The sequence below is a fragment of the Piliocolobus tephrosceles genome, chromosome X (genome assembly GCF_002776525.5).
Source record: "Piliocolobus tephrosceles isolate RC106 chromosome X, ASM277652v3, whole genome shotgun sequence".
Taxonomy (NCBI): domain Eukaryota; kingdom Metazoa; phylum Chordata; class Mammalia; order Primates; family Cercopithecidae; genus Piliocolobus; species Piliocolobus tephrosceles.
The window spans coordinates 64,503,834-64,575,922 of NC_045455.1; the positions used below are offsets into that span (position 1 = coordinate 64,503,834).

Genomic DNA, 72,089 nt, shown 5'->3' on the forward strand with positions numbered 1-72,089 from the left:
GCTGCATTGTAGGGTACGGTTTTTAAGAAAACCCCATATAGGTATTAAGGACCATTTTCCTAACTCCTTCTAAAGAAACTGAAAATTACCTTTAGGTAAATAGTAGTGTTTCTGAAACATCTTTTTGTATAACTGAATCCTTTAATCACAGGAAAAAATAAAGTCAATGATATAGGCAGAAGTCTCAATGTAAAAATAAAACCAAAAATTCATATGTGAAGGCATACCAAATATCTAGAAAACTCCAGACAAGCCAAAATTAAAAAAAAAAAAAAGAAAAAAAAAATATATATACACACACACAAAATGCTAACTAAGTTAGGAAAAAGGAACTAATTTGAATTATTCTAATTTTATTGGAGAAATCAGTGATACACAAATCCTAACATATCTGTAGGAATAAAACCTTGAAACAATCTCAGCATTTGTACAACGGAACTGGTATGAGAGCTCTCAAGTTAAAGGAAAAAAAGAATTTCACTGACATCATGTGCCAGTCTTCTTACACATGCAACAGTTGTTAAAGGTATACTGTTTCTCTGTAATGATCTGGATTTGAGAAAAACATTACCCTCTCAAAAATCAGATTACTTCTTTGCATTACTTTCTGTATGAGGCAAGAGATTTGGATTCCTAATAAGCTTTCCTACTTAAGAAAGTGAGGATCTCTAGGAATGTATTGTCCCAGCTCATATATAAGAATTAGTTCTTGGCTGGGCACAGTGGCTCACACCTGTAATCCCAGCATTTTCGGAGGCCAAGGTGGGCGGATCATGAGGTCAGGAGTTCAAGACCAGCCTGACCAACATGGTGAAACCTCGTCTCTATCAAAAATACAAAAATTAGCTGGGCATGGCAGTGTGGCAGCGCACACCTGTAACCCCAGCTACTCAGGAGGCTGAGGTAGAAGAATCGCTTGAACCCGGGAGATGGAGGCTTCAGTGAGCTGAGATTGCACCACTGCATTCCAGGCTGAGGAACAGAGTGAGACTCCGTCTCAAAAAAAAAAAAAAAAAAAAAAAAAAATTTAGTTCTTTAACTTGCATATTCTCTGCTTCATTTCCAGTCGGCTGATTTGGTAATAAAAATCATTCATTCCACATCTAGCTTACTAATCTGACGAGAAGACTGCAGTTGTCAAAAGTATGGGTAATGGAGTCTGACCGGTCTGGGTTCAAATCCCAGCTACTGCAATTACTTACTAGTAGAGTGACTTAGGCAAAGAGCTTTATCTTTCTGATTTGCAATAATGGGATGCTATTGAAGGGCTATTAAAAATGAGATCGTGTCACCCAGTCCATAAGAAATGCTAGTACACAGTAACTACCACTATTTGTAGTAATGGGTTAGCATTGTATACGATTTTAGCTGACTTGGAGAAGCAACTTTACTAAGGTAGGAAGTGAGGCTAAGAGTTAAATTAATCTCAGAAACAAAACACAAGGATGGCTCCAAATAGTAACATTTGTAGGTAAATCAATCTTTTCCCCACAAGTTCCGAAAATAAAATCTTTTGGTGTGTGTAAAATGATCTTACGATTTAAAAAATGCACAGATGGAGAATGGGAAACCACATCAAAAGAGATGATCCCTTTTATTTAAAACTACGTATGACCCTTCCCTGCACAGAAAGCAGCATTTTGTCCTTCTAGCTTTTATCATCTCTCTAGTTCCTCTAGGCAGAAATAACTTACATCCATACTCTCATACGGTTACAGTAGCAGGTATGAGCAAAAGATGTACTTCTTTAGAGCTAGTAACAAAGGGTAAGTGGCTCTAGGAACCAACAAAAACAAACACACCACCTAGAAACCTTCTACCTGTTTTTGGAAATGTCAGTAAAGCTACAAGTTCAGAGAGATGCACACCAATCTGAACAGGAAAGATTCCAAAGGAATTTAAGTGCATTAGGTTGATTAGATGGTAAATTAACAAGCAGTTTTGCTCTGGGTCAGTGATATATCTCAGAAATCAATAATCTAATCCAATATGTAGGTAACTGAGGAGGGAGCAGAGAAAGGTAAAATGGGAAAGCATAGCCAAAAAATATTTAAGTACTGAACTAAATTAACATTTTTATCTAAATAACTCATAATAGCATTGTGATATATCTCCATTTTAAACATTTACTTGAAGTTCATGACTGGGCCACTGTAGTGGCTCACTCCTGTAATCCCAGCACTTTGGGGAGGCTGAGGCAGGAAGATAACTTGAGCCCAGAAGTTCGAGACAAGCCTGGGCACACAGTGAAACTTGGTTCTACAAAAAAAAAAAAAAAAAAAAAAAAATACAGAAATTAGCCAGTCGTGGTGGTGCATGCCTGTGGTCCCAGCTACTTGGGAGGCTGAGATGGGAGAATCATTTGAGCCTGAAAGATCAAGGCTACAGTGAGCCAAGAAAGAAAAGGTGGGCCAGGCACAGTGGCTCACACCTGTAATCCCAGCACTTTGGGAAGCTGAGGCAAGAGGATTACTTGAGCCTAGGAGTTGGAGGCTACAGTGAGCCATGATTGTGCCGCTGCACTCCAGCCTGGGTGATACAGCAAGACCGTGTCTCTAAAGACTTTTTTTAAAAAGGAATAAAAATGTTCTTAAAAACTAGAGTTATTAATGCAAGCTATCCTCTTTCTCCATTCCATTTCATTCCCTATAGAGAGAAAATAGATTGGCCAGTAAGTGCCAGAGCTAAAGAATGAGTTTGTTAGTTGGCAATCAACTCTGAATGGGTATCAAGACGTAAGACAGGAAATTATCAAAATTGACCTTGATGTTTCAAACTTGTGGTATAGATAGCTAAAGAGATTACTAGATAGCAGAGTTCAAAGAAGCAGATAATTCTCTTTGAAGACAGTGGGAGAATTCTGGAGTCATCAAGGTGCAAATTATTATGGAAATCAGAAGAGATGAAGTCTGTAAGACCAAGAAAGATATGTATTCCAGGGGTAACCTTAAAAGGGAAAGGAAACACTTAAGAGGAAAAATATATACATTCTGAAGAAACAAAGGCTACTAAGAGCACTAAAAGAACCAAAATTTGAGAAATGAAAATTGGAGTCTAGAAACAAAGAGGGAACAATTAATAGCTACAATGAGATAGCACAGGATAAGGATAGAGTTAAGTGGCTCTAGGCCGGGCGCGGTGGCTCAAGCCTGTAATCCCAGCACTTTGGGAGGCCGAGACGGGTGGATCACGAGGTCAGGAGATCGAGACCATCCTGGCCTACACGGTGAAACCCCGTCTCTACTAAAAAATACAAAAAACTAGCCAGGCGAGATGGCGGGCGCCTGTAGTCCCAGCTACTCGGGAGGCTGAGGCAGGAGAATGGCGTAAACCCGGGAGGTGGAGCTTGCAGTGAGCTGAGATTGCGCCACTGCACTCCAGCCTGGGCGACAGAGCGAGACTCCGTCTCAAAAAAAAAAAAAAAAAAAAAAAGAGGCTCTCAATCAGAATGAAGTTTTTTGTTTTAACTTTCTGGAGGCTTATAAGCTTCCATTATCTAGAATGATTAAACAAAGCAGTACTTTACAGTGGGATTCTTGAGCAGCAATCTAGCCTACTTTTCAAAATTCCCTGGACCTATAAATCTAATGTATTTGACAAGGTGCGTTTTATAATGCTTTCAGTCATGTGTTTTACAAACTCCCTTTAGACCAGCAAAATCCCAAATCCCACAACACTTAGCAAATCTAGCCAATAGGTAAGCATATTCTAGATAATAAGTCCTTTAAAAACAACCAAAGATAGTACTAGATTTTTTTTTAAAAAAAGCAGCTATTTTATTTTTTTTGAGATGGAGTCACCCAGGCTGGAGTGCAGTGGCATGATCTTGGCTCACTGCACCCTCTGCCTCCCGGTTCAAGCAATTCTACAGGTTAATGCCACTACGTCTGGCTAATTTTTGCATTTTTAGTAGAGACAGGGCTTCACTATGTTGGCCAGGCTGCTCTTGAATTCCTTACTTCAGGTGATCTGCCCGTCTCTGCCTCCCAAAATGCTGGGATTATAAGCATGAGCTAAAGCACCTGCTCAAAACAGCTATTTTAGTAGTGTCATTTTTAAGAAAGAAAAAGTGGCAAAAACATGCTTCTGTATTTAGAATCATGGACCTTTAATTATAACTCTTAAGACTCTATGGATTATTTACAAAGGAACTAAGAAAGGCCTAAACCTGTTGAAGATTATGAAGACAGCAATGACAGAAGATCTGCTAGAGCTAAGCATTCCTGTCTCTGGTGTAGTGCTGTACGTCCTCAACTATGCCTCTGCAGCAATAGCTTTCCTCCTCATCTTAGGATTATTGATACTGAGAAAACTTAACATAGAGAATACAAAAGTCACTATCCTATTTCCCTAAGGAGAAAACTTTAGAAATTCATCCAACCAAAAACTTAATTTTGTCTTTTCCTTCAGTGTTCAAGAACAAAAAATGTATCTAGTAGCTCTAAGTGGACAAAAGGACAAATGAAAACTCTAGAATGCTTAACCAAGCTATAACAAGTTTGGGCACTATCTGGTATCATCCTACTGAAACTTTCCTTAGTAACTCCCCTACACCCCACAACAAAGGACTAGAAGGAAGGAACTGAATTCCTACTGTTTTGGAGGCTGAAATGATGACCTGTTTGCCTCCCACTCACCCTGCTCTGATGGTACAGGGTAGTGCTTTGCCATAAAAATGTTAGTGACACCTAACAGAGCTGAGACCAACCTCTGGGGTATTACAGTTGAGAAAATTATGGTGAGAAAACAAAGTCAGATCTACAGGTCATCCATAGCCTATACTTTATAACAGCTTAGACTGTAAACAATTTTAATCACAGAACACTTTCCTGTTCCTAAAGTGTATTTATGCTGAGTTCAGCATTCAGTCTTTACACAGTTCCTTCATGAATGTTATTTTTTCCCTGCTACATTTATAAGCTCTTTGAAGTTAATAATCATGTCTTTTACTTTTTGTAGTTTCATGATATCTATATATTCTAGGCACAGAGTAAATAATAAACATATACACATTAATTTACTCACAGCAGTTACCATAAACCAATGAAACCAAAGTAAACACGGGGACGTGACGACAGAGATTTTCTAATAAAGAAGAAAAAAACATACCAAAAAAACCCACCAATGCTGTAATTTCAGGAATCCTGCTGTGATAAGAAGCAAGCGGAGTTGGGCTTTCCTAGAACCTTCTTTGCCCCACCATCACAGATTATCCTTAGTATAAACTTGTAGTGTGTTAAAACTCAGGTATCTATGTTTTATACAGAAATTTGCAAGGTAAAGACCAAAATATCTCAGTGCAATTAAAATTACAAATTCTTCCCATTAAATCAACTAAATGGGAACTCCCTGTGATAATTTCTCAAAGTTCTCATTAAAAACTTAAGAAAAAGGTAAATAAACCAAACATCTTCATAGAAAAATTGTATTTACAACTCCATTCAAAAGCAGTTTTTAAAAGCAAACACAACGTTAACACTGAAGGTGAAAAATCTATGCTCACCCAAAGCTGCCAGATCTAATAAATTACTGACAGAATACTGCATCAAAAATAAGGCAATAACCCAAAATATACCATTAAAGATTTCTCCATCCCCACAACTAGATAGAATGAATCTATCTAGGAGTAAGTGATACGCTTTATTCAGTTTCACCATGTCTGAAATCTTTAAGGACAGAAGTGATAAAATGTTATCTTCATTCTTCATTAGACTTGAACACTTGAAGGAAAACAATTTCTAAAGCACAAAGAGGTAAAGAGGTATAATCTTTCAAAAAGATATTCAGTGTTCAAAATTCAAGAATGCAATATCAATACACAACGGGCATTAGGTGAATATACATAATACAGTGAGAGCAAATTAATTTATTTAGTACTTTTTCCATTCCATATCATCAGGAGGGTTGATTTCAACTTTCCTTTTACCTACATCAGACCAGTTGGTACTCAAAACTGTACCACCCGACTCCATCTGCAATGAAAAATTAAAATAAGATTAATTCCTGGACCATGTAATCAAAATAGAATATTTTTCTAAAAATGTTCCAAGCATAGAGCCCCAAATATTGGCTATTATATACATCTCAATATAAACTCTATACAATACACATATATAAAACACATTACACACAGACAAAATACATAGCTCAATATAAACTCAAAACAGTATTTTTATTTAATTTTAGGCATTCCAGAAGTTAACAAGTTCCATAAAATCTGAAAAGGAAATCCTAAACTAGTCAGGGAGGTGCACTACATGCTTTGCTAATGAGCATAGACATATATGGGGAAAAACGACCTTCAAATGAAGGTTCAAATTAAACTACCTTCAATTATTAGCTCCCCCAAAAAAATGATTATTGTAATTTCTTTTGCTGAAGACCATAAAGACCAATCAAAATAATCTCTTTCTATACCAGCTGAAGAGAACTTTAAGGCCTCTACTTTGTGCTTTGTGCCAAACACAAGCAAGTTTATCCAAAATTTTTTAAAAATCAAGGTACACATATGCAGGTATAGAAAGTCAGTGTCTCAGTGAAAAATTGGTCATTTATTTACCATCTACTGAATATACCACCCACTAATAACCCAAGAATATTCATTAATATATTTAAAAAACATCTGGACATTTCTTATTTTAACGATAAAAATCAATGGATTTGAACCACAGCAAAGAATAGTGCAAATTATTAAAATATAAACATTTAAAAATAACCAATTGGGTTAGCAGCCAATGTATACAGTTACATATCCTACACACTGGAACCTCAATGTAACCCCATGTCCGACACGCTCTACTGAGCTCCCTTACATGGGCTTTTTTGCACGGCAGTGATTTTTGTGTCCTTAGTCATCTTCCAAACATGAAATGTCATCACCTCTCTGTGGCTTTACTCTGACCTCTTATTTCTCTATTCCTGTAAATTCGTCTATGTAAGCCTAATTATCACTTACATAACATGTGTCACACTGCATTGTTGCAATTTAAGGTTCTGTCTTCTTATATCTGCTTTCCACCCTCGACTTCAACTAATGCTGAGAGCTCATTAAGGGCAAGGAGTACATTTTACTAATATACATATCCCAGTTCGAAGCACAGTGGCCTAGCACATAGTGGGCTTTAAATAAAATGACTGAATTACATTTGACAAATCTGTATAATAAACTACCCCAAGGTAGAGCATAGTGGCTCACACCTGTAATTCCAGCACTTTGGGAGGCTGAGGCGGGCAGATCACCTGAGGTCACGAGTTCAAGACCAGCCTGGCCAACATGGTGAAACCCCGTCTCCACTAAAACTACAAAAATTAGCTGGGCGTAGTGGCATGCGCCTGTAGTCCCAGCTACTCCAGAGGCTGAGTCATGAGAATCAACTGCATCTGGGAGGCGGAGGTTGCAGTGAGCTGAGATCGCGTCACTGCACTCCAGCCTGAGTGACAGAGCGAAACTCTCTCTCAAATAAACAAACAAACACAAACTACCCCAAGAGGACCTTCAGTTATAAAACTAAAAAAAAGTAGATTAGTTTACAATCTGACCATACTTGCTGATGACACTTACCGTGCCCCGCCCCCTGCCACAGCATCTCTAATAGACTGCAGGGCAATTTAGCATTTCCCTGTGATTATTTTGTATATCTTGGTCTTTTGTCCCAACTAGACAAGGAGATTACAGAGAAAGAGTTCTAGTTTCTTTTGTATTCCACAAGGACAGAAGCCTCTGGTATAGTCCAGATCAATGCTGCCACACAGATGGCTTATTTTATGGGTACACATAATTTAGTTATAATTGTCAAAGTTTCTATATGAAAATGATTGCAGATTCTTTGATCTTTGATTTGATTTGACTTGACATCTTTGATCTGACATACTGCTAATTTTGTCTACCATACTTTCAAAAGTCAAAAGTGAGAATGACTTCTCCTGGGAAGATCAAGTAGATGTACTTTTCCTATTCTTCCAAGTAGTAAATCTAAACACCCTGGACGCTACATATGAAACAAAGATAAAATGACTCTACAAGGGGCCAGGTGCAGTGGCTCACACCTATAATCCCAATACTTTGTGAGGGCAAGGCAGGAGAATTGCTTAAGTCCAAGAGCTCAAGAACAGCCTGGGCAACGCAGTGAGACCTTATCTCTGTACAAAAAAAAAGAAGAAAAATAGCCAGGTGTGGTGGCACACACCTACAGTGCCAGCTACTGAGGAGGCTCAGGTGGGAGGATCACTTGAGCTCAGGAGTTCAAGGCTGCAGTGATTCATGATCACACCTCTGTATTCCAGCTGGAACAACAGAGCAAGATCCTGTCTAGAAAAAAAAAAAAATAAAGGTGAAGTGAAGACAGACCTACCAAGGACCTTGGGACTCAAGAAATGACGTGGTGGCAAATTCTGGGTTTTCCTTTTGCCTCATATATCCTAGACTTGGAGCTGAAGAAGCTGGAAACACCAAGGAGCACAAACAAGAAAAAAAAAGTCCCAACAAACCCCTGCTCTCTCTTGCCAAGAGATCAGGAAAGGATGCTGCCTAGGAAAACAGAAAACTTTCAGACAACAGGCCAGGCATGGTGGCTCATGCCTGTAATCTCAGCACTTTAGGAGGTCAACATGGGAGGGGACTGCTTGAGCTCAGGAGTTCAAGACCAGCCTGGGCAATATGGGGAGACCTCGTCTCTAAAAAAATAAAAATAAATTAACTGGGCATGGTGGCGCACACCTGTGATCCCAGCTACTCAGGAGGATTACTCGAGCCCAGTAGGTCAAGGCTGCACTGAGCCATGATCGCACCACTACACTCCACCCTGGCGACAGAGGGAGACCCTGTCTCAAAAATGAGTGAATACATAGAAATAGATAATAGATAAATGTACATCTTAAGAACCTAAAAAAATAAGAACAAAATGCACCTAAAGCAAGCAGAATAATAATAATAGAAATGAATAAAATGTAGAACAAAAAATAGAGGAAAAAATGAAACAAAGAACCAATTCTTTGGGAGAAAAAATTCAATAAAATAAGCAAATCTAGCCAATGGGTAAGCATATGCTAGATAAGGTGTCCTTTAAACCTCTAGGAGACTGACAAAGAAAAAAGAGAAAAGACACAAATTACCATTACAAGAATGGTAAAAAAGTATCACTATAAACCCTGCAGACATCAAAAGAGTAAGCAAGGCCGGGTCCGGTGGCTCACTACTGTAATCCCAGCACTTTGGGAGGCCAAGGTGGGTGGATCGCTTGAGCTCAGGAGTTACAGACCAGACTGGGGAACATGGCAAAACCCCGTATCTACAAAATAAAATAAAATAAAAATACATTAGTTGGACATGGTGGCACATGCCTGTAGTCCCAGCTACTAGAGAGGCTGAGATGAGAGGATCACTTGAGCCTGGGAAGCTGAGGCTGCAGTGAGCTATGATCACACCACTACACTCTAGCCTGGGCAACAGAAAAACACCATCTCAAAAAAGACAAAAAACAAACAAAAAGAATAAGGGACTAAATACACACCGACAACTTGGACACAATGGATCAGTTTATCAGAAACACAAACCACAAGTCACCCATATGAAATAGACAATTTGAACAGTCCTATAAAAACTTTTAGGTTAACTAAATTCATAACTTTAAATCTCCTAATAAAGAAATCTCCAGTTTCACTGATGAGTTCTGCCAAATACTTTAAAAAAGTTAACACCAATTATACACAATATCTTCTAAAAAATAGAAGAGGATGAAATGCTTCCTAATTCATTTTACGAAGTATTACGCTGACGCCAAACCAAAGATAGCACAAAAAGTACAGACTCATATTCCTCATGAATATAAACACAATAACCCATAACAAAACATTAGAAGACAGAATTGAGAGATACACTATATGACAAAGTAGGGCTCATGCAAGTCTGTCTCAATACTTGAAAATCAATCATATTAATCATATAAAATCATATTAACAGGCTAAGGAAGAAAAATCATATAATCCTATCAACACAGAGAAAACATCTGACAAAAAGTCAACGTTAGAAGTTAATGATAAAAAAATTTCAGAAAAATAGGAATACAACAGAACTTTCATAACTTGACAAAGATCATCTACCAAAAACTTACAGTTAACATGCTACTTAATGATGAAACAATAAATACTTTTCCCTTAAAATGGAAAGCAAGGGTGATGTCTACTCTCACTACTCTTACTCAACACAGTGCTGAAGTTGCAGCCAGTGAAATACAGCAAGAAAAGGAGATAAAAGGCATACAGATAGAAAAGGAAGAAATAAAACTCTATTTGCAGATAAATAAAACTTCCATATTTGAAGATGATTGTACACATTAAAAAAGTAACAATCTCCAAAAATATTCCTAGAACTGAGTCCAGCAACGTCACAGAATACAAGATAAACATAAAACTAACTGTATGTCTAGATTCTAGTAATAAACACCAAAATTATATATACATCACTTTACTTTAAAATTTACACGGAAAGACAAATGAGTTAGAGTATCTAAAAACAATTGTGAAAATAAAGGATAAAGTAGGAGGAATGAGTCTGCCCAATTTCAGACTTACACAGCTACAGTTCAAGACGGTGGGACTGACAGAGGAACGTACATATAGATCACATACAACTCAATCTAACAGAACGGGGAACTAAGAAACAGACTCACACAAATATGCACAACTGATTTTTGAGAAAGGTGCAAAAGTGATTCAATGAGAAGAGATAGGTGCCAGAACACTTGAACATACTATCCACCCCACAAAAAGGAATCTCAAGTTAAATCTCACACTTGACGTAAAAATTCAAAATGCATCACAGACTTAAATGTAATACGCAGGCCAGGTGCTGTGGCTCACACCTGTAACCCTAGCACTTCAGGAGACCAAGGCCAAAGAAATGCTTGAGGCCAGAAGTTCGAGACTACCCTAAGCAACACAGAGACACCCCATCTCTACAAAAAATTTTAAAAATTAGCCAGGCATGGCAGCATGGATGTGTAGTCCCATCTACTTGGGAGGCTGAGGCATGAGGATCACTTGAGCCCAGGACTTTGAGGTTACAGTGAACTGTGACTGTGCCACTATACTCCAGCCTGGGTGACAGAATGAGACCCTATCTCTAAATAAAAAATAAATGTAATATGTAAAACAATATTACTTTTATTTAAATAGGAGAAAGTCTTTGAGATCTAGGACTAAGCAAAGAGTTAACAGACTTGAAACTAAATGTATGATCCACAAAAAGTAGTAAATTAGACTTAATCAAAATGAAATATTTTGGCTCTATGAAAGACCCTGCTAAGAAAATGAAAACTACAAACTGGGAGAAAATACTTGCAAACTACATATCTGACAAAGATTGCCAGATGTGTGATCATCAGGGATCATGGAAGGGTAGAGGTGGGGTGAGTATGGCCATAAAATAGCAACATAAGCGATCCTTGGAATCCATGAAAATGTTCTATATCTCTCTCTCTCTCTTTTTTTTTTTTTTAAAGAGATAGGGTCTCACTTTGCTGCCCGGGCTGAGTGTAGTGGCATGAACATAGCTCACTGCAAGCTTGTACTCCTGGGCTCAAACAATACTCCTGCCTCAGACACCTGAGTAGCTGACAGGGGCACAACACCATGACAAGCTAGTTTTTAAATTTCTTGTAGAGACCAGATCTTACTACATTGCCCAGGCTGATCTAGCCTCAAGGGATCCTGTGGTCTCAGACTCCCAAAGCACTGGGATTAAAGGTGTCAGCCACTGCATGCAGCCACGTTCCCTATCTTAACTGTCAATATCATGGTTGTGACATTGTACCATAGTTTTGGCAAAATGTTTCCATCAGTGGAAACTTTGTAAAACGCAGAAGAACTTCATTTCTTAGGATTGCATGTGAATCTACAAATATCTCAAAACCAAAAGTTTAATGAAAACTTTTTTTTTTTTTTTTGAGAGAGGGTCTCTGTTGCCCAGGCTGTAGTTCAGTGGCATAAAAAAATAACCCACTGCAACCTTGACTTCCCAGGCTCAAGAGATCCTCCCACCTCACCTTCCCAAGTAGCTGGGACCACAGGCACATGCCACCAGGCCTAGCTAATTTTTTTTTTGTAAAGATAAGAGTCTCTCTACGTTGCCCAGGCTGGTCTCAAGATCTTTAGCTCAAGTGATCCTCCCACCTCACCCTCCCAAAAGTGATGGAAAAAAATTTATTAATTAATAGTGAGGCTGGTTGAGAGGCTGAGGTGGCTAGATTGCTTGAAGCCAGGAGTTCGAGACCAGCCTGGGCAACATGGTACAACCCCATCTCTACAAGAAATAAAGTAGCCAGGTGTGGTGGTGTATGTCTATAGTCCCAGCTACTGCAGAGGCTGAGGTAGGAGAATCACTTGAGCCTGGCAGACAGAGGCTGCAGTGAGCCAAGATCACGCACTGCACTCAAGCCTGGGCAACAGGGCAAGACCTTGTCTCTAAATAAACAAACTGTGAAAAGCACAATCATGACCAATTACCACATATTTCTTAAGTGTGAAATACCTGAGCCTCAACCACATTAACTATTATTAAATACTAATTTTAACTTTCTACTGTAAATATGAATGTCTTAAAAGAGTCATATTTCCAGAGCTACTGGTATTAATAAAAGTCACATGATTACAACTGCAAGCTAAATAATCTATAAAGTTCTACAGTGACGAATTGTTACTAAAATCTTGAGGTCTAATTTAGGTATTTATGCTGCCCTGACAAAAAGCCTGAATTCTCTTAATCAAGAGAGTTCCTAAACCAATGAATAATGTACACCTTCTACTTGCAAACACTATTCTGGAAAGTTTCACATCTATATTCTTCATCTCTAACATTGACACTACATACGAATCTAGAAGGGACACAACAAAAGTTCACTCAGCTACTGTGAAAATCCAAGTAAGATGACTCCATATCAATCTAATTCACTGATAATAAAAATACCTACTTAGGATAAACTACTTGTTTCTCATCTCTTCCGTAAGTTTTCAACTTCTTCAAAAATTACTCTTAGAGCAAAAAGAAACGTTCAGACAGACCTTATTCAAAAAGTTCTCCCAGCTATAGTACATGCAATTTGGTCTCATATTACCAATTTTCTCTTTTAAAATATGTAAAATTTCCTCCCATATATATTTCTTAAAAGTTTATATTCTTACAAAGGATTTGTTCATGGCACGTTTCACTTCATCAGAACCATCTGAATAGATCTGCTGAAATAATCTGTTTAAAGCTGCATCTCCCTCCAACTTTTCATTCTTTTCTTCTTCTTTGATCTCACCAACCAATTTATCCCAATTTCTTGTATAAGGAGATGATGATGGATATAGGTTCTTTACATCTGTGAAGTAAAAAAAGGCAGAAGTAATTAATCAACATGTTTCAATTATGTCAAGAATATGTAAACTTTGTGACCATGTATATGGAACATCTTAGCAAACAGTTCAGGTTACTGAATTTCATGTATGCAGTAAGTGTCTTTCTGGTATATATATCAACAACAAAATTTACATTTCTAAAAACTGAGTCAGTTACCATAATGTAAAATCTGGGGATTTCTTTTGAGTACAATAACTCAATAAAGTGTAAACTTCTGATACTTTATATAAATTAGATTAGATTAAAAGCAGATTCTTCATGTTGATAACAGGAGAAACTAGATGAAAAGTATACAGAACTTTTATGTTTTCAGAAAAGTTGCAAAGACAGTACAAACAATTTTAAAAATAAAAGTTTTTTAAAGGATGCCTATGAAATCTTTCGTAACTAAGATTTTAATAAATGTTAAAAATGTGGCTTTTTCTAAAGTATTTAGTATCTTTCAGAGTATAAATAGCCTGAAAATATAATCATCCATGCCACTCCATACTCTCCCCACATCAAAAATATAAGATTATTTCAATAGGCAATAACAATAAGTAATGCCTAAATGTTTAAAGTACTACACTTGATGATCTGAAGTTCAATGTCCACATGCCATACACCTAGCAAATAACAGTGTTTGTAGGGCACACTGGGGTTTGTAAACAGAGGCTGCTTGCATTGCAGCCAGAAAGGCTACTGGCCCAGGGGCTCGGGGTACTGCCAAGATTGCTCCAAAGACCAAAGGCATCAAGATCTTGGCACACAAATAATTAGAAAATAACTAGCCAACCTAGTAGCTATAGGAGCAGCTCTGTTCACTGTCCAATAAAAATATGACAGCCTCAAATGTGAGTCACATATATAATTTTAAAATTTCTAGTAACTACATTACTACAAAGAATCAGGTGAAATGCAGTTTAATAATATATTTTATTTAACCTGATATATATCATATATAGTATCATTTTGACATGAAACCAACAGAGGCTGGGCATGGGGGCTCACGCCTATAATCCCAGCACTTTGGGAGGCCAAGGTAGGACGATTGCTTGAGGCCAGAAATGTGAGACCAGCCTGGGCAACATAGCGAGAACCCATCTCTATGGAAAAAAAAAAAAATTAGCTGAGCATGGTGGCACATGCCTGCAGTACCAGCTTCTTGGAAGGCTGGGGTGGGAGGACTGCTTGAGTCCAAGAAGTCGAGGCTACACTGAGCCATGACAGTGCCATTGCATTCCAGCCTGGGTGACAGAGCAAGACTCCCTTTTAAAAAAAAAAAAAAGAAAGAAACCAACAACAACAAAAAGAATATATTTTACATTCTTCTCTTTTTTTCATACTAAGTCTTCAAACTGTGGCATATATTTCACATAGCAGATCTCAATGCAGACTAGTCATATTTCAAGTGCTGAACAGGTAACGTGTGGCTAGCAGCTACTGCATTGGACAAAACAGCTGTAGTCTTCAAAAACCCCGATTCAAAATTTCCCCATCAGCATGTATTAGGACATATTAATACTAATCTAAATGTTCCTCCCAATACTGCTCTCTACATCCCTTTTGTCAAAATAGCTGAGAAACTATTTAACATCCACTGTTTTTCTACGCTTTCTCTTCACTTGTAAACCGACTTTCTCCCTGCCCATTCCTCCTCAAAACAAGACAAAACCACACACACACCACCAACACACAGCTTTTTTCAGGGCCAAATATATTGTTTTGATCCTATCCACCTTCCTTCTACTAGACATCCTTCTATCTTTGTACATTTTCACTAGAAGCCAGATAAAACCAAAAAAATGCATGCCATGGTAAGTTAAGAGCCTGGGAAACATGGATTTAATTAATCCTAATGCTGACTCCCAGGAAGCATGAGAAGAGGTTTTCATCTCCATTTTACAGATAAGCAAGCTGGCTCTCAGATAGGTTAAGTGACTTGCCCTTATCTACAGTCTCCAGCTTGCAATACACAGGAATCTGACAAGCATATTAATTTCTTATAAAAACAGGACAGGAAGAGTATCATCTTGAATACCTAAGGTGTTGAGTTTAGAAAAAACATGGTAACTGTAACACTAAAAAACCTTGATCTTTAATCTCAGAAAAACTTTTAACACCTGGAGATGGTAGAAGAACTACTTCGAGAGATGAGTAACCTCCCCGTTCATTCACTATAATATCAAATAACTACATAGATACTCATGTCGGCAAAAACTGTTTCCATTGTTAGAAAATGCAACAACAAGCAGTATGCAACGAGTAGACAAAGGGTTAAGAGAGTAACTGGAACCAACTGAGAAGACCTAGATTTTAGTCCTAGACAATGAGAACTGCTGGATAATCTTGAGCTTAACTTTTCTGAGCCTGCAAAATGGGAGGAGTAATAAGGGGCTGCCTGTTATGTAGGGCTGTTAGAACCAAGTAAGATGCTACATTTAAAGTGATTATATATATATATATTTTTTTGAGACGGAGTCTCGCTCGGTCCCCCGGGCTAGAGTGCAGTGGCCAGATCTCAGCTCACTGCAAGCTCCGCCTCCCGGGTTCCCGCCATTCTCCTGCCTCAGCCTCCCGAGTAGCTGGGACTACAGGTGCTGCCACCTCGCCCGGCTAGTTTTTTGTATTTTTTAGTAGAGACGGGGTTTCACCGTATTAGCCAGGATGGTCTCGAGCTCCTGACCTCGTGATCCGCCCGTCTCGGCCACCCAAAGTGCTGGGATTACAGGCTTGAGCCACCGCGCCCGGCCGTAAAAGTGATTATATTTTTTTAAACCTTTCAGCTACATATAAACCTCAGCCTCAAAATCTCTTGGAGTCAGTCCTAAAAGAAGCACATACATCTTTCCAGTAGAGTGGGAAGCAGATGTTTAACTAAATACCTTAAATACCAACTAGATATACTTCAGTCCTTAGAAAGTATCTGTTGGTGTTAATACCCTGATTTTGAAAATTATACTATAGACTACTTAAGAGGTAATCATTGGACTAGTTAAGACACTATCACCGGGGAAAACTGGGTGAAAGCTACATGAGAATCTCTTATTTTTGAAACTTCTAAACATCCAAAATTATTTCTAAAGAAATAACTATACACACACACACACACACGAATGATCTGTTGAATAACTTGGTGTTTTCTAAAAGGTGCCACAAGGAAATGTGTTTTCTGTTACAGAAGAAAGCAGTCAAAATCAGAAGAAGTAGCTGAGACACATGTTAGCTTGTTTCAGTCATTAAATCAGACCATTACTTCTAATAAAAAGAAATTTCGCTCCACTCATTAATGAGGCTATTGCTATAAAATATAATCTTAGGTTGTAGTTCTGAGTGTGCTGTGAATTAGTCCATTACAAAAATTCTTAGCTAGTTATTGCATATACTTAAAATTGACCTCAACACAAAGTTCTGTCTGTTTCTTACAGGACTATATATACAATGAAGCCTGGTTTTCTACTCTTTTCCTAGACTTTCCTTTGGCATTTATTACCTATTTGTGTTCATCTCTAAATTAGCAATAAGAAATGGGGTAGACACCTTACCCTGTAAAGCCCTGAAAATTCCAGGAAATCAGATGACAATATCAGTAGAAGGAATAGAAAGGAATAAGTGAGAGAGGGAGAGGGAAGAGTGGGAAATATATCAGCCGAGTAAACCAACTTACAACCCAAAAAGAAACAACAGGAGGGGCCAACACACAAAAATAAACATCCTTCAACTGATGCCATAAACTTTACATGGTAAACAATAAATCCCAACTCCCTCTGGGATTTTGCTGCCATTCATTTTATTCTTAGAATTTGAGAAGTTAGAACTTTCACAGAAAGGCTACTTTATATTCATTATGGAGCAACCTTATTATACTCAATGTATCTTATCTTCAGAACATAAATAATGAAAGCAAAAAGAATGTTCATTACTATTTAATTTCAGTTACACAATACGAATATAAAGCTATCAAGGCCAGAAAACAAACCTGCTACGAATTGTTTTGGCGTAGGCACATCTCCTTGCCCCTCTAGCTTTTCCCATCTCACAGCCTCTGGCTTTTTCAGTTTAATTTCAATCTGGAGGAGACACCAAATAAAATCCATTACTCGATGTAAAATACACAAAACAGTAAAAAATGCAGTTTTCTTAATAGTATCTTTGACAGTTTCCTTAAATTACACAAGGTTAAATTTGAAGAACTATGAAACAATTTTGTTTCTACACTCAAAATTCACCCTTGAAAAAAACAACAAACATACTATATATAAGCTACAATCAAGAAGAGACTTGAAATACATATGCTTTTTTTCATCCAAAGCAATCTGAGCCAGGGATGATTCTGCCACCCAGATGACATTTAGCTATGTCTGGAGACACTGTGAGTTGTCATACTGGAGTGAGGGAAGAGGTGGTAGTGACATCTAGTGAGTAGAGACCACGGTTGCTACTAAACATTCTACTATGTACCGGGCAATCCCCCAAAATGTCAATAATGCCGCTACAGAGAAATCTGATTCTAAAAGAATTACTGCATTTACATGTACATGTATGGTGGAGAAACTTATTTCACTGTATAAACATAATAAAACTAACGCTAACATTCTGGCAATCATTCATTCAACAAATAATTACTAAGCACCTACTATGAGACAGTATAGTCTTCAAGGCTGTGGGAGATCTTTTATTTTTAGAGACAGGGTCTTGCTCTGTCTCCCAGACTGGAGTGCAGTAGGGCGATCACAGCTCACTCTAGCCTTGAACTCCTGGGCTCAAGTGATCTTCTAGCCTCAGCTTCCCAAATAGCTGGGACTACAGACAACTGCCACCACTCCTGGCTAATGTTTTTAAAATTTTTTGTAGAGACAGAGTCTCACTAGATTGCCCAGGTTGTTCTCAGACTCCTGGCCTCAAGCCATCCTCCCACCTCAGCTTCCCAAAGTGCTAGGAGTCCAGGCATAAGCCACCATGCCCAGCTGAATTTTTAAAATACTAAAGACACATCCTCAACCATTTCGAAGTATGTGAGATACTTTAAGAAAATTACTAAAGTTGTAAACAAGTAAATGTTCTAAAAGCTCAGGAGAAGCACACCTGACTGAACAGGAAAGGCTTTATATGCCTTGAAGGGCTTTGAAGGGTAGAAGCATTTGCAAGAGTGAAGGCGTAGGTCTGCAGAGGCACAGGGAATGGCCTAACTGGAGCACAGGTAGAAAGGACACTGCATCGGGGAGCACCATGAAGACTAAGTTAACTTATTAAAATGAAAAGTTAGCCATGCGCAGTGGCTCACGCCAGTAATCCCAGCACTTTGGGAGGCCGAGGCTGGCGGATCGCAAGGTCAGGAGATCGAGACCGTCCTGGCTAACACAGTGAAACCCCACCACTACTAAAAGTACAAAAAATTAGCCAGGCGTGGTGGCAGGCGCCTGTAATCCCAGCTACTCAGGAGGCTGAGACAGGAGAATGGCGTGAACCCAGGAGGCGGGGCTTGCAGTGAGCCGAGATCACGTCACTGCACTCCAGCCTGGGCGACAGAACAAGACTCTGTCTCAAAAAAATAATAATAAAAATAAAATGAAAAGTTAACAGTATCCTAATGGCATCTCTTACTCTAATTAAGGCTAGCCCCCCCGAGTCTATCTGTACCCCAACACACACAATCACACAGCATTTTATCTACCTTTTGTTTTCTTTATTCAAATAATGCTCTCACCTCTATTTTAACAGGCTAAAATCAGCATTTTTAGTACAAATATTAAAGCAAGGACTATAATAAACATTATATGAAACAGTTTAAATGAGCAATTGAATTAGAATTTGATATTCTCATGTTATTTTCCTATGAAAAGGATCACAACTTTTGTAAACAGAATTAAAAAATCAAAAGGCAGACTTAAAAAGAGAAGCCTATTTACCCTTTGGTGGTTCTATCTTTTATCAGATGACTCATTTAAACTAGCAATTTCTGGTAATATTTATACCAAACGCATTCAGCAAAAGGACCTTCAAAATTTGCACCTTAAAATACCTTAACAAGAGCTAACATAGGGAAAACTGCCAGTATTTTTAATCAGAGATAAAATGATGGTATATGTATGGGGGGTATGTGGTCTCAAGTGTTTATTTTTTTTTCTTTAGGAGCAAAGAAATGCAATAAACAACTGTTTTCATAATAAGAGAAAAATATGAAACAAATGTCACTGGGATAAGAGCAAAGAGTAGTAATCCCAGAATGTTAGGAGGCCGAGGCAGGCAGATCACCTGGGGGCAGTTCAAGACCAGCCTGGCCAAAATGGCAAAACCCTGTCTCTACTAAAAATACAAAATAGCCAAGCGTGGTGGCAAATGCCTGTAGTCCCAGCTACTCAGGAGGCCAAGACAGAATCGCTTGAATCTGGGAGGTGGAGGCTGCAGAGAGCCAAGATAGTGCCGCTGCACTTCAGCCTGGGCAACAGAGCAAGACTCTGTCCAAAAAAAAAAAAGTATAGTATCTTTGGTGTAATTTACATGTTTAAACTCTACATACATAAAAACACATTTCATAAGAATTTCTAGAATTTCCTAAAGTGAACTACAATTAATTTTTATAAAGTAATATACCACCAATATTTTCTGTACTCTGGTTACTTTGTCAATGCTACGGTATTTTTCAAGAGAGAACACAAATCAAATAGATGACAACGACACAGCAACAGTTACTGAAAAGAACTGTTAATATTATCTGAAATTAAAATTGCATCTTCTTTAATTTTCAGCTCATCTAAAAAACGAGGGTCTGGAAAGTACTGTGTACATCACCACATTAAACATGGCCACAGGCCACCCTATATTCACACTTCATGTTCCTGTAACTATGAACAAACTGTCCATAAAAAGTTCCTTGTTTCACCTGAAGAGCAGCACAGACTAGCATTTGCATCTACTGAAAACCACTATAACCTGGAATAATTGTGCAGTATGAACAAAGAGGACTTTATAAAGCCAAAGGCAAAGCTCTTAGTAACAACCTGCTTCAGCTGAGACAAGCTGACCTCAACCTGAAATTACACTTAATCCATTCATTAAAATAGCTGCATGTAATAAACCACTTAAAGTAGCTTTTTAAAAAAGGTAAAAGGGGCCAGGTGTGTTGGCTCACACCTGTAATCCTGGCACTTTGGGAGGCTGAAGTGGGAGGATCACTTGAGCCCAAGAGGTTGAGGCCACAGTGGGCCAAGATCACTCCACTGCACTCCAGCATGGTCAACAGAGTGAGACCCTATCTCCCCCGACAAAAAAAAAAGTAAAACAAGGGAGGGACTATTTCCTATGAAATCCTTTTTACTCTTAATTCACTTTCAATGTTCGTATATGCTTTTAAAAATGAAGTTTTAAGTCTTGATGATTCTGGCAGATAGTTCTAGAATTAGCACCAGTCCAATTTCAGAAGTTTTTATTGCAACCATTAACAAACCATTCTATTTTCATTTAAGTCAAAAATACTTTAAAAGTAACTTAAAACTTTGGTAGTTTGCTTGTATGTTGCTCTCATACATTAAATGACATTATGTATGAAAAGAATAAAGAACCGTGTCTGGCAAATAACAACAGAATGCTATTATCAATATCCTGATCAGTATAATCGGTTAAAAAACCTGGGCAAATTACTGAACATCTCTGGGTTAAGTTTCCCTACCTGTAAACTGGGGATAAAAATACCTACACCATGCAGTAACTATGAGAACTACATGAGATAATACACAATACAGTGCCTGACATGTGATAAAACAGTCAAAACACCTATTCTAATTCTCCACAGGTCAAACAAAATGGGACTGACTAAATAAGCTACAGTATATGCGTATGCCGAAATACTCTGATGTTGAATATGTAAGGATGTGATAAAAATATCAACAAAGTGTAGCTGTTTGAAAATTATGTAGAGTAGGCCGGGCGCAGTGGCTCAAGCCTGTAATCCCAGCACTTTGGGAGGCCAAGACGGGCGGATCACGAGGTCAGGAGATCGAGACCATCCTGGCTAACCCGGTGAAACCCCGTCTCTATTAAAAAAATACAAAAAAAACTAGCCGGGCGAGGTAGCGGGCGCCTGTAGTCCCAGCTACTGGGGAGGCTGAGGCAGGAGAATGGCGTTAACCCAGGAGGCGGAGCTTGCAGTGAGCCAAGATCCGGCCACTGCACTCCAGCCCGGGCGACAGAGCGTGACTCCGTCTCAAAAAAAAAAAAAAGAAAAGAAAATTATGTAGAGTAAAATTCTTCTTTTAAAAATGTATGAATATACATTACAAAATATATGAAAAGATAAGAATACATTCCAAGATCTACAATTTGCGATCTTTTTAAACTAATTCAGTTAAAAAAAAAATCAAATCTCACTATTATCACCACCACTGTATTAAAAAAGCAAAACAAAACAGTAATTTTAAAAACTCCCATATCTATGTATTCAGACCAGCAGAAGCATCACGCCCAAACACCCCATTCCATTACATTATTACCAGGATTTTTCTTTAACATACATACATTCTTCTATGAACAATAATAGGATTCACTCTAAAACTTCTCAAATTTTAGTGGGAGAAGAAAAAGGAGGCTATTTTGTTTCTAAGACATACATTTTTATTTCTCACAATTACAGGCCTTCATATTTTATATTGTATAAATTACTGTGACTAAAAATAAGAATACAAGAACATTTTCACAAGGGCAAATTCACCCCAAAAGACTGAGAATTCTAATTCTTTTTTTTCTTTTGGAGACAGAGTCTCACTCTGTCACCCAGGCTGGAGTGCAGTGGCACGGCATGATCTCGGCTCACTGCAACCTCCGTCTCCCAGACTCAAGCGATTCTCCTGCCTCAGTCTCCCGAGTAGCTGGGACTACAGGCACCTGCCACCATGCCCAGCTCATTTTTTGTATTTTTAGTAGAGACAGGGTTTCACCATGTTCACCAGGCTGTTCTCGAACTCCTGACCTCAACTGATCCACCCGCCTTAGCCTACCAAAGTGTTGGTATCAAAGGCATGATCCACCTTGCCCAACTTGTGAATTCTAAATCTTAAAGGGAAATGAAAATTAATTTTTAAAATGCATATTTCACAATATGGGTGCCACTAAAGTCACAATTCTAAGATTGTGACCAGAGAATATTGTCATGAAATCAACAAGATGAAATGAAAGGCATATAGTTTCTTAATTTCTAAAAAATTAATAGGCTGACATTAAAGCTGATATTCAGTAAAAAGTAGCAATAACTATCAAAGATACTGAAAAAATATGAATCCTGGCTTGGAGAAACATATTGGATACTACATTGTAAAATAGTTGAGAAATGCTATTTCATTAATTTCAGGGTTTTACCTCTTACTACTTTCATCACTAATTATGTATCACTCAAATTAATAATATTTAACCACTGGTTATACATGGATATGCAACATTCAATCTTGAAGGTGGGAAAGAAAAGAGAATTCCCAAAAGCAATCGCCCTTTTAAGCTGCAAATTTTACAGAATCTCTACTATTAAGCAGATTCTCCTCTGCAAAATGCATCCTTTCTCAATTCACAAAGGTCCAAGATACTAGAACAATCAAGATATCTGAATACATGAAAAGCAAATTATTTTAGTACTGTTGTCTCTTAAGTGTCCACGAAGCCTCAGTAACCCAAAGATTTTATTTTCAGTATTTTAATATTATTTTCCTCTACTGTATGAAAAAGGAAATTCAAAGATTTTATCAGTTATTTCCCCAAGACATAATTAAGAACACTTCTTTCAATTTGCTTCCCCCCAAATAGCTTAAGAGTAATCTAACAAGATTATGTGTGTACACACACACACACACACACACACACGCACATATATGATATATAAAATATGGAGATTCCAGGGTCAGGACAAGAAAAATAATAATTCTTTAGAACACATCCTTAGAATCTAAGTTCTCCAATTCAAAACTTAGAAAAACCTAAGCAAAGATGCACTAGTTTGGTTGGCAATCAGAAGTGTATCTATGTCTCCTGGGTCAGGCTGAACAATTTAGTTAACTAGGTAAACTTGGGGAAAGTATTTAAAGTCCATTAACCTCAGATTTTTTTTCCACCTGCAAAACTAAAAATAAAAATACTCTGCCAATGTCATGGGACTAAAACTAAAATCCAATTTTAATTCATTCACTGAACTAAGCACCCACTGTACAATGTATGTGGTGAGGACTGCCAAGTTTGACAAATAAAAATATAGCATGAAACATATTTACATAAAATATTCATTGTTTATCTGAAATACAAACTTAAGTGAGCATCTCGTACTTTATCTGGGGATCCTAACTGGGGCACATACAAAGATACAAATAAAACATGCTTCTTATCCTCAACGACTTACATAGAAATGAGGAACATGAAATGTATACATAAACTACTATACAAGGAAGAAAAGCAGTCACTTAGTATTTAAAGAGGAAAGGGGCAGAAGAGGCAAACTGAGAACATAGTAGTATGGCTGAAGAATGGTCAAAATTAACAAACCCAAGACTCAAAAGAGAAAAAAGAGGTAAGAGTGCTTAATTATCCTCGACTCTAGCCACACATCTGTGTATTTACCACACATGATATTCTTCCACCATAGGAGGTGGCTCAGTAATATAAGTTCTTAAGTCATTATTATTCACACTCAATTTAAATAACTCCAAAAGGACATGCATTAACTTTTTTTTTTTTTTTTTGAGACAGAGTCTCACTGTTGCCCAGGCTGGAGTGCAGTGGCATGATTTCAGCTCACTTGCATTAGCAATCTCGACAGACATATATCAAAAAAGGTCAAATTCATAATTTTCTGAACTATATCCCTCTCAAACCTATTTTGTGTTTGATTACTCAAAATAATTATTTTATTAAACAAATACTATACTATGTGGATAGGACCAGTGACAGACCAAAATCCTGGTAAGATTTCGTCCCTTTCCTCAATTTCTACTGTCCCAAGCAGCTATTTCAAAAATCTGCCTCATAATTAACCAGCTTTGTTCTTGACAATCTTCAAATAAATAGACAGATCCTTTTTAACTAGATGCAAAAACTACTTCACTTTGCACTTGCTTCTCCAACACTCTGCAGCTGTCTCCTTTCTGCAAGCCCAACTATCATTCTTCACAACACAGGCCAACTCCGATCCTGTTCCACAACAGGAAACTTCACCTAATAAATAGTAGCACAGCATGCTGCAGGACTTGTGTATAAAAAAGTAGTAGGCCGGGTGCGGTGGCTCACACCTGTAATCCCAGCAGTTTGGGAGGCCAAGGTGGGCGGATCACGAGGTCAGGAGATCAAGACCATCCTGGCCAACATAGTGAAATCCCGTCTCTACTAAAAATACAAAAATTAGCTGAGTGTGGCAGTACGTGACTATAATCCCAGCTACTCAGGAGGCTGAGGCAGGAGAATCACTTGAACCCGATTCAAGGAGGCGGAGGTTGCAGTGAGCTCACACCACTGTACCCCAGCCTGGTGACACAGCTAGACTCCATCTCAAAAAAAAAAAAAAAAAGTAATGGAAAAAGCCTACCTATATCATTTATTCCCATTAACTCATTTATCATATACCTTCACACAGTTCTACAGCTGAAAGGACTCCAGAGTTCATTTGGTCCACAGCTCTCCTTTCAAAGGTGCTGAAAATTCAGTCTTATAGTCATTTTGTGCCTAGACTAAATTCACAGGGCAAGCAAAGATCCAGAGTCAGATTTTTAAATTTTCAGTTCAGTATTTTTCCTACTAAATTACACTACTATCTACATCTTTTGAGTGATACTCTCTGAATATTAATTCTATTGTATATCTCTACTTCTTTTAGAAACTATAAAGGAATCTAAAAACTACTCAAACTATAATTTATTCATTGTTCCCTCATAATAAAGTAATCTAAAATTCAGTTTAATTAAAAAAAAAAAAAAAAAGACAAGGTCAGGTGCTGGAGACCAGCCTGGCCAACATGGTGAAACCCCCTCTCTACTAAAAATACAAAAATTTAGCAGGGCGTGGTGGCGCATGCCTGTAGTCCCAGCTACTTGGGAGGCTAAAGCAGGAGAATTGCTTGGAAACAGGAGGCAGAGGTTGCAGTGAGCCGAGACAGTGCCACTGCACTTCAGCCGGGGTGACAGAGCAAGACTCCATCTCAAAAAAAAACAAAAAAAAAAAACAGAAAAAAAACCTTAGGATTCATCTTCATAGTAGTTTGTATTTTTAACTGCATGAGGTAGGGTGAGGAAAGTATTTGTACATCAAAACAAACAAAACTGACAAGTTCAAGAGAAGAGACACTGTCAGTATCCAATCTTAAAAGACAGGCTTATTATTGTATCTTTTAAAAAAATCTCTTTATTGAAAAACATTATATCTGTTTTAATAAGTGCACAAACGCCACACAAGCTAAGTGGATTTTTATACTTTACTGTACTAAAATTTGAGAGGTAAAATAACCCTTATACGCAAAAGTTATCATTCTTCTTTTCCCTGTCCCTTGTAAATATATAGGGATGAAAGAATCTGCAAGCTTATAAACACATGGGTGATCAGTTCAACAGTATTTCTATAATTCTGAAAATATTACTACTAACAAACCTTTTCAATTGTCTTACCTTTGTTGAAAGTACTTTAAATGTGCTCTGTTCTGGTATTATAGGATGAAGAAGTTCCAGTTTCAAATTGTAATCCTCTCCAGAAGGAAGTTTAACCAAAGCAGATAACTAATGAACACAAAATTACCATCACATTTTGCAAATGTATATAATGGAGGGTAAAAAACCTAGACAAAATAATTATAAATCTTCAATGTAACCAATTTTTTAAACATCATATATGGGATTTTAGATTTAAGAACCTCAAAAGGTTCTGAAAGATTTAAGAACCTTTTTTCCATCTGTTATCCTTGACATGAATTCTTATATACATCATTAAACAGCAGAAAAGAGTAAGTTTCTTAATATTTGTCATATAATCACACCTATTTGACATTTAAATCTCAAGAAAACATACAAAAGCAAAATGATATATAACAAAAAGTAATTCATGTGCAAAACATACAGTTCTATCACTACCTCTTTTAAATTATCTATTAAAAGGTTCTCTACTAAACGCTAAGAAATCAAGTTGTTAAAAGTCGTACTCAAGAGGCTGGGCACAGTGGTTCATGCCTCTAATCTCAGCACTTTGGGAGGCCGAGGTGGGTGGATCACTTGAGGTTAGGAGTTCAACAACAGCCTGGCCAACATGGCGAAACTCCATTTCTACAAAAATTCGCCAGGCACAGTGGGATGTGCCTGTAGTCACAACTACTCAGGAGGCTGAGGCAGAAGAATTGTTTGAACCCAGGAGGAGGAGGTTGCAGTGAGTCGAAATCGTGACACTGCTCTCCAGCTTGGGCAAGAGGGAGACTGTCTCAAAAAACAAAAGAAAAAAGTCACACTCATTTAACACGGTTAGTCAATTCTAAGACATGTGTGATCACAAAACTAGATCTTTTTCATGAAGTACACCACATAAGTATAAACAAATCACATTATCTTACTAATATAACCAAATTCTGCTTTAAATTTCAAATTTGAAGAAAAAAATGCACATCCAGCTATAACTTACCAATATACATATTCTTATCTCAAAGCAATGGCTTCAGATTTTACTCAGCGTTTTCCACATCATCTCAGGAAGAAATGACATTTATCTGATAAAGTGTTATAGATTATTCTGCAATATACTAAATTTACAAATAATAGTAATTAACATTGAAAAATGATTCAAAGTCTACTGACCTCTTTTTCTGAAAATTCCACATTTACATCATTCTTCTGAACATTCTTGATCATAAGTGTAATTACTACTTGAGATTCGGTTTGATACCAGTCATACCTATTTAAAAAAAAAAAATCTTAAATAACACTTCTAATTTTCTTAAAGCTATTGTCAAAACAAAAACTAGTCTGATAAACAACAAGAGCTCCACCTGGAGGAAGAAAACAGTAAAGCAGCTATTGATTCACAGAAACAACTTTACATAACTCGTTTTTCATGCTCTGTACTAAAGGAAAAAAATGGTAAGGTAGATGATGCTCACACCTTTCCAGCAGACTTAAATACTTGCATGATTTTCTGGGTTCTGACTCATCTCCAACACTGTTGTGCTTAAACTAATATAAATATTAAAGATGCCATTTATTTTAAACAGCTAATATGTTATGCCATTAACAGAGTTTTTACACTCATGTCATCCAAATACTAAAGATAATCACTTAAATCCCTATTTCACAGATGATAAAACTTAAACTCAGAAAGGTGAAGCAATAACCCTGAGTCAACACTCCAAGCTCTCATAACTGAAGTTGGAAGCTGACAGACTTGAGCACAGGAAACAGGGGCAAATGAGCTAAAATTAAAATCATATAAAGTTTAACTATGTCAGGCACAACATATACAACACTTTCCTTCAATTTCAAGATACATGGGAAGACTAATGGGTCTAGATTCTAATTATGTGCACCTTTTGTACTGAAACTCTAAAAATAGAGTTTTTTCATACTAAATTACACTACTATCTACATCTTTTGAGTGATACTCTAAAAATGTGAAGAGTTTGAGTGACACTCTAAAAATAGAGTTTCAGTACAAAAACAGGGAATTCTCACTTTCAAATTAGACTAAAAACTCCCTGAGGGCAAAGCTGTTTATCCTGTCACTATTATATTCCTAGGACAACGCACAGTGTCTGGTACACATAAATTAAGTCAGATGTTGTATTATTTTATGCTCTGAACACCTTATTATTTCATGGTTATGTGCCCTATCCCTGCTGCCGCCGCCAGGGCAAGTCAAAGTTCCTTATCTACTAGGTACTTGGAGTTTTATCCTGTATCCCCCCACAACGACCAGGAATAGATTGTTTTTAACATTTCCAGGCCATTTTAGGTAATTATATCCAAAACCAACTTGATTAAAGAAATTAACCTTAAGAGTCTCGGTTTCCCTTTGCAATTCAGTAAGGATGCAAAGTCCAGAGCAATGGCTTGTGTTTCTGTTACAGTCCTAAGAATACAAGCTGTACACAGGCTAATGAATAATTAAAAGTCAGAAACTTGCTAGTTGCTTATCATTATTATAATTGCTGTCCTCAGCAAATTAACTTTCAACTCATAGAGAATGTTCCTATGAAAAATTTGCTCCAAATATAAAAGGCAGGGTAAGTTACAATTCTGTTAGGTCTACTACTAACTTGTTTACCTGTGTAGTACCATCAACTTAACTGGAAGAGACTCTCCTTAATATATGGAAAGGTAACATAGTATGAAACCAAGTGAAGCAACTTTAAAGATGAGAAATGATTTGAATTTAACTTAAGTATAAATATTAATTCTTAAACAGCCTTAAAATTAGCTCTACATAAAGCTATTACCACAATTTTAGAAAACAAAAACTTAAAAATCACATGGTAAGAATTTACTTACTATTAAACTACAGGGTTTCTTTTTCTTTAGGACTATCTATCATGCATTGTTTTATGAAAAAGAAACACTTACTTGACTTTTGACTGATGAGTCCACTGGGATGCAGATTGATTTCGCCAAGTTGAAAGAGAAAGATTTTTACAAGTCAGTTTAGCAACTGTATATTAAAATGCACATATTATTAATTTACCCAACACTGCAGTTATTTTGATATAAAATAACTACATGAAAATTTTATTCAAAGTATGATAATTGTAATTGTTAAATACGACTAGTTTTCAAAAAAAAATTGGAATGTTCAGCACTTAAAAAAAATCTTAGTTTCAATTTCATAAAACATTTTTCCTCTAAAATAACAGAGCTTTAAATAACAGAAAACTTCTAAACGCATGATTAGAAAAGGTTGCTTATATAAAATGGCCAGTTCTAACATTGAGCAACTCCCTAAACTAAAACAACATTGTTTTAAAGAAACAGAGTATATTAGCCAGGCTTGGTGGTGTACACCTGTAGTCCCAGCTACTTGGGAGGCTGAGGTGGGAACTGTTTGAGCCCAGGAGTTTGAAGCTCAAGTGCACTATGATGGCACCACTGCACTCCAGCCAGCATGACAGGGCAAGACCCTGTCAATTTCCAATTTTCTTTAACTTTTGTCTTAGACTATCACAAAAAGCCCTTCAAGTGATTCAAACTGTTGAATCTAAATAAATGCAATAAGGTTTTAGCAACAAAAAGATAAATAATCATCCTGACCATACTAAAACACACAAAATCAACTTTAACCACACACTAAATTCACTAAAATAGGCCAATAATTTTCATGACTGGAAACTTCTATATTCATCAAAAAATGATTTTATTTCAGTTCCTAAAGGAACCAGCACTTAAATGGAATTACTCAATATTTAACATCAGACAGTTCATCCTGAGTCTTGTCTCAAATATATTTGGTATTTGAAATTTAAAATAATAAAAACATGAAGAATGAAAACTTTGGACTTACCACCTCAGATTCTGAGCCTATTAAAACATAAAAAGGAAACATATTCAGGTAACAGTGCATTTATAAGCAAAGTTATTTATATGATTTCTATAGCACAAACATACTGATTAAGCAAGAAAATTCTACACACTTTTCAACTAAAGAAAACTAACCAAAAGAAAAGTGGTTTCATTTTGCATTCTGAATTCATCTTAGACTCCTTGTAATTTCTTACTGATACACCACACAAGCAAATCCACCCTAATCTCCCTTTCAACATAAGAAGCTACGCAAAAACCAGTGTATCTTTGGAAGTCCACATCTAAGGAAACGTATACTATTTAAAAGAAATTATAAAGGTAAAAACAAATTTGTTTAAACCAAAAAAAATTCAGATGTTTATTTCTTTTTAAACTAAATACCAAGGGAGACCCACATACCATTCTGAGCTTCTTGACACCTTTTAATCCAGACACTGAAATTAGCATCTGCACCTAGAAAGAAAAAACTGACTATAACATCACTCATTTGCACAACCTATTAATCAACCAATACTTACTGAATACCTACTATATCCCAGGCACTGTTCTAGGCACTGGGGAGTCAGCAGTGAACAAAATCTGTCTTAACAGACCTTATTGCCAACCCTACTATAGTTATCAATATACCAACAGTTTAACATTTAGTTGTTCATCATGAAACATTTTGATTTTTAAAAAATTATAACTACAGTCAACCTTATTAATTTCACAGATAAAAATAATCTACATTTCCCCCAATCTCGCTGCTCTTAGAGAAGTTTCCTCACACACACAAAAAAATTGGACGTAAATCAGACTCTCAATATGCCATCAGTTAGGGTGGGGAGGAGGCTTGGTAACTGGGAGCTGAGCTGAGGTCCAAAAGCCCTTCCCAGCCCCAGCTTGCTCTTCAATGCAGATACCTATTCAGTCCACTCTTTTCTCAGTGGCTTTATCTGTTACCATGCCCTTCCTACCAACATTAAGTATCTTTAAATTCTGTGAAGTTTGTCATATCTCCAAGTCACACGGTAGTCGAGAGGCTATAGGTGATGCATTATATATTTACAGATAACAGTGTAAATGTATGCATAAACAAATTATTCATTTCTGGAGACAGAACAATGATTACATTTAAACAGTCACTGTGCATAGTAAGATATGTTAAAAATATTAAAAGTACTCTAAATAAAAGCTTATTAATTCAAGTTAACTTCAGGGAAGATTAATTTGAAAATTTTAAATTAGAAATTTCTTAACAAAAATTTCTACTTTACTAATTTATAAAAGAAATCCAACTATACCCATCTTAATAAAAATTCTAAATACACTCTCTCACACACACTGTATTCTAGAGGAGAACTATTATATCAAAATCTTTTTATTTGAGTAACCTATTATTTTAAATAATCAGTAACTAAAACCAAGCAATCGATCACACAAAGAGGGGAAAAGGTAAAAATTCTTTACCCTGTCTGATAAAAATAGAAGACTAAAAGCTTAACTTTTTCCCAGATTTTGGCTGGGCATGGTGGCTCATACCTGTAATCCCAGCACTTTGGGAGGTCAATGCAGGTGGATCACTTGAGGTCAGGAGTTTGAGACCAGCCTGGCCAACATGACGAAACCCTGTCTCTACTAAAAATACAAAAATTAGCCAGGTATGGTGGTGCATGCCTGTAGTCCCAGCTGCTCAGGAGGCTGAGGCAGGAAAATCACCTGAACTCTGGAGGTAGAGGTTGCAGTGAGCCAAGATCGCGCCACTGCACTATGGCCTAGACGACAGAGTGAGACTGCGTCTCAAAAAAAGAAACAAAAAACAAACTAAAAAAGAAACAAAAAAACCCCCAAAAAACAACAAAAAAAGTTATCTGGATTTAAAGACACATTTTTTTTTTTTTTTTTTTTGAGACGGAGTCTCGCACTGTCACCCAGGCTGGAGTGCAGTGGCCGGATCTCAGCTCACTGCAAGCTCCGCCTCCCGGGTTTACGCCATTCTCCTGCCTCAGCCTCCCGAGTAACTGGGACTACAGGCGCCCGCCACCACGCCCGGCTAGTTTTTTTGTATTTTTTAGTAGAGACGGGGTTTCACCGTGTTACCCAGTATGCTCTCGATCTCCTGACCTCGTGATCCACCCGTCTCGGCCACCCAAAGTGCTGGGATTACAGGCTTGAGCCACCGCGCCTGGCCGACAAATTTATTTTTAAGTGAAATATCCTCAATAGCAATTTTACCAAACAGGTCCTCTTCTGAAGGCCACCTCTGAAATAACTAAAAAATAAATGTCAATGGCATGATATTAAGATCTTACTCAAGAAAAGAATTTAGGGGCCAGACACAGTGGCTGGTGTCTGTAATCCCAGCACTTTCAGAGGCCAAGGCAGGCAGAACACTTGAGTCCAGGAGTTCAAGACCAGCCTGGGCAACGTGGCGAAACCCCATCTCTGAAAAAAATAAAACGCAAAAATGAGTCAGGTGTGGTGGCATGTGCCTGTAGCCTCAGTTACTCAGGAGGCTGAGGTGGGAGAATCACTTGAGCCCAGGAGGTGGAGGCTGCAATGACCCGAGATCGTACCATTGCACTCCAGCCTGGGCAACAGAACGAGGCCCTCTCTCGCTAAAACAAGAAAGAAAAATGAAAATGTAGAGAATGGTATGACTCATGTTTCTTCAGGATTTTCACATATGTATAAAAGCACTACATAATTTGACTCTAGAATTTGCTAAGTATCAAAGCACTACATAACTTGACTCTAGAATTTGCTAAGAGTGCAGATGCCCTGTTTGCTGACTGAATAGCCCTAATTATTCACGTACCAAAACTGGGATAAGCAAGTTTGAGAATAAGCCTTACTACCCAGACCTCTCCTTTTTTAATTTGTAGCTTCCATTTGCATAATCTGTGCTAAAAACCTTTTTTCTGAATAGGTACACAACAGAAAAGCAAATATTCAAAACAGTAGAGTAAGAATGTAACATAAAACACTAAGAGTGAAGTTACTTATTTTCAGCACTACTGACATTTTAGACCAGATACTTCTTTGTTAGGCAGAACTGTCCTGGGCATTATAGGACATTTAGTAGCACCCCTGGTTTACACTCATTAGATGTCAGTAGTACACCCCCTCCACCATTCATGATCATCAAAAATCTCTTCAGACACTGCATAGTTTCCTGGGAAACAAAATTGTTTCCAGTTAAGAACCACTTCCTTAAGAGAACTGTGATAAAACTATCATAACATAAAGATAAAATGATAGTACAAGTAGGATTATGTAGTTTCCAATTTTTTTTTTTTTTTTGAGATGGAGTCTCGCTCTGCCACCCAGGCTGGAGTGCAGTGGCCGGATCTCAGCTCACTGCAAGCTCCGACTCCCGAGTTCACGCCATTCTCCTGCCTCAGCCTCCCAAGTAGCTGGGACTACAGGCGCCCGCCATGTCGCCCGGCTAGTTTTTTGTATTTTTAGTAGAGATGGGGTTTCGCCATGTTAGCCAGGATGGTCTCGATCTCCTGACCTCGTGATCCGCCCGTCTCGGCCTCCCAAAGTGCTGGGATTACAGGTTTGAGCCACCGCGCCCGGCCTAGTTTCCAATTTTCTGAGATTACTCACCTCTTAGTATTTTTCTGATTTAAACATTCTTGGCTCTCACAATTTCTGTATGTCCAGATATCCATACCACTGTGATACTTTTCATACATTCCCCTCAAAAACCTAACATTAAAAGTCACAATACTCTCAAAACTGTGTTCCTTCTGTACCCTCTCATAATTTAATCAAACATACACTTCACTTCTCCATAAAAACCTTTAATGTTAAGATTTCACATCTCAGCAATCTGAATAACGTAAAATGAACAGACTTCTGACCAAGAAGGCAAATTACACTTTCACTTCTCCATTAAAAAAAAAAGCCAGACTAAGTAGAGACAGCATAAGTGTTTCCATAGTTTTTTACTTCTAATGGTAAAGTTCATCTGTGATTTAAATGCCAAAAGGCTAATTTAATCAATTTTAAGTGATCTCATATCTGCAATCAATATGAAATGTAATTAAGATGAGAAAAACAGGTATTGGGTTTCTACAATTAACCTGAAATTAACATTACCAAAATTCAGCTTTGGTATTTAAGACAGAAATAGATAAGTTTATTAAAGCATAATTTTTAATACTTACTATCTAACTTTTGTCCTTCTGTAAAAGTTTCTAGGGCAGCAGCATAGTTTTTTTCATGGTATTCACATATTCTGCATGAATGTATTTAAAACAAATTAAGACACACAAAAAACCTGGAAAATAGCCTTCTTTCTAAATAAAAAAACTTAGTATTTTCTACTGTTGAAATAAAAAATTTATTTTAAGTATATGTTAATAAACCAAGAGACTTTCTAATATACTCTTAACATCTAGTACAATTCCTAGTAAAATTCAATTTTGGAACTCACTTCAGAAGGAATCTGACTTTATTGTACAGACTTGCTTACTCCAAAATATAATTACACAAAGGAATTAAAGAAGTTCCTTAAAGAATAATTATACTTATCAACAGAAACAAGATGGGATATAAAGTACACAGATATAGAGCTTTCACAGCATCAAATGTCGCCTATTTGGCTTGGCTGAATAGGATGCTGTCCAGTCAATTAAATATAAATTCCAAATGATTAAAAAAAAAAAGGAACGTGAAATCTATCAGCTTCATCTATATCTTTCAATTACTTCAATCATCACTTTTAAAATTTACTAAGCATAGATCTCATATTACGTATTATGGTTAACAAAATAATAGAACCATAAGTTGTATTTAAAATTGAATCATATCTCTGCTATATAACATATAAATACAGAATTTTACAACTTATATAAAGCTTGCAATGAACTCATTCAACAAATTAAACACCTACTATCTATATTAAGCTCAACAAGAAGAGTAGCTATTGCATACCCTTTTCTCAACATAGCAGTGGAATTATTTGGATTGAGTTTGAGAGACTTCTTTGCATCAGCAACAGCAACTATGTAGAAAAAGATGGGTTTTTAGTCAGTTATTTACAGACCCTAGCAAATACATATAACATATGAATCAGTTTTAGATTTCTAAGTTTTCAAGCTGGTAGAAGTGCCAAATGGTTTTAAATTAGGAAAAGCTAATACAAGACAGAATTCAAATAAATTATTACTCTTGTATCCTCCTTTTGGCTTAACATTTAGCTTCCTTCTTAAAGCTCTTCAGTCAATGAATACAGCCGTGTCACAAAATTCACCTCCTTGTCTCATTAACATCGTCTACGTAATTTTACTCAAGGTATTCAGTTTTACCCTATTCAGATTCTTGATCAAAATAATTTTTTAAAGTTACAAAACACAGAAATATATTACTTTTTAAATATAGGTGGTCTTGTTATGTTGCCCAGGCTGGTCCTGAACTCCTGGGCTCAAGTGATCCTCCTGCTTTGGCCTCCCAAAGTGTTGGGATTACAGGCGTGAGCCACCATGCCTGGTCACATTCTTTTTCATAAATACAAACAAGCATTTCATTTTAATACTCTGTCAAATAGTAAATGTGATGCTATTTTTTATCAGCATACCCAATAACTATGAATGAAATCTGTATACATTCTCCACCCAATGAAGGAAAAAGCGACATCCATAAAATTTAAATGGGTGTTGCTCAACATGTCTGTCACATTTGAGCTACTTTACCTTGTATCAAAGACCAATTTAAAAATTCTCAAAGACAACCTTTAATTTGTCATGGGTAAAATGTGTAAGTAACTTATTAAAAAGGGCAATATACTTTATAAGAAAAGTTACCACAGTAATTCCCAAGAAGAATGTGACAATAAGCTCTTTGACAATAATATTGTGCATCATCTGGTTTTTCTTCCAAAGCCTTAGTCAGCTCCTACAAAAACAAACATGTTGAGTGTCAGTAAAAGTTCGTAAAAAGCCATCAAATTCTAATTAAAACATAATTTTTAATCAAGTAACTTATTGTCAGAAGCTATTTGGAGGAAAGCTAACAGGGATATAATCTTGGAGTTTTTCCTTATAAAAGGATCAGTATCTCCCCCACTTCTCTTGCCCCTCCTCCCAAAAGTAGACAATCTAATGTAGTATCTGTGTACCGTAAAGTATTTAGTTCCTGGTCTACAGAAGTCAATAAATGATCATTATTATCAGCTCATATATTCTGAAGAGTTTAATTGTTATATATTGACCACGACAGATTTCCTCCTCCTAATCTGAAGAAGATTCAAACACCATATAGAATTTGAGATTCCTAGAAAATGTGAAGCTGTGCAATAAAAAAAGACTAGAAGTTAAATCTAGCACTCAGGGAGGTGAAGACAATCAATACATACACAATGAAGCTTACCTGGTCCTCTTCTAATCTCTATCAATAGCACACAACTCTAGTAAAACCCAACTAAATAATTCTATTCAAAGCCCAGACACAACCTAATAGATGGCTATGTCAACTATCAAGAGTTAACATTAGAGACTGAAACTTTTTCAACCTGTGCAGTCACAACATATAGGTGTGGTAGCTGGAAAACCAATGATGCAAAAGATTACACAACTTGGGAGATCAAGGACAAGTGCAGGAACACTTTTATTTTCTGCCAACTGACTACAAACTCTAGGGATTTGGTAGTTTTCTTAAATGGTAAAACTATTTCAAGAGCCACATGTATCATTGACTTTGCTTTAACCTAGTAGTGTGACTCTCACAAAGCAACATATACAGAAGCTCCTCAAATCACATGGGGTTACAATCAACAGAAAGTGTGGCTCAAACCAAGAGAGCAAAGAAGCTGTAAGATGCTACTTCAAGGGCCTCACTTTGTAGTTTGCAGGCTGTATAAGGAATTTGGACCTTAGGTGTGATGGAAAGCCATGGGAAGTTCACTATAAGGGCATGGTCCAATTTACTATTTTTTTAAATGTCATTCTGGCTGCAGTATGGTGAACACATTATCAAATCAGGACTGGAAATGGAGACTTCTTAGGAAACTACTACATTAAGTCTAGGTTAGAAAAGGACGTTAGCCACAGAGGTGACAAAGAGAAATACGATAAGTTGGAACATACTAGAAGCAGCGAGACTTGCTAATGGGTGAACACGTGAGATAAGATAAATTGAAGATGACTGCAAGGTGCTGGGCTTGCCTAGATGTGTATGTGGCATCCAGTAACCATTCAATGAAAAGTATTGATTTTTCTCCTTGCAGATTTTTTTTCAGACCTTTCCCTGGTCTCTACTTTGACCTCATCTCCTTTGCCACAGAATACAAAAATATTTGCCTCTCTAGTCTTCATCTTCTCAAAATCACTAATAACCCCCTTATCAAATCCAACTGATTCCTATCTGACTTGATCTCTCTGTGGCCCTTGACAATAATAACCAGGCCTTTCGGCTTACCATTCTGTTGCCTCTTAAAAACTAATGTTCTCCTTGGGCTCAGTACTTAAGGCTTCTTCCCCTCTACAAACATTCTTTGATTCCTTAACTATTGGGGGGCTTCACATATGTGTTGATGCATGCTGATGACTCAAGTCTATTTTGAGCCTAGACAGTGCCCCTGAGCAACGGCAGCACATAGTTTTCTCTAGACTACCTGAAATGTCCCAGGGCAACTCACATACAAATATTCACAACCTAAAACTACTTTCTCTCCTCAAACCTATTCCCCAATGCTGAATGCAATCTTCTAAGTGCTATCATCCTAAGTGCTATCTAAATGAATGGCACCAGTTCCTACTACATTCCCCCAGCCAGAAACTCAGGAGACATCCCTTATATTCCAATTGTTACCAAGTCTGGTGCATTTTACATAAAACAACTCCCCTTCATGCTCTCAATGCAGATATTATTCTTCGATCCGGTCAGCACCACCATCTTCCTGCTATCCACTATCCCTTGTTCCTCCTCCACTTAACGATCTATTCTGCTTTTAAAGTAGGTTTTGTAATTCAGAAAATTTCATTTTCCTTCCTCCAAATTCTTGACACATCTCCACGATCATATAAAACTGAAAACCCTGTGCTGCGATTTAATGCCTTTGATGGCCGGACCTCTCTGTCACCTGGGCTGGAATGCAATGGCACGATCTCAGCTCACTGCAACCTCTGCCTCCAGGGTTCAAGCGATTCTCCTGCCTCAGCCTCACGGGAAGCTAATTATGGCTGCCCACCACCACACAAGGCTAATTTTTTGTATTTTTAATAGAGACGGGGTTTCACCATGTTGGCCAGGCTGGTCTCAAACTCCTGACCTCGTGATCCGCCTGCCTTGGCCTCCCAGAATGCTGGGATTACAGGCGTGAGCCACCGTGCCTGGCTGCACTTCTAATTAATTGCCAGGTGATACTAATACTGCTGGTCCAAGAGCCACACATTAAAAACCAAGGTACTAATGCTAGCCACATGACTATCCTAGGCAATTCTTCTCCTAGGTACATACAACCAAAAGAAATGCATGTGTTCACCAAAATACACGTACAACAGTATTCACAGCTTTATTTATGCTAGTTAATAACTAGAAACCCAGATGTCCACTGTTAGAATAAATTGCGCTGTGCTTATATTTATACAACATATATTTATACAATGGAATATTACACAGCAATGCAAAAGAACTACTGCTTCACACGATATGAATGTATACTCACGTAATGATTAAAGCAAAAACAGAGTGCCTACATTCAACAAAGCACCTACTGTATGATTCTGTTTATGAGTCAAGAACAAGCAAAACTAATTGATTGTGATGGAGGTCAAAACAGGAGTCAGCAGGACAGTAAGAATTACTGGCTCAGAAGGAGCACCAAGGAGCATTATGAATGGAGATACTCTGTATCTTAATCTGGTGGTGTAAACATGTGAAAATTCATCAAACTATAGACTTAAAACTTGTGTTATTTACATATGTCATACATGCCTCCATAAAAATTTTTAAAAGTACAGTTAAGATGGAAAGTGACAATAAAATTCATTATGTTAATATTGTTTAAAAGCAACTATTATATAAAGCAGATTTCCAAACGAAGCACTAGGTCTAACAGTACAGTAACAAATGTAAATTAAAAGTAATAGCTGTCTAGCTAATACAAGGAATTATGGAGAAAAATTATCAGTGCTTTCTGTAACATTATCCCCAAACCGATCCCAGAAGCCTTACTCCCAGTATCCAAAGGTTTATATATTTAGGTGTAAAAAACATACCTCGACCCTAAAAGGCCTTATAGGACCTGGCTCCTAGTTTCCTGCCCAACCTTCTCTCTTAATCAAATGGGCCCTCTAATAAAAAGAGCCTTTTTGTTGCTTCACATACAGGCCAACTTCACTCCTACCTCAGGATCTGCACTGGCTCTTGGTCCTGCCTGGAATATTCCTCCCCCAGAGCTTCCAAGTTATTTCCCTTGTTCCTTCAGATCTCCGCTCAAAGATCTTCTCAACGGAGGCTCTAGTACCATGTGGCATATTTCTTATAAAAGTCATAGCTAGCAAAAACGCTGTCTTGCCTCAAAGTGTTAAACGTAACAACAAAACAGGTTTCCTCTTCTCTGTGATGTAACGCAAAAAACAAACTCCTGGCTAAATTCTGTGACCCACACCATCATTTATCTTTAGGTTCTCCTTTAATTCTTATTATTTAACTCTTGCTCTTTTACATTCCTTTACAGCTTTGTGGTTTGTCTTCACTGTACACCTACAAAAAGTGATTTCTAGGTTAGCTAAGTATATAACCAAGACTTTAACCCATAGCAATCAGCGCCTTTGCGCACAGCCACTCCAAAAAAATTTTTGATGAATATACAAATGAGTGAATAATGAACTGTGATAAGACATCTGGAAAGTTTCAGGGACGTGAGGGAAAAGTTTTTGCTCCAATAGACTGACTTCATACCGACACTTTTACATTTAAGAATGGCAAGAATGATTGTCAAACGAAAAAATTAACTTCATCGAGCCCAGAGTCCATTTTTCTAGTCATAAATGTCATTTAAAAACAAAAATCCTTTCAGCCCAGCCCAGAACCCACTTTTCTCTTCTAGTCATAAATGCCAATTAAAAAAAAAAATTCTTTCAGCCCAACTACAAACGCCAACCATGCTCCCAAGAAATACAGGTTTTTCTCAGGAGCTGTAGGGAGTGGAAAGGGCGAGATAGGCGTCTAGGGTAACGCGGCTACCGTGGAACAGAGAAAGGAGACCGAGAATCTCAATACCGGGGCTGAGAGGCAGCATCAACAAGAGCCTGGGTCCCTGTCCGGCGGTGCTGGGAGAAGACGAGTCAGCCGGGCCCCGAAGTGGCCCAGTTCCCCTAAAGAGAGTGGAGGAAGCAGAAATGGGCTCTCTCACCTCTAACGCCGCCTGGGGGTCCTCGTCGATTAGGGCATCCGAGAAGCTCTGGAAAAACCTGTCAGGAAAACAACGACTTCAGCAGGGCTCACTAGCCAAGGAAAGGGGGATAAAATAAATAGCAAAGGGAAAGAAAAACACGCACCTCTGGGATGTTGCACTTTCTGCTGCAGCCGCCGCCATCCCTCGTAGTCACTGCTGCTGCCGCCGGAGTTGCTACTATCGCGGTTACCACCTCCACCACCGCCCAAAGGGGAAACTTCTGGAGAAACACCAACCGAGCGTCCGTCCTAAATAGCCAACGAGCAGCCACGCAGCGTGCCGCTAGCCGGAAGGGAGGAGACACGCCGGCGCGGGGCCGGCCGGGACGGTGGAGGACCTATTCCTCCTAGCCCCTCCCCGACCCTGGACCAGTACTCCCAGTCCCCGCCCCTCGCAGCCATGGTTACTGAGGCCCGGGGCGTACACGTTCTCCCTTCCTTCGACGGCGCCCACGCCAGCGGGCACTCCCACGGAGCTTTCAGTAGTAGTTTAGAAGCACTTTTGTAACGTACTGTCATCCCTCAGGAACGTGTGGCGGTTAGGGGCGTTTGTATGTCCGTTAATAACGCAAGCTACTTCGAGCTTCCATTTTCCCTAGTTTTTATCATGGCTGCCACAGGTAGCCAAGTCCTTTCACTCCCATTACCTCATTCGCGGCTGTGTGGTCTCTTCCGGGAGCAGAGGCCCGGATGACGCACGGATTCCCGCGATCTTTGGGCTGGGAATCCTAAACGGCTGGGACTCACCGGAAGTCATTCTGCCCTAATAGCGGCGAAAAGCCTTCTGGTTCCTGGGGCAACGCGACAGGCGGCCCTTCCCCAGAACGCCACGACCCAGGATTTCCTCTTAGTGGGCTTCCCAGACCAAGAAGGGAAACCTTTTCCATCCGAAGGTACTGAGAGGAGGAAGGTGGCCTGAAGCTATCTCAGTGCCGCTTTGTTTCCCACGCTTGTCGGTCAGCCCTTCCTCAACGCTCTTTACGCTTGCAGATCGGATGGAGAAAGCTGCCAGCACGTTCCAGGGATGGGGGCAGATTGAGGAGCGAGAGGGAGTAGTCTTTGTCTAACTTTATACCAGTACCAAACTGTGTTAACTTAATGTAGTTTTATAATAAATCTTTAAGTCCTGTAACTTATTCTCCCAAGATTGCTTTGGCTTATTCTACGACCTTTGTATTTCTAGGTGAATTTTGGAATTAGGTTAAAAAAAAATGGGATTTTTACTGGACTTGCATTGAATCTATAGATCTGTTTGGGGAAAACTAGTATCTTAACATTAAGTCCTTCAATCCATGAGTATCATTCTACCCCACCATTTATTTAAGTGGTCTTTAATAATGCAGCTGTGCTTGGATAGATTGCAGTATAGAGATCATACATGTCTTTCATTAGATTTATTGTTAAATGGCATTTTGACTATATTCTGCTCGTTGTAAGAATAAACAATATTGATTTTTACATACTGATCTTATATTCAAGCATCTTGCTAAGTTCCCTTGTTACTTGTAATACTCTGTATGTAGATTCTTTCGGAATTTCTGCGATCAAAATCTTGCAATCCACGAATAAAGATGGTTTAACTTCTCTGTAACCTTTATACCTTTTATTTGTATTTATTTTTGCCTTTTGTTGCTGGCTAGTATTTCCACTATTGAGTAAAAATAGTGATAATGGACTTCCTTGTCTTGGTCCTAACATCAGGAGGAAAGCATTGAATATCAAGTGCTTTTTCTGCCTTTATTGAAATGTTCATTTGTAGTTTTTAATGTTACTGTGAATTACACTGGTTAATTTTCAGATGTTATCTAAATGGCCAATTGTTCTTCTGAACCCACTGACTCCAAGTGGGATGGCACTGTAAGAAGAGAGGCAGAGCCAGTGAAGGAGACAAGGTTTATTGAGGACCTACATACAAGGGTGGTCCAGTGGTGGTGGGCTGGCCTGGAGAACTGCTACTATTTGTAAAAAGCATATAATCTGTATACGATTTTCACTTAACACCCTCCTTCTAGCAACCTCCATTGAACCCAAAAACAAAGGGCCTTGATTTCCTGTACAGCCTAAGATATGGGCCAGGGATGTGGATGTCCTTCATAGATAAGGAGTGAATCTCTGGGTTGGCTGCTCCTGGATTCCTTAGCCCAGGACTCCAAACGTAGGTTCTTCTTAGACCATAGGGTTAGTCTCAGGTATGCCCCAGTTATGGCTCTACACTAATGTGTGTACACCAGCCTCTGCCATGCACCAATACACATAAATGTATGGCCTCTGAAAGGGTGAATTCCAAGACTGACCTATAGACCCAACATGAGAAGAAGTTCTATATATTATGGACATTGAAATCAATGAGATACCAAAACTACCACCAGAATGGCTTAAATTAAAAGGACTTCCAATACCAAGCATTGACAAGGATATGCAGCAACTATATCTTTCATATATTGTTGGTGAGAGTTTAATCCTTTTGGAAAACTGTGGTACTGTATGTCTGTTCTTGCATTGCTATAAAGAAATACCTGAGACTAGGTAATTTATAAAGAAAAAATGTTTAATTGGCTCTTGGTTCTGCAGACTATACAAGAAGCATAGCAGCTTCTACTTTTGCAGAGACCTCAGGAAGCTTCCAATCAAGGCAGAAGGCAAAGGTAGAGCAGCCATCTTACATGGCAGGAACAAGTAGGGTAGGGGGAGGTACACATTTTTAAACAATCAGATCTCACAAGAATTCACTGTTGCGAGGATAGTACCAAGGGGGGTGGTACGTAACCATTCATGAGAAACCCACCCCTATGATCCAGTTACCTCCCACCAGGCCCCACCTCTGACACTGGGGATTACAATTTGACATGTGATTTGGGTGGGGACACATATCCAAACTATATCAGACACTCTACTAAAGGTAGTTATACATAGACCATAACCCAATAATTCTACCACTGGGCATATACCCAAGAGTATTTATTATTTATGATCATGTAGAAGAATATTCATTGCAGCATTACCCAAGGTAGCAAAAACTGGAAATAATCTAAATGTCCTTAAATAGGAGAAAAAATATTACATAGCAGTGAGTTAACAATGAACGACTACTACACACAACGATATGGATGAACTTTATATACATAAGTTGTGGTAAAAAAAAAAAGCCAGAGTACATCATGATTGATTCCACTTAGATGAGAGGTATCATAAGGGAACCTCCTGGTTGTCAGGGAGGGTGGGGAAAAGGAGCACGAAGAAATCTTCTTGGATGCAGGAAATGTTACATATCTTGATCTGGCTGGTAATCACGGCAGTGTATTCAAACATAAAATTTTATCAAATTATGCACAAGATTTATGCAGGCTGGGTACACGCTCACGCCTATAATCCCAATACTTTGGGAAGCCAAGGCAGAAAATCACTTGAGCCCAGGAGTTCAAGACCAGCCCGGGCAAGCTGGTGAGATCGCGTCTCTACAAAAAATAAATAAACAAAAAGCATTAGCCAAGGATGGTTGTACATGCCTCACCTACTTGAGAGGCTGAAGTAGGAGGATCACTTGAGACCAGGAGGTTGAGACTCTTATCGTGTTACTGCACTCCAGCCTACATAATAGTGTGCGTCTCTTAACAACAACAACAACAAATTGTTCACTTTGATTTTGCAGATTCATTTGCGGAGAAATGATATCTTTCCCTTGTATTGCCTCTTCCAATCCATGAACGTAATTGCTTGCTTCATTCGGTTATTCATATCTATCTTTTAGTAAAGTTTTTATAATTTTCTCCATAAATTCTTGGCATCAGTTTATTGAAATCTTGGGAGGAAGGAGAGACAAATGCTTAAGAAGTTATTAATAAAATGTTTTCGGCTGGGCACGGTGCCTCATGCCTGTAATCCCAGCACTTTGGGAGGCCGAGGCGGGCAGATCACCTGAGGTCAGGAGTTCAAGACCAGCCTGGCCAACTTGGTGAAACCCCGTCTCTACTAAAAAATACAAATATTAGTGGGGCCATGGTGGCAGGTGCTTTAATCCCAGCTACTTGGAAGGCAAAGGCAGGAGAATCATTTGAACCCAGGAAGCAGAGGTTGCAGTGAGCTGAGATCCAGCCATTGCACTTAAGCCTGGGAGACAAGAGTGAGACTGCTCTCAAAAAAAAGTTAAAAAAAAAGTTTTCATATGCAAATGACATAACTAAATATGCCAATGTACTTAGCTTTGGTAATTTAAAGAAGGGGAGTAGTAATCATGCTGGATTAAGTGGGCATTTATTGAAGGATAATTCATCTTCAAACTGAAGAGTAAAAACAGTCATCTATACTGTATTACTTAACATCTTCCTAGGAAAGGATCCTTTTCATTTAAAAGAGAAAACCTTCCCAGTCTAACATTGAAGCCATCCTTAAGTGTATAATACTTGATAATTTCAAACTGAATCTAACAAAATCCCTTATTTGTGTCTTTTTCACAATAAAGCTTTCCCAAAGAGAAGTTTTTTTAAAAAAAGAAAATTTTAAAAAGATTTGTGCACTTTACAAAGTTTATACTTCAATAGAAAAAAGATTTAAAACAAACTCAGTAATAATCAAAATTTAAAATGCTAAAAGCCATGACATTTATAGTAACATCAAAATATTAAATACTGAAAAAAAGCTGACAAAAGATACGCAAGATGTGCACTGAAAACTAAAAAATATTGCAGCCAGGCACGGTGGCTCATGTCTATAATCCTCGCACTTTGGGAGGTCGAGGTGGGTGGATCACCTGAGGTCAGGAGTTTGAGACCAGGCTGGCCAACATGGCAAAACCCTATCTCTACTAAAAACACAAAACAAATTAGCTGGTTGTGGTGGCGGGTGCTTGAAATTCCACCTACTTGGGAGGCTGAGGCAGAAGAATTGCTTGAACCCGGGAGGCGGAGGTTGCAGTCAGCCGATATCAGGCCATTGCACTTCAGCCTGGGCAATGGAGCAAGACTCTGTCTCAAAAAAAAAGAAGAAAAAGAAAAAGAAAAAAAAAACAACAACATTGCCGAGAGAAATTAAAGAAAACTAACAAATGGAGAGCTCCTCCAAATTCATGAGTCAAGACGACTCAATACTGTTGAGATCTCAGTTCTTCCAAGATTGACCTATAGACTCAACATGATCCTAATCAAAATCCCTAGTTGGGCATGGTGGCTCATGCCTAATCTCAGCTCTTATTGGGGCTGAGACAGGAGAATCGCTTGGAGGCAAGGAGTTCAAGACCAGCCTAGACAATAGAGACCCCATCTCTGAAATAAAATACATTTAACAATCCCAAAGCTTTTCCCTTTTAGAAGTTGACAAACTGATTCTAAAATTCAAATGGGGGAAAAAATTCAAATGAAAATGCAAAGGACTTAGAATAGCTAAATCAGCTTTGAAAAATAACAAAGTTGGAGAGATAACATTACTTGATTTCAAGACTTGTCAACCTTGTGGTATTGGCGCAAAGATAGACAGATTAATGCAACAGAGAATCCATAAACAGACCCAAACCATAAGTAGACAACTGATTTTTAACACAGGTCCAAAGGTCATTCAGTGGAGAAAAAAAGAGTTGAAAAGGAGAGACTTTACAACAGATTGGATATACATGTGCCAAAAAGTGAGTTTCAATGTATATCTTGCACCATGTACAACAATTCACTCAAAATGGATTATGGGGCTACAACTCCTATAAAACTTCTAGAAGAAAATCTTTGTGATCTTGGGTTAGACAAAGATTTCTTAGCACACCAAAAGCATGATCCATAAAAGAAGAAATTTGTAAATTAGACTTCACCAAAATTTAAGAGATTCTACACTAGGAAAATATTTGCAAACACATCTCTGATGAAGAGTCTGCATCCAGAATATATGAAGATCTCTCAAAACTTAGAAACTGTAAGTCAAAAGGGAAATAGAAATTAAAACCACAACCATATACCACTACACACCCATTTAAATGGCTAAAATAAGAAAGACTGACCATGTATGTCGGCAAGAATGTAGAGCAACCGGAAGACTCATACACCACTGGTAGGAATGTAAAAAGGCACAACAATAAAATGACTTAGACCACTGCTACACAATTAGCACCCAAGAGATATGAAATAACATGTTCATGCAATGTTTGTACAGGAATGTCTATTTATAGCAGTTTTAATGGTTAACAGTTGAAAACTGGAAACAATCCAAATGTTTATCAACAGGTGAATGGATAAACAGTAGTACAGCTGGCCGGGCGCAGTGACTCATGCCTGTAATCCCACACTTTGGGAGGCCGAGGCAGATCACCCGAGATCAGGAGTTCGAGACTAGTCCAGTCAACTCTGTCTCATCTAAAAATACAAACAAATGTGGCGTGCACCTATAGTCCCAGCTACTCGGGAGGCTGAGGCAGGAGAATCGCTTGAACTCAGGAGGCAGAGGTTGCAGTGAGCCAGGATCATGCCTGAGTGACAGAACGAGACTCCGTCTCAAAACAAACAAACAAAAAACAACAGTAGTATAGCCAGTATAGCCATACAATGGAATACTGCTCAGCAATAAAAGGAATGAAGTATTGCTACACACTACAACATGGATGAATCTCAAAATTATGCTAAGTGAAAGAAACCAGACAAAAATAGTACACTTTGTATGATTCCATTTATATAAAATCCTGAAATTTTAAAACTCATCTGTATGACAGACAACAGATTAGTGGTTTACTGAGTGGGGGTGGGGGTTGGAGAGCAGGGTGGAATTTTAAGAATAAAGGGGGCATTAGGAAACATATTGGGGTAACAGGTATGTTCACTATCTTGATTATGGTGATGATTTTACAAGTGTATATATATGTAACACTTCAAAATGTACACTTTAAATAATGTGCGTGGTTTGCTTTATGTCAATTATAGCCCTATAAGCTTTTTTTTTTTTTTGAGACGGAGTCTCACTCTGTCGCCCAGGCTGGAGTGCAGTGGTGAGATCTCAGCTCACCGCAAGCTCCACCTCCCTGGTTCACGCCATTCTCCTGCCTCAGTCTCCCGAGTAGCTGGGACTATAGGCACCCACCACCACACCCAGCTAATTTTTTGTGTTTTTAATAGAGATGGGGTTTCACCGTAGCCAGGATGGTCTCAATCTCCTGACCTCGTGATCCATCCACCTCAACCTCCCAAAGTGGTGGGATTACAGGCATGAGCCATCACGCCTGGCCTAAAGCTATTTTTTAAAACACATTTAGAGCTGTAGATAAGAGTTGATAGTCATAAGCATATGGATGGTGGTAAGCAACATGAGAACACTAGCACAAGGAGGCCAGGCATAGTGGCTCACACCTGTAACCCCATCACTTCGGGAGGCCAAAGCAGGAGCATCCCTTGAGTCCAGGAGTTCGAGACCAGCCTGGGCAATACGGTAAAACACTGTCTCTACAAAATACATTAGCCAGATGTGGTGGTGCACGCCTGTAGTCCCAACTACTCCTGAGGCTGAGGTGGGAGGATTGTTTGAGCCCAGGTCGAGGCTGCAGTGAGCTGTTACTATGCCACTGCACTCCAACCTGGGCAACATAGCGAGACCCTGTGTCAAAAAAAGAAAAAAAAAGGCAAGAAGAAAATTTAGTTTTTTCACTTAATAAATATTGAATCCCTACTATGTATAGATACTATGTGAGGTATTAGGGATACTAAAATGACTGCAATCTTGGTGCTTAATAATCTAGTGTTGGAATCACACATATCAACAAGCAGTTATTGCAGTGTCACATATGTCTAAATGGGAGAGAGTAAAGGGTTCTGTGAGAGAAGTCAGAAGATTCTGAAAGCTCAGAGGAAGTAATGTCTCAGCTGAAGCCTGAAGAACATATAGGAGTTAACTAGCATGAGATAAACTGCTGAGCAGAGTGGGCTGGAAAGCAGAGCTAGCACAGTGATTTGGGAAATACAGCTTCAGGGATGTTTATTTGCAAAAGCCCCTTCAAACCCTCTATCTAATTTGTTAATATAATTTTGTATGTATTTTTCCTAAATAAATCCCCTCCCCACTCCCACAACCCCACCAAATTGTGTAAATTTTGGCCCCACAAAACCTGGATTTGTCCTTAAGTAGGTCTTTCTTTTGGGTTATTTAGAATTCAGCTCTTTCTTGTTTGGGGAATTCCTTGAGTCTTCCCACTGAGCCAGTCTCCCTCTATAAAAGCTGAAAATGCCAAACGACTTAAGTTGAACTTGCACATACTTTAAAATTGGTAGCTAGTTAACAACAATAAATCAAGGAAGGACCTTAGTGTATCCTCTCCAGATGCAGTAGCACATGTGTCAAGATTAAATTCCCAAAGCAGCAGATAGTATTACAAAGCACAGTGTGTCAGTGCTTGGCAACAGCGGCTACAATTTCCTCACCCAACCAGTTATGCAGTATAGTTCCAGGATTTATTCCCAGCGGTGTGGCTAAGACTGATGCTGATTCTCTAGTCCTTTTGGCCATTCTGCGAGCAGCACAATATTCTTCTAATACAATTTATCTTATGCTGAAAACCAGAATCCATCTCTGTTGCTTATGACTAAAAATCCAAACTGACATACAATTTGGTATTTGGAAGTGGAGTACTACCAAACAGACCTGGAATGGTGTGTAACTGGCCAAGTGGAAAAGGCAGGATGGAGGGCAGAGACACAACTGTTTCGGGCTAGGAAACTAGTGACTCTGAGACAGGACACCAAGGTCACACAATTAAGAAATGTACTCTAAAGCTGAGCAGCCTTAGAAAGAGTCTTCTTCCCAGTGCTCATATTAGATGTGGCTGTTGAGGACAGAACACCAGAGAGCCACAGCCACCAGTTGAAAAAGCAGCCTGTGTATTCCACCAGAGATCTTAGACATGAAGCTGGATAGAGTATCTGGATGAGATTCTGGTTGATTCTCTTTGGGAAACAAATACATTTTTCATATGGGCATGAACATTTTTCACTGTATGTACAGGAAGGACAAGTATACCTAACAGTAGGATACTTCACTCCTCCTCCCTTCTTCCTTGCTGTGGAGCCCCAATTTTGTTTCTCCAGCACATGACTAAGTCATTTGTGGTAATCCCACAACCCACACTGTTGGGATCCCCAACCCCACATTGGCCATTATGGCCAACAATATGGTTTACGAAGGGGTATATAACTAATCTAGCCAATTAGGCCATGCATGAGATATCTGCTCAGGGATTCTGGGAAAGGTCTCCTTATTGATAAACAGAAACACAGAATAAATTACTGCAGCTACCATTAGCAGTAGCCATCCTGGAAGACCAAACCAATATCCCAAGGAAAGTGAAAGCAGAAGGATGGAGAAACCTGATTCCTCAGTGTTACCACTGAGCTCCTGAGTTAACCAACCCAGAAACCTCCAAACTCCTGACTTTTTGTTTTGTATTATTTAATAATTTTCAGTTAGGTTTTTCTGTTTGCTTCTTGCAATTGAAAGCATTCTTATTCTAATTGCTATTATGTCTGGGAGTGTAGAATTTGATCATAAGGCTGGTGAAATAAAGAAGAGGTGAGACCACATTGGGCCTCAACTCCATCTGAAAAGACTAAAAAAAACACTGAAGGCTTGACATAATTAGACTGACACTCCTGTTGCATTGGGGAGAACAGATTGGAAGCGGACAAGTTGAAAACAGAGAATAAGAACAGTGACCTTTAGACAAAACTTGGGAGAACTCTAATCTTTGAAAAAGTCTCTGGAGCAACACAAAGGGAACATTAGGAAATTATTTTTTACATGGTAAAAGGGGGAAAACATTACAGAAGCAGGAGGATAGGAGAGTTGGGCACTTCAGATTGGGCAAAACTGAAGGCAATAGAGGGTTTAGAAGAAAAGTGTATGAAAGGTTATCAATTGATCAAGAGGTCCAGGAAGAGAAGGATGGATGGGATTCAGCAATATGGAAATGGTTACTCTTAGTGACCTTTGCAACAACAACTTCAGGGTAATAAGTCAAATGCAAAACTACAGAGGGTTAAAGAATAAATGGAAAGTGAGGAAGGCAGCAAGTTTACAGGTTAAGGACAGTGACAATAGCATCACAGGTCCTTCCTTAATAAACAATCTTGAGTCAATGATTTGGTGTGGAGAGGCCAAGTACTGAGAGCCATGTCCTATTCAGGAGTTGATGACTAGATTATGCTAGGGCTACAGAGAGTCAAGACGTAATATAGGGACAGATCATGCTGGTCCTTGTAAACCCTGTTCAGAAGTTTGCATATTCCTGGTAAGAAATGGTAACTTAAACTAAGGTAGAAACATGAAGATGAATGACACATTAAAAGCTTTTGAGGACGTAAATTACCTGGGCTGCATGATTGATTGGATGTGGATATCAGATGTGACTGAGCCATGAAAGTAGATGAGATTCTCAAAGGAGCATGTGCAGTGGGAAGAGAGCCAAGAATGGAATCTTAAGAAATACCAGGACATAAGGGAGAGCTCCCCAACTAATGTACTATGAATGGGTTATGGGTATGCCCAAAATACTGATCCCTTTCGTCTAAATGGATGGTGAGAGTCACTGGCTGGTCACACGCAGCAGTAAGCAACTTCACTGGTTAACCCCAGTGTGTCTCTGGAGGGCAGACATTATATTCTGTCAACTTTGTACTACAAGTTCCATGACTATGTGGAGCCATCCTTGATACCTTACCCAATACATGTTGGTTAAATGAATAAATGTAGAGCAACATTGAGGGACAAACTTAAAATGATAGGTTGGGGCCAGACCAGTTATTCTTAAACTTCCAAGTGTACATTAAGATTACCTAGTGCTTTTCAAACTTGAATGTCTATATTATTCTGATTCATTAGGTCTGGAGCAGGGTCTGGAGTTCTATTTTTCTAAAATGTTTCCAGTGATGCTGATGCTAATTTGGGACCACTCTGAGTAGCAAGAAATAAACAATACTAGCTAAAAATACAAACTGTACAGCTTTCCCATGAGATACAAATTCAGTAGGTATGGGGTGGAACCAAAGAATTTGCATTTTAAGAAAAACATCAGCTGGGTGCAATGGCTCACGCCTGTAATCCCACCACTTTGGGAGGCCAAGGAGGGGTGGATCCCTTGAGCCCAGGAGTTGGACACTAGACAGGGAAACATGGTGAAAACCCCTTTCTATAAAAAATACACACATCTATTAGCCAGGTATGGTGCAGGCCTGTGGTCCCAGCAACTCAGGAGGCTGAAATGAGAGGACTGCTTGAGCCCTGGGAGGTGACAGTTGCTGTGAGCAAAGATTGTGCCACTGTACTCCAGACTGGGTAACACAGCGAGACACTATCTCAAAACAAACAAACAAAAACAAACAAACAAAAAAACAAGAACAACATTAACTCTGAAATAGTTGGCCTAGGAACCCAGTTTGATGGAGAAATTTGAACGTTAAGCTAAGGCTTCTGGACTTCATCCTACAGGTAGCAAGAAAGGCACTGAGGTTTTCCATATACAAGTACTACGTATTCCCAAGGGATATTTTTATTTTTTACTTTTTTATTTTTTTTGAGACAGGGTCAACAAAAAGAGAACAGAAAAAATGAGAGAAAAATAAAGGAAGGCCAGGAGTTGGCAAGCAAAGACACACTCAAGAGTGCTTCTCTTTGCTTACTTGCGCTCTGAACTGTTCAATAAATAGTGAAGAACACAAAGCTAACTGCAGTATTTATTTCAGACCTGCTGCTGCTCTCCAATTTAAAAGCAATACAGGTTCCATTAAATTTGTCACAGTTGAAACTGGTAAAGGTAGACCTCTACAAGTGCCTCTTGACTTACAATGGGTTTATTGGAAGGGGAAATTATCGTAAGTCAAAATGCCTTCAATACACCTAACCTACTAAGCATCAGAGCTTAGACTAACCTACCTTAAATGTACTCAGAAGACTTACATTAACCTACATTTGAGCAAAATCATCTAACACAAATTATTTTTTATTATAGAGGGTTGAATACCTCATGTAATTTACGGGAACAATGTCCTAAACATGAAAAACAGGATAGTTGTATGGGGACTCAAAGTTCGCTTTCTGCTGAATGTGCATCACCTTTGGAACCATCATGAAGTCAAAAAAAATTTTAAGTCAAACCATCCTAAGCCCTGGACTGTCTGTATATGAAGTGCTCCCTAAGGGGCACTATGCCAGATACCATGCCTAAGTGTTTTCCAACTTTCTGTACCACGTTCAAAAGGAGCATCTTCATAAAGATGTTACTGACATCATGGAAAATATTAGTCCTTCCTTTCTTTGCAGCTGACAGTATTTTTAAAAGAAGCTCTAAACCACAAGCATATTCCAGCAGCTGTTTGTTCTTCCTGGTATGAGTTACTTCCTCCCTCTGCCACCATCGCTTGTATTCTGGTTTGAGGAAATATTAAGCAGCACAGTAAATCAGTCTGTTTTCAGAAATTGCTTAGCCCTGGAATTAATATATTTTACAAAGCAGGTTTGCTTTAGCTCCTTAAGATTTGGTTTCTTAGAATAAAATCTTCCAAATTTAATAGCCAATTTGCATACATGTATAAATACATGAACTTTAAAAGCACCTTTATGATTAAGAGGGTTTTGTTATCCGTTTTTACAGAATGTAAAGCTGATTACCCTCTTTTGTCCACTGGAGAATTGCTTGAACCCAGGAGGCAGAAGTTATAGTGAGCCGAGATCATGCCACTGCACTCCAGCCTGGGCGACAGAGTGAGACTCTGTCTCAAAAATAAATAAATAAATAAAAGACAAGTTAATTTTTGTCAGGCCATGCCAAATATCTGGCTCCTCCTTTGCAACTACCACTTTCAGGGTTTAAAGGAGAGAAAGAATAGAAACTTTATGTAAATACAGAACAACTTTTAGATTCTAAAATAACTATGTAAGACATGGCTTGGCATCTTCAAGAACTTCAAATCAGTAATTTCAAATGGCCACAAATAATCTACCATTTTAAGGTATAGGATGCAGTGGCACGATCTTAGCTCACTGCAACCTCCGCCTCCCAGATTCAAGCAATTCTCCTGCCTCAGCCTCCTGAGTAGCTGGGACTGCAGGCGCTCACCACCACATCTGGCTAATTTTTGTATTTTTAGTAGAGACGGGATTTCACCATGTTAGACAGGCTGGTCTTGAACTCCTAACCTCGTTATCTGCCTGCCTCGGCCCTCTAAATTGCTGGGATTACAGGTGTGAGCCACCACGCCTGGCCTATGCCTTTCTTTTCATTGATGGTGGGTCATTTCTCTAAGGTGTAACAAAAGATAAGCATGTACAGAGATATAAAGAGTAAATGAATACACAGTATTAGGCATTTATATTTAAAATGAAAAATAATGTTCCTCACAAAATATTTGTTTGTTCAGAATTCAGTCAGCTCTACCTATTCTAAATCAAAGGACCTCTATTCACTGTGGGTAGATGTGAACCATGGCCCAGTTTGATTTAAGGTATAGAAAAATGCGGGACTGGCTAAATCCAGCACATGGTTCCCTCTCTAGGAAGTGGTATACAGAGAGTAAGAACACAGATGTAAATGCATTCATAATGTTCACATTATCCAACAGCAATAATACACACACGCAATAAGGTAAATCTACAGTTAAGGTAAAACCAAACTACACAAACAAAACCCAGCAGACTACAAAGCCTGATACCTGTTTCTAAGATCAGCGGTCTTCTCCTGGTCAGGATAATTGTCACAGCCTTGGTCAAACTGAGTCTGATGCTCTGGTCTTAATATTAACTCTAGTTGTAGCACATCTGGCAATTTTCATATCTGATATTTTGTTACTGAAACTGAAATAATAAAAAGGTCAAGTGCATTAGAAATCTTAGCTACTGTGGGGCGCAGTGCCTCACGCCTATAATCCCAGCACTTTGGGAGGCCAAGGCAGATCACCTGAGGTTGGGAGTTCAACACCAACCTGGAAACCCCGTCTCTACTAAAAGTACAAAATTAGCCGGGCATGGTGGCAGGTGCCTGTAATCCCAGCTACTCGGGAGGCTGAGGCAGGAGAATCACTTGAACCCGGGAGGTGGAGGTTGCAGTGAGCCGAAATTGTGCCTTGCACTCCAGCCTGGGCGACAAGAGTGAAACTTTATCTCCAAAAAAAAAGAAACCTTAGCTACAGAACAGTAACAGACTTTCTGAAACAGAAGTGTGATATCATTTAATTCTTATTTCATTTTTATCCACTAATTATATAGCGTACAAGGTTATGTTTAAATTTAAAAAGTCATCTATTAACATTCACATAACACAGAACATTACAATTTTTGTTTATTTCCATCTTTTAAAGATGTTCTTCAGAAATCTTCATTTCAAACATAAAAGTGTCACATGAAAAATTATTCCGAAAAAATGAAAGTACAATCAGTATCTGTATACCTATCACCTACATTCAATAACTAAATTAAAACCAAGAGATAGATATATTTATTTACTGCCGTGTATTCGTGCAAACACAAACAAAATGAGTCACTGAACTGACATTCCAGATACCTATGGTTTTCTTTTTCTTTTAAATATAATTTCTTTCAGAGATAGGGTCTCACTCTGTCGCCTAGGCTGGAGTGCAGTGGTGCCATCATAACTCAATGCGGCCTCAAACTCTAGACTTAAGCCATCCTCCTGCTTCAGCCTCCAAAGTAGCTAGAACTACAGGCACACGCCACCATGCCCAGCTAATTTTTTTTATGGTTTGTAAAGATGCGGTCTTGTTTTGTTACCCAGACTGGTCTCAAATTCCTGGCCTCAAGTGCTCCTCTTACCTCAGCCTCACCAAGTGCTGGGATTATGGGCATGAGCCACCACACATGGCCATTTCTTTTAACTTCCTGAAATACATCTGGTACACATGTTCATTGGGAACAACAGATTTAGATCACACTCCAAAATGAAGTAGTGCTACCACTTACTATCATGTAGGCAGCAAGGAGTCTAACATAGTATAAAATAATGAGAGATGAAGAGAGTAAGTGGAAAGATGTCAGCTTAAACGTAAGATTAAGAGGAAAAAGAGAAGGAAACAGACCTGAAGATTGCCATACCATGCATAAAACAAGCAGGGTATTTAACTGAAAAAAAAAAGTACTTTTCTCAGAAAAGCTATCTTATTCTGTTATTTGTAATAACGTTACTGAATTTATCATTTCTTTTTTCATGGACAAGCAACTGTAATTTCCTAAAAGGAAAGTAACTATTCAATTGGTCTCTTAAAACTATAATCTTACTTAAGACGTAAGTTTTTTAAAAACTTGAATTGCTAAAATTCCACTTACATGGTATATTCTATATGTAAATTTCCTTATGTGGTATATATTATATGTATTACTTACTAGCCACATGAAAATGGCCTATTTTGAGATACAAACATTACTGACCTAATGGTTTCATTCACTTACCTAATTTTAGGTCTCTCTCCATCTCTCTGTGCCCCACTCTTCCTCATGCTATGGAGCTGCCTGAGCAGCTCTGGCTTGTTTGTCAAAAGAGGGCAGCAGATGCAGCTGCCACCAACTCAGGACTCAGGGGCTCATTTCTGAAAAAGAAAATGAAAACCAAATGAGAAAGAAAGAAAGAGAGATTGATTATTATGCCATTCGTTTAGTGAAAAGCAAAATGATTTTGGGGGGAAAATTTTCTGTTGATCAAAAAAGTATCATTGAATTCAATTTCTGACAAAAGTAAGAATTCTCAACTATTAGGTACCAGTTTTAAATAAACTTTGAAATGTAAACTCAGAACAATATATTAACGTGGAGGGATGTGGGATCAGCCTCAAAAATTATAAATTAGTGGAATTTCCAATTAGATGCTATTGTATTTCAAAAACAATATATACTGCAAGCAAATATTAAGGCAGCTTAACCTGCTCATGGAAGTTTTACTCATAATAGCCCCAAACTGGAACCAATCGAAGGTCTGTTGTTAGAAAGAAAAAACAAACTGTGAGATATCCAAACAATGGAAGCGTACTCAGCTCACGCCAACATGACTGACTCTCATAGACATTAGATCAAGTGAAAGAAGTTGGACACAGAATATATTCTGTATGATTCCATTTCTGTCAAGTGCCAGAACAGGCAAAACTAATCTGAGGTGAAAAAACAATCAAAACAGCAATTGCCTCAGGACAGAAGGCTACTGACTAGGGAGATGAAAATGGGAAACACAGTGTCTTGGTTAAGTGTGTGGGTCACATGGGCTTATCCATTTGTCAAAATCCTCCAGCTAAGATTTGTACACTTTAATGTATGTAAATTTTACCTGAAAAAAAAAAAAGCCATCAATCATTACCAAGTCGGAGATGGAAACTGGGTGAAGGTATACATAACACAAGAATGGCAAAATGTTGATCATTGTTGAAGCTGGGTGACAGTATCAAGGGGTTCACTGTACCATTTTGTGTTCTTTGTGTGTGATTTAAATTTTTCATAAGAAAAAGCTTGTAAAAGCTTCCTAAATAAATTAGAGCAAGTTCATACAAAAACATTCTATTATAAAAAGAAAGTAAATTATATATAACATTTTTTCCTTTTTTTTTTTTTTTAAAGAGATGGGATCTCAATACGTCGTGAAGTCTGGCCTCAAAGTCCTGGGTTCACGCAATCCTCCCACATCATCTTCCTGAGTAGCTGGGACTACAGGCATCTGTCACCATACCTGGCTATTTGCAACATTTTTAAACTCACTGAGAACTGCCATCTCAAAATTAATATTTTATTATGCCTGGCTTTCTATATTATGATCTATTACCTAATACACAAATTAAAGTTCCCAAATTCCTACAGTTCTTGGAGAAAGATTTTAAGGACTTAACTGAGATACGGAAGATTTAAAATCTGATAGGAATGGAAGAAAAACAGAAGAATGAAAAAAGGGGTTGAGCATGGTGGCTCATGCCTGTATGAGCCATGGAATTATGGCTCATGCCTGTAATTCCAGCACTCTGGGAGGCCAAGGAGGGAGGACTGCTCGAGCCCAGGAGTTCGAGACCAGCCTAGGCAAGATGGCGAAACCCCATCTCCACAAAAAGAAAAAAAAAATTAGCCAGGAGTGGTGGCATGCGCCTACAGTCCCAGCTACTTGAGAGGCTGAGTGGGAGGATCACTTGAGCCTGGGAGGTTGAGGCTGTGGTGAGTGATGAGTGTTCCATCACACTCTAGTGTGGGCCACAGAGCAACACCCTGTCCCCCCGCCCCCCCAAAAAAGAAAAAGAAAAAAGGAAATATAACAGTTAAAATGAAATGTACTTTCAGAACTGTTATCTGTAAATAAAGCTTTAACCTTATTCCACGTCCATTTAACCTTATTCCATGTTATTTCTTTCATAAACCACTTGTAAACTTCATTTCCAAATTTTAACATATGTATTTGATCAGAGTATGCACAGAACATAGATGAATATTCATTTTCCAGAATCATGCATTTCATAACAATGTTTTCCTTCATAGTTACAGTCTCTGGCTTTATAATTTATAATGTTCTAATTAATAAAAATTGTAGGGAGCCTGTGTCATTGAACAAGATAATTTTTACATACAGGGATCTTTCTTCATAGATTTTAACAATGTAAAAAGAACTTGTTAAAGTATCTTTTAGGGCTGCGTGGTGGCTCATGCCTGCAATCCCAGTACTTTGGGAGACCGAGGCAGGTGGATCACCTGAGGTCAGGAATTCGAGGCCAGCCTGGTCAACATGGTGAAACCCCGTCTCTACTAAAAATACGAAAAATTAGCCAGGCACGGTGGAGTGCGCCTGTAATTCCAGCTACTCGGGAGGCTGAGGAAGGAAAACCGCTTGAACCTAGGAGGCAGAAGTTGCAATAAGCTGAGATCACACCACTGGACTCCAGCCTGGGCAAAAAAAAGAGCAAAACTCCATTTCAAAAAAAAAAAAAAAGTATCTTTTCACAATCTATTCAATCCTGTAATTAAGACTATTTCATGAATACATACTTTTCCCCTTCATAACTTTTTTTTTTTTTTGAGATAGGGTCTCACTCTGTTGACCATGCTGGAGTGCACTGGCACAATCTCAGCTCACTGCAATGTTCGCCTTCCAGGTTGAAGCGATTTTCCCACCTCAGCCTCCTGAGTAACTGGGATTACAGTCACATGCCCCCACACCCAGCTAATTTTTGTATTTTTTTGATAGACATAGGGTTTCACCAGGTTGACCAGGCTGGTCTCAGCTCCTAACCTCAAGTGATCTGCCCACTTTGGCCTCCCAAAGTGCTGGGATGACAGGCATGAGCCACTGCTCTAGGCCCCTCACTAATATTTTTAAATCATCTCTAGATTACTTGTAATACCTAACATAACAAATGCTACATAAGTAGTTGTTATACTGTATTTTTTAATTGGCATTTTTTTCTGTGTGTTTCTTAAAAAATGTTATCAGAGGTTATCTGTAGATGCAGAACCTACGCATAGAGAGGGCCAACTACATAATGCTCTATTCCTATCAATGATTGTATCCTTGTTAAGATGGTTTCTCAGAAGTGGTTGCCGTAAAAGCAAATATCCTAGGAAAATGAAAATCAGTGTGGAAGAGGGTAAACATGGTAATGTCCAATCTTATACCAGCCTAGGTCACTAAAAAGAAAATACAACTGGCTGGGCTCGGTGGCTCACGCCTGTAATCCCAGCACTTTGGGAGGCTAAGGAAGGTGGATAATGAAGTCAGGAGTTCAAGACCAGCCTGGCCAACATGGTGAAACCCTGTCACTACTAAAAAAAACAAAAATTAGCCAGGCATGGTGGCAGGCACCTGTAATCCCAGCTAACTCGGGAGGCTGAGGCAGAGAACTGTTTGAACGTTTGAACCAGGAGGTGGAGGTAGCAGTGAGCCAAGACCATGCCACTGCACTGTCTCCCCTTGCCTGGGAGACAGAGTGAGACTCTGTCTTAAAAAGAAAAAAAAAAAAAAGAAACAAAATACAACTTCCTCTTGGCTCACTTTCTCTTGAAACACCCACCCTGGAACCCAGCACCATGCGGTGAGAAAGCCCAGGCCACAAAGAAAACCACATGTAGGTGTTTCTGCTAACACCCTCAGCTAAGGTCTCAGCTGACAGTGGCATCAACTGCCAGACCTATGACTGAGCAAACTTCAGATGATTCCAGCCTCAGACTACTAAGTCTTCCAACTAAGGCCCCAGATATCATAGAGCACAGACTGGCCTTCCCCACTGTGTTCCAGTCAAATTGCTAAACCACAGAATCTGAGAGTATAATGATTGAATGTTTTATGCCACTAAGTTTGGTAGTGTAACCATGGTAACCATATCAATGGGGACTTAATATACAATACAAAGAAAGAAAAGCAGGCTGTGCATGAAGCTATGATGACAGGGCCTCATGAAGCAAAGATCATGACTAATCTAATCCCATGCACCCTGGAGTCCTTGAAAAGCGGGAAGGGGAGGCAAAAATAATTACAACACACCTTCTAAAAACTCAAAACAAATGCACCTCATTCACCAATCTTTTGATATAGGACCAAAGCCGCTTTTTGAAACACAGGACCACTGATAAAAGGTTCTAAGACATATCTTTTATATGTATCACACCCATCCTGCAATATTTTCAATTTTGGTTTAAGTGGAAAAGTGGAGCAAGAAAGTAAGAAAGCTTACAAAGCAGTCTAAGGGTATGATGCTCCTGTGTATGTACATTTGTCTCACTTGTGCCTAATTGGAAATAAATTTTTCACATGACCTTTACTGACCCTTTCCAAAGCATTCAACTCACTTTACCATTTCTGTAGTAGTTAATTAAATTATAATAAAGGGCATCGGGAGTCATAAATAGGTCTGGGAGCCTTTAAAATGCTATTCTTGATAAGTATTTATATATGTTTGTGTGTTATTTACTTCCATATACTTATATAACTGTTTTGTTTCTAAAGGAGTAGGAGGAGGAGGAAGTACTTATTATGGGTAATGATTGTCTGAATTAGCTTACTCTACCACCCAATTATACTTTCTAGAGGTATTTTTGATACCATGTAGAAACCAAGAGGTTCCATTAAAATGTTAAACCATTCTGGGAAACAGAAGCCTATATTATCTGTTTGTTCTGATAAGAGAAGTCAGTGATGGGTATCCTAAAGCCACACACCTCACTACTTGAATTAATGACATCACTGAAATACATCATTATGTATCACTAAAAAAAATACTGTCATTTAACCTACAACACAATGCCAAGATATCACTGATTACACTTAGAATTAAATATAATACCCTTTTGACAAGCACAAGTAATTACAGTGCTCTGAGGAAGCCAAGAAAGCTGAAAGCACTGATAGTTATTGATCACAGGAAGTCATATAGAGCAGTTAGAATCAACATGCTAAAACTTCATTCCAGAAAAAAAACTTTAAAATGGAAAATTTTAAATAAGTGAGTCCTTTACAGACATGAGGTTACCTTCAAATCAAGATGTAAATGATATTGTTAATTAACAGCTTAAAGAGGCAATTAAGTGGCAGTTAATAACACCGATAAATATGTAAGAGTGTGGAATTCTCAATGACATCACTTCTCTTTTCCTTTCACTGGATTGTGTACAGATATCCTCTTGTTATTTAAATATAATACAATCACAGCATTTCTCAAGTAATTATTAGAGTCCCTGTGTTTACAAGCTGATATTTATTCTTCATTAATTCAACATCTCCCAAGTACTTGTATTAAAAGTATTTTTTGCCAAAAGAAAAAGCTTACTGGAGTTTCAAAAATTAGTTTCAAACGGTTGGGGGCAGTGGCTTATGCCTGTAATCCCAGCACTTCGGAAGGCCGAGGGGGGTGGATCACAAGGTCAGAAGATCGAGACCATCCCGGCTAACATGGTGAAACCCTGTCTCTACTAAAAATACAAAAAATTAGCCGGGCGTGGTGGTGGGTGCCTGTAGTCCCAGCTACTCGGGAGGCTGAGGCAGGAGGATGGCGTGAACCTGGGAGGCGGAGCTTGCAGTGAGTGGAGACTGCGCCACTGCACTCTAGCCTGGGTGAGAGAGCAAGACTCTGTCTCAGAAAAAGAAAAAAAAATTAGTTTCAAACAACATTGAAATTACAGTTAAAGTTACCTCTTCTTTAGAGCATGTCCTGCAGCTTTTTGAGGCCTGCCAGTTGTAGCTTTTAAGTGGACTTCTGCTGGGTGGCTTTGTTGTTTGTACATTTACTGTGCTCGATTCAACTTTCGTGCCCTTAATAATGTCTAACAAGTCTTTTTTCCTGTTTTCCTTTACACTGTCTTGGTTCTCTGAAGTCTCCTTCGAAGTCTCAACAGCTCAGACCGCTCAACTTTCTTGCTACAGATTGCGCCTTAGTGCCAAAATATCTCTGGATATTATCTTTTGTCCTGGAAAGATGTGTTAAAGAAAAAAAAAGAAAAATACAATGCAGGCTAATAAAGCAAAAAAACACGTATCTAAATTTTTTTTCAATTCAAGCCCTTTCCATTTGTTTGTATAATTATTGTTAAAAACCGTAACAGCAGCAACTTACCATTTATTAGCACACACTACATGCCTCACCTTGTGCAATGTTTTATGTACATTTTTCACACCCACATTAACTCCCTAAGGTCCATTATGCAGATAAGGAAACTGAAAATCAGAGATGTAACTGACCCAAGGTCATGCACCTCACAGTTCACTAAAGCCTAAGACACACTGGCGTGCAACAAATAAGTAGAGGTGTGCTGAGATATTGATCACCTGCTCCTTGGGGTGGCCAGGGGAAGTCTGGGGGTGCTGGTGCTCCCAAATCTGTTCCTTCCATTTACCCCAGAGTTCGGCAGAAAAACTCTGACATGGTTAATAAATGACAATTTATTATTCTCAAATCCAGATCTGACTGACTGCAAGTCCTTGCTCTTAACATGATATAATACCTCTTTAAAAAGTTATAATTAAACAATATAAAAATAAATTTCTATCAAAAAATTACTTTAACAAAACTGAGTGGGTGTTAGTTTAATCTGATCAACATGCTCATGAGCTATATGCCACTTAACCCATAACCACTTGTAAGCTAAGCTAAAATGGAACAGAAAAGAGAATAATCGATGGCTAGAAATGTCATTTTTGCTTTCTTCATTAGATACATTTATGAAAGAGAACACTACAAATGATTACCTCTATATTAGACTCATGCAAAAGATGTCCTAAATAACCCAAATATCCAATTTTATTCTGTGGGGTTAAAAACCTCTTTTGGCATTTGATTACTGAAGAACTTTAAAAACTCTGAATGTGTTAGTTTCCGTAAGAGGGTATAATATATTTTAAAGATCATTCATGAAATGCAGTGAATATCTACCCTGTGCTGAGCACTATATATTAGTAAATAAGAATTTCATGGTCCCTACTTTTATGAAGCTGATATGCTACAGCACTGCTTCTCAAACTTTAATATGAATAGAAATTATTTTTTTTTTTTGAGATAGGGTCTCGCTCTGTCACACAGGCTAGAGTGCAGTGGCATGATCTTGGCACACTGCAGCCTCGACCTCCCCAGGCTCCTGTGATCCTCCCACCTTAGCCTCCTGAGTAGTTCGGACTAACTTTTTGTAGAGATGGGTTTCCCCATGTTGCCCAGGAACTCCTGGGATCCGACCACCTAGACCTCCCACTGCCCACCTAGGCCTCCCTAAGTGCTAGTATTACAGGCATGGGCCACTGTGCCTGGCCCATAGAAATTATCTATGCTCCTTGCTAAAATGCAGATTCTTTGATCGGGAGTTGGAGACCAGCCTGACCAACATGAAGAAACCCTGTCTCTACTAAAAATACAAAATTAGCTGGGGCATGCCTATAATCCCAGCTACTCGGGAGGCTGAGGCAGGAGAATCACTTGAATCAAGGAGGCGGAGATTGTGGTGAGCCGAGATCGTGTCATTGCACTCCAGTCTGGGCAACAAGAGCGAAACTCCGTCTCAAAAAAAGAAAATAAATAAATAAAGTTAATATTAAACGTATTCTAACAGAAAGGTGGTAATCAGGGGAATGAATCTCACATATAATCTTTACTACAATGTTTTCTTTCAAGACTGCTATCATACCACAGAAAGCAATCTACATTACAAGAAAATCATGTATTATACAACTCCGAAACACTAATATAATAAAATTATAAACCTACCCTCCCACCTGAGTTTGTTTCCACTGACAGCATCTCATCAGTACTTCAAATGCAACACCTTCAAAACGACATTCAAGACGTCCCTTCAGACTGACTTTCCACTTTTCACACTTCTATATTAAAATGCCTCCTGACATAAACAGATTTTTTTTCCCCCAAAAACTATAACATATGTAAAAATCTTTCTCAACCCCGGCTCTGCATTCTTCTGCTAACATTAAGGATACCCTAATCCTCCAAACCAGCCAGTTGAAATCTTTGCTCTCTGTGACCACCCTACCATTATCCCATGATGTCACATCCCCTTAATTCTACCTGTGCAATTTTTCTCCTCCATTCAGCTGGTCCTTCCCATCTTCACGGCTACTAACCTGCTTCAACACTGTACTTAACCCAACTGGCTTTCTGAGTGTTATGCATGGAATTTACACAGTGGAATTAGGCTTTCATAACAATAAAGTACTCGGAGGATACATAGCAAAACCAAGTATGCCGCAACACCTTTTCTTTCCTGGTTAACTTCAACCAGTGGTCCTTCAGATTTCAACAGACTTTTCTTCCAGAAAGGATATCCTGAGACGTCCCTGCGATGGTTAGGTGTCCCTATTTGCTCCTCCAGCAATTACTTGTTGGATGAACCGTGTACTCTCTGCTTCCGTACACTATCTCAGCAATTACTTCACTACACAGCCCTTGAAGTGTCTACTTGCTGTAACTACACGCTCCGTGATGACCAGGCTCTTACTTGGGGTTTATAACCAGTACTGGAACGCTGTAACGTTTTTCAGTAATGAACCAAAGAATGAAGGAAACAGAAACGAGACTATTAAATACATATTGGGAGGCAAAAGATAAAACAACTTCGCTTTTGGAGCTTGGATAAACTGACAGGAGTTGATGACAAGAGGAATGAGGCTCAGCGACCAGGTTTGTAATCGGAGCTCTGTTTTCCACGCACGCTATGACCTTGGGCAAGTCATCTTATCTTTCTGGGAATTTTCTTTTCACAGATTTAAAGCAATAGCTTCTAAAACCCAAAAGGTAATAACATCGTTCCCAGGAAGTCGGAAGATAACTGAATGTACAGGACGGGGCACTGGAATGCCCGAGGACCTGCGGGGCCAAGAGCGCTGAACTGCGGTACCTGACCGTTCCATGCCGAGCAGCGAGTAGCAAAATTGCAGCCGCTGATGTCTCCGGGCTTCCAGAGGACAAAGGGTGGCAGGAAAGGGGATGAAGAGGTAGAAACGCCGAGACTGTAGGAAGCACCGCCCAGACACAAAGTCAACCAAGAACGCACCTGAAACAGTGGGTCCCCATGCCAAAAACATCCCCTGTGCTCTCTTCCGTTTCCGGTCCGGCGCGTTCCTCTCCCTTTGCATTCCGGTGGGCAACAGGGGCAGGTAACTGTGTTCCGGACTCGCCCGCGGGCCCTGACTGCCGAACGAGATAGTGGAGGGCGTGATTAGTAGTGCGAAAACTACAGATGATCAGTCTGTTTTTATGCTTGTTTTTTTTTTTTTCTAAGACGAGTCTCCCTCTGTTGCCCAGGCTGGAGCGCGGTGGCGCGATCTCAGCTCACTGCAACCTCCGCCTCCGGGGTTCAAGCAATTCTCCTGCCTCAGCCTCCTGAGTAGCTAGGATTACAGGCGTGCGCCACCACACCTGGCTGTTTTTTTTTTTTTTTTGTACGTTTAGTAGAGACAGGGTTTCACCATGTTGACCAGGCTGGTCTCGAACTCCTGACCTCGTGATCCGCCAGCCTTGGCCTCCCAAAGTGCTGGGATTACAGGCGTGAGCCATTGCGTCCGGTCGATCAGTCTGTTCTTTAACAGCACTACTGTCCATTCTTTGGAGGAAAAGGGTCTACAGCGTTCATCATGTTCTCAAAATGCGCCATGGCCACCAAAGAGGTTTAAAAAAGTTATCATAGGACCTGCTGCCCGATGAAACAGCGTTTTGTTTTCCGTCTTTATCCTTGATGTAGAGTCAAAATAAGACATACGTTTCATTTTCACCGCCGGTCGCGGTGGTTGACGCCTGTAATTTCAACACTTTGTAAGGCCTAGGCGAGTGGATCACCTGAGGTCGAGTTCCAGACCAGCTTGGTCAATACGGTGAAATCCCTTCTCTACTAAAAATGCAAAAATCAGCCGGGCGTGGTGGCGCACGCCTGTAAATCCAGCTACTCAGGAAGCTGAGACTTGGACCGATTCCCCGCGGGCCGCGCGGGAGTTGGGCAGGCAGAGGCGGGTTCAGGGAAAAGGCTGGGCGGGAGCGTGGGAAAAAGCTGACGCGCTCGCCTGAGTTCCCACTTAGGGAACTTAAAGGAGAGTTTTAATTTGTCCTCCCTGCCGTTAGGGAGCGCGTACGCGTGTGCTGCCCCAGCAGCCCGCGCTGTAGTGAGCCTCGCCGCTGCCGCTGCCCTCTTAGGGCCACTCAAGGGGTGGGTGGGAGGTGACCCAGGTCACCCTTTCCCGCCCCTCTGTCTCCTGCTGCGGTGGGGAAGGCAGAAGACGCGAGGCAGGCCCGTGGTACATGGTGCTCCTGGCTTAACCGCACCCTGCGTGGCTCCAGGGGTTGGCCAGGCTTTCGTGTCGCAGGTTCCCGCTAAGTGCAGGATTCAGATCTTACCATGGTTCTTTTTAATAGTGAGGAGTTGCCTCCCTGCAAGATTAGGGTGTTGTATTACTCTTGTTAATTGAGCTTGTGCTGTCGACCTGTGAGGTCTCAAAGTTAAGTTTTAATTTGATCATGAACATACACAAAGCAAAGGCTTACGGATATTAAAGAATTATTTATATATTCTAATTTTCATCATAGTTTTAAAATCTTCATAGAATCTGTTTTCAGTGAGGGACTTTAACAAGGAATTTGAAAAGGAAACCAATACAATCATTGGATTTGGGTTCAGTCTTTAAAAATAAATTTGCAAAAAATTCATTCTACACCTATTTTTATGAAAGTATTTTCCCCTAAGGTCTAGGGACTCCTATTTGGAAATAGAATTTTTATTAAATGCCTGTGCAGGCCAGGCGTGGTGGCTCAGGCTTTTAGTCCCAGCACTTTGGGAGGCCAAGGTGGGCGGTTCACTTGAGGCCAGAAGCTGGAGACCAACCAGCCTGGGCAACATGCTGAAACCTCATCTCTGCTAAAAATACAAAAATTAGCTGGGCGTGGTGATGCACGACCGTAGTCCTAGCTACTCGGGAGGCTGAGGCAGGAGAATCGCTTGAACCCGGGAGGCAGAGGTTGCAGTCAGCCAAGATCCTGCCACTGCACTCCAGCCTGGGAGACAGAGCAAGACAACGTCTCAAAGAGAAAACAACAACAAAAAAAAGATAAAAAGATGCAAGAGAGAGACTTGGCTTTTACCTGTCCTTCATGAAAAAGGGAACCGTGACCCAGAAGAGACGTAGAGATGTGGGGTTCCCAAACCTGGAAGGGCATGAGAATAAACCCGGCAGGAAACTTTGGCTAATGGGGCACATGGGAACCACTAGCCTAAAATTCCATAAAGGCATTCCAAAGTTCACATCAACATTTTCTCCGTCCTCGCAAAAATAATCAAGGTGGGGAGGTGAGCTTTTGTGACACTAAAAACACAGCTTACATTGAGCAGATCTTCCTAAGATTCACTCACGCTAACAGAACCTTTGTGACTGAATGCTATACACAGTACACTTGGGAATGCTTATTTGTTTTATTTGTAAAAAACAAACTTTTTTTAAAAAAATGAAGTATAACTTCGTCAAAAGACAAAATTATGGTAATTTTAGTTTAATTGGTTTTTATTTGTGATTGTAGAATACGGCAACATCTCCTTCTATAAAGTAGAATGAGTGTTCCAGTGAGTTGAGCAGAAGTGTTTGGCTTTATAGGCACAAAAGGGCTGAAGAAAATAGAAAGAAGAAACAAAAATCAGACTGGTCATTTCAAAGTTACTTTCCTTATAGGGTTAAAACAGAGGGGATTTCCTTATCATGCGGGCTCAGGTAAACTAGGCCCCCTCTGATTGGTGCTGTGAGTCTCCTGCTTTTGGAAAACTGGCCCTGATTTCAAAGTACAATTTGATTACTTGGCACTTAACACAAGTGACTATTCTGGTTTGGTCTGGTGTACTGGGGGCTAGTACAGAAAGCTTGTCCAAAACTGTGGCCTCCTACAAACTTTAGTATCTTCAATACTGAAAAGTGCCTGAATCTTAAGTATGTTGATGAAAAAAAAAATTTTTTGAGATGGTGTCTTGCTCTGTCACCCAGGCTGGAGTGCAGTGGTGTGGTCTCAGCTCACTGCAACCTACACATCCTGGGTTCAACTGATCCTCCTGCCTCAGCCTCCCAAGTAGCTGGGACTGCAGGCATGCACCACCACGCCAGGCTCATTTTTGTATTTTTAGTAGAGACGAGGTTTTGCCATGTTGGCCAGGCTGGTCTCGAACTCCATCTCAGGTGATCTGCCCGCCTCAGCCCCCCAAAGTGCTGGGATTACAGGCGTGAGCCATCACATCCAGCCAAAAATGTGTTAAAGGAATGATCACAGGGTTAATTTACCCATGTAAACCTCCATCTGGATCAAGAAATAGACTATTAGCAGTAAGGCATACTTTTCTTGATGCCATTTGATACCCAGTGGAAAATCCATTCTTGAGTATAATAAGCAGTCCATCCAAATCACATTTAATAGTTACTTCATCTTTTTTCAATTTCTTATAATAGCCTTCAAATGGGTTTTTTAAAACCCAAAAAACTCTTGACAAAGGAGATAGAAACTTCCATCTCAATTTAAGTTTTTCTAGGGGAAGATCTTGTCCCAGTTATCCTGTACTTAATCTACTCTAAGGCAGTGCAGACACAGTAAATTACCTCCCTGCTGCAAGAGGGCAGATAGGCTGCGACTATGTGAAAGTGCCCGGCTGAGGGTCACAAGCCGGAAATGAAATGTAGCCTTCTCTACCAATTGGTTCCTTCAATTTTACTTTCTTACAAAAGAGGCTTTCTTTGATTACCCTGGTTAAAGTAGTTTCCCGCCCCATCTAGTTGCACTCTCTGGCAGGGACTGCTGTTGTCCACTTATATCCATTCTCTTTTGGAGTTTTGTCGAAACACATGGCCACAGAGGTAGAGACTACATCGCCCAGCATCCCTTGCAGAAAAATGTATCAAGGACCGGAAGTTCTAATCAATAGACTCTGAACAGAAGTGATGTGCCCTTAAAAAAATGGGCTCATGGCCGGGCGCGGTGGCTCAAGCCTGTAATCCCAGCACTTTGGGAGGCCGAGACGGGCGGATCACGAGGTCCGGAGATCCAGACCATCCTGGCTAATACGGTGAAACCCCCTCTCTACTAAAAAAATACAAAAAACTAGCCGGGCGAGGTGGCGGCGCCTGTAGTCCCAGCTACTCGGGAGGCTGAGCCGGGAGAATGGCGTAAACCCGGGAGGCGGAGCTTGCAGTGAGCTGAGATCTGGCCACTGCACTCCAGCCTGGGCGACAGAGCGAGACTCCATCTCAAAAAAAAAAAAAAATATGGGCTCATATTCCCCACAAACGTTTTCTCCTTTCTGCTAACTGGAATACAGACCAGATGATAGGAGTTGAAGCAACTAGACAACCGAACAATGAAGTTTACAGAGATGAGGGTGACAAAGGCATTCTACATGTGTCTTTCACCACCTCCTCCAGAGAGTTACACAGGAAAGAGGAGGAATCCACTTCCATCTTGTTTAAATGTATCTGTGAGTCTCTTTGTTACAAGCAGCCTAGGCTGTACCTTAACTAATGTATCCTCTATGTCAAAACATTGTTTCATTATACAGAGTATTTTCAATGATCTGCAATTATATATTTATGTGCTAAAATGCTTATTGTCTACCTTGCCATGGTAGAGTATGTCCTTCACGAAGGCATGGACTTTGTCTTATTAGCTGCTGCAATCTTACTTCTTAGAACTGTAGCTAGATTTAACAATGGTGCTCAAAAAATATTTGGCGAATAAATTAACTGTTTCCAAGTCAAAAGGAAGAAACAGGTGCAGAGAGGTCTTCAGTAATTTGCCCAACTTCATAAAGCTAGTAACTGGTAGAACCACATTCAAACTCAAGTTCATCTGACTCTGATACTCTCATTAATTCTGGAATAGCTGAGGGTCTCTTACTTTACTCATGTGAAAAAGTCACCTGGGGGTGTTTGTTAACACACATTACTGAGGAGTAGTTCAGACACACTGACTCAGTAGATCTGCATCTGAGAATCTAACAAGAACTCCAGGTGATTCTGCAAGCGTTCCTCTGACAGAGCTTTGAGAAACATCATGATGGCCCTGTGGCTTATTTAGCTATTCAAAACTCTGCACGTCCTTAGAATACACATAAAGAGAAAGCTGAGAGATTGGTACAGTACTAAAGGTAAATATCTGAAACAACATGGATGGATCTCTAAGGCATTATGCTAAGTGAAAGAAGCCTGATATAAGACCAGTCCTGTACAATTCCACTTACATGACATTGCAAAGACAAAGCTACAGGGACACAAATCTGCTCACTGGTTACCAGGGGATAGAGATGGAAGGACAGAATTGATGACAAAGAGGCAGGAGGAAACTTTTGGGGGTTGTTGAAACACTTGAATAAGAGATTGCTAAGACTCTGGTGGGCTTATATGACCGTTTACATTTGCCAAAACTCATAGATTGTACACCTAAAAATTGTGAATTTTACTACATATAAGTTATAACCCAATAAACCTGACTTTTAGGCTGATCATGTTGGCTCATGCCTGTAATTCCATCACTTTGGGAGGCCAAGACAGGAAGATCCCTTGAGCCCAGGAGTTTGAGACCAGCCTGGGCAATGTAGGGAGGCTCTGTCTCTACAAAAAATCAAAAACGTAGCCAGGCATGGTGCACTTGTGGTCCTTGCTAGTTGGGAGGCTGAGGTGGGTGGATCACTTGAGCTCAGGAGGTTGAGGCTACAATGAGCAGTGATCGAGCCACTGCACTCCAGCCTAGGTGACAGAGTGAAACCCTATCTCTCGATAGATAGATAGATAGATAGATAGATAGATAGATAGATAGATAGATAGATAGATCGATCAACAAATTTCACTTAAAAAATAGGATAGTTCTAGTTTGCCATAAATTAAACCATAAAGAGAATTTCAATAAACTCCCCCAAATTTTAAAAGTCTGTCCTTCGAAAAACTATAATTTGTCCAATGTTTGTCCAGAGCAATCATTTATGAGAGTGACAAAAATAAAGCCAGAAAGTAAAAAATGTTTTTCTTTCTCTAACTTTCTATTATGATATATGATTCACCAGTCATTTTCTTCCCAGGAACCCCTGGAAATGTACTTTTTAGAAACAAGTCACCTTTGGTAAGAAATAGCGAATCAACTGAGATCGATCCTGACACATTAGAGATCAGTACTTTGCACTAGATATCTCATGAAATTCTACACTAATAAACTCAACAAACCTTACAGGAAAATGAAGAAACAAAATCATCCTATGTTCCAGTTATCCATTACTGTGCAACAAACCATCCTAACACTCAGTATCTTAAAACAGCAACGTACTATCTCTCCTGGTTCTGTGGTAGATGGGCCTCAGCTGCGTGGTCCCTACTTTGATCTCTCATGTGGTCACCATCAGATAAGACTGGATGTCCTGGATGGTTTCTTCACCCACACATCTGATGCCTCAGCTGCAGTAATTGGAAGAAACGGGCTGGCTGAACCTCTTTCCACACCTTTGCCCCATGACCTTTTTTTTTTTTTTCTTTTTGAGATGGTGTCTCACTCTGTTGTCCAGGCTGGAGTACAGTGGTTGTGATCTTGACTCACTATAACCTCCGCCTCCCAGGTTCAAGCTATCCTCCTGCCTCAGCCTCCAGGGTAGCTGGAACTACAGGCATACGACACCACACCTGGTTAATTTTTGTATATTTTTTAATAGAGACGGGAGTTTCACCATGTTGGCCAGGCTGGTCTCAAACTCCTGACCTCAGGTGATCCACCTGCCTCGGCCTCCCAAAGTGCTGGGATTACAGGCGTGAGACACTGCACCTAGCTTGCCCCATGACTTTTGTACCTGGCTGCTTGGGCTTCCTCACGGCATGGCATCTCAGCATATTTGGATTTCTTCTTCTTCTTCTTTTTTTGAGTGTCACTCTCTCTCCAGGCTGGAGTGCAGGCTGGAGTTACAGGAGATGGGACAGAAGAGGAAGTGGTTTCGTGCCCTTCAAATTAGATCGTCTAGGTACTTGTCTTTCCCCTCCACGTAAGATGACTCACTCTTAGTATATTCATGTGTAAAATTGCTTTGGATTTTAAGTGCATGGAAGACCAGGATCATGTCACACTAGTGTGTATTGCATAGCATATGACATAAAACTATGTTGAAACAGTGCTTAGTGCATGACTTTTGGAGATGACAGAGATAGGACCAAGCAGAACTGTCCTCAGGTCAATTTCTAAAGTACGTGAGAGTACTCTGGTTCCCCCAGCCCATCCTCTTGCCTTCTTGTACTCATTCTCCCCTGTCCCTTGGCCCCTCTCTATGTTGCCTTTTAGCTTCTCAGAGCCTCCTTGATTTGGGTCTCATCCAGTCCAGACACCCTGGCTGAGACCTCTCTAAATTAGCCTTTCGTCCCCTCTCCTACTAGTCAA

At 39.3% G+C, this 72,089-nt stretch overlaps 1 protein-coding gene and 1 long non-coding RNA gene across 2 annotated transcripts; both read right to left on the bottom strand.

Moving 5' to 3' along the window:
- Window positions 1-5,621: 5,621 nt before the first annotated feature.
- Window positions 5,622-55,810, bottom strand: SUGT1 (SGT1 homolog, MIS12 kinetochore complex assembly cochaperone). The gene is made up of 15 exons (XM_026454249.1): window positions 55,672-55,810; window positions 53,922-54,063; window positions 40,371-40,487; window positions 40,226-40,283; window positions 35,673-35,763; window positions 34,804-34,873; window positions 34,035-34,105; window positions 30,280-30,333; window positions 29,861-29,877; window positions 28,930-28,952; window positions 27,172-27,268; window positions 26,002-26,109; window positions 17,355-17,445; window positions 13,177-13,358; window positions 5,622-5,972 (listed from the first exon to the last, which is right to left on the bottom strand). The coding sequence occupies exons 3-15, from the start codon at window positions 40,406-40,408 to the stop codon at window positions 5,871-5,873; spliced, it is 1,002 nt and encodes a 333-aa protein (XP_026310034.1). The 5' UTR covers window positions 40,409-40,487; window positions 53,922-54,063; window positions 55,672-55,810; the 3' UTR covers window positions 5,622-5,870.
- Window positions 55,811-61,369: 5,559 nt separating this feature from the next.
- Window positions 61,370-64,754, bottom strand: LOC113224808. The gene is made up of 3 exons (XR_003309423.1): window positions 64,723-64,754; window positions 63,897-64,194; window positions 61,370-61,638 (listed from the first exon to the last, which is right to left on the bottom strand). It is a non-coding gene; the product is annotated as an uncharacterized LOC113224808 (long non-coding RNA).
- Window positions 64,755-72,089: the final 7,335 nt, after the last annotated feature.

Coding starts and splice junctions, on each gene's coding strand:
- SUGT1 (XM_026454249.1), bottom strand. CDS start 40,408: ATGGCGGCGGCTGCAGCAGAAAGTGCAACATCCCAGAG. Junction 35,764..40,225: donor ACCCCCAGGCGGCGTTAGAG/GTGAGAGAGCCC, acceptor TTGTTTTTGTAG/GAGCTGACTAAGGCTTTGGA. Junction 26,110..27,171: donor TGGAATTTTCAGAAAAAGAG/GTCAGTAGACTT, acceptor TGTGTTCATTAG/TTATCTGCTTTGGTTAAACT.